The sequence below is a fragment of the Salvia hispanica genome, chromosome 4 (genome assembly GCF_029641045.1).
Source record: "Salvia hispanica isolate PSC_SH4W2 chromosome 4, Shi_PSC_v1, whole genome shotgun sequence".
Lineage (NCBI taxonomy): Eukaryota > Viridiplantae > Streptophyta > Magnoliopsida > Lamiales > Lamiaceae > Salvia > Salvia hispanica.
Genome location: NC_142695.1, coordinates 15,223,875 through 15,295,963, shown reverse-complemented (window position 1 = coordinate 15,295,963; position 72,089 = coordinate 15,223,875). Strand labels below are relative to the sequence as shown.

Here is a 72,089-nt window from a genome sequence, read left to right as displayed (position 1 = left end):
TCCATGACCGAATTGTACTTGGTATGGTGCGCTAAGCATGGAAGGAAACTGCACCTAGGGTTTTGGACAGCCTACCAATGCCACCTGATAGCCACCTACCCAGCCAGAAACTTGTCGCTCTGCCACATACTAGGAGCCTTCGTGCGCAACAACATCATCATAACAGAGGCAGAGGACCTGTCTCCAATGTACATGGTCGACGCTCCTGGCCTATTTGATATACCCTTCTTCGTCTGCACCAACTTGGTATACTACAGAGAAGGTGTACCCCAGTTCTACCCAATGGGAGAAGCACCTGGAGGAAGGGCACAACAAGGCCAGGAGGTGCAAGCTGCCCAGATCGACCAAGCGCAGAGGCTGAGGCAAGAAAATCTGGAGAAGGCAGTGACTGAGCTGGCTGAGGAGAATAGACAATCGCGGGCAGAGATGGCGAAGCTGACAACCCTAATGGAGAGCATAATAAAGGAGTTGGCAAGAGGGAAAGCAAGCAGTGGAGCTGGAACAAGCGGACATGGAGGACAGGAAAAAGAACCCACCAGACCTGAGGAAGAAGACGACGATGGACAACAGGAGGATGATGGCAACCAACCCGGACCTACTGAAGAAGCACCAACGGACCCACCTGCGCAGAACCCTGCCCCAAGAAGGAGCAGGAAAAACATCTGACCGAACCACCCCCAACTGACCAGTTAGTTTTCTTTTTAATTTTTAAATTTTTCTTTTGTTTATGTTTTCGTACTTTTATTAAATAGGTAGATTTATGTGTTTTAATTGTATGCAACCCCCATTCATAACACTTAGCCTATTTAATAGTCTAAGTGTGAGAAGTAAAAGGTTTGCTACTTTGGTGCATATGCTTATTATGTTTTTTCTTTGTGTTTTTTCGTGGGCATGTTACCTCACACTTAGCCTACTGCGTAGTCTAAGTGTGAGGAGTTTATATGTTTATATTTCATGTTTGTCAATATTTTGCTCTGTTTTGTTTATAATATATCTGAAACTCTCCCACTTAGCCTATTTCATAGTCTAAGTGTGAGAAGTTTTTAGATATAATATGTGTTTGTTATAAACGTGTGTCTGTCATACTAGCCATTCCCAATTTCACTTCACAGCCCGTATCTGGGGCAGACACTTGTGAAGTGAGAGGGGGGAGCAAATGACCAGTATGACATGTATATATGTGTCATTTGAGTAAGTGCATGTTAGTTTTTTTTTAGGTTTGTTTAGGTCTAGGAATTATGTGTTATGTTTTATGAATGTGCTTAAAACTCAACTGCCTCGAACTGACGTGAGGGGAATTGAGGGAGATAAGGCATGCCGGAAAACAGAAACCACCCCCTCCAGTAACCCCTAGTCAGTATAGATGATGCAAGTATGAAGGAAAAACCCATCCCTTAGGTCAGACACGAAAGCCCTCTTAAAAGGTGAGTTAGAAACCCCAAAGTGGAACTACTTTCCACTAAATACTGAAAAAAAAGAAGAGAGGCTACCACATGATGTCTAGGGCAAGGTGACCGCGTGTAGCAAACCCTGAAGGCAGTAGGAAACCCCCTTGAAAAAAAAAAAAAAAAAAAAACCCCTACCCTTAGAACCCCATTTTCTAGCCTGAATTATACCCCGAAATAACCCATCAGCCACTGGAACTGTGTGCGTGCAAGGCATGAGGCAAGGAAGCAACTGCCCAGGAGGACATATAAAAGGAACCAGCTGAAGAAGAGAAAAACAAAGAAAGAAGGAGAAAATCGATCTGAAGTTTCCAGATCCAAATAGAAGAAGGAATAAGGGTGGCGAAGCCACAGAAAGAAAAATTGAAGAAAATGGTCGCAGATACTTGACCACAAAAAGGGAAAGGAGGAAGAAGGAATAAGGATGGCGAAGCCACAAAGAAGCTACTGACCAGTTGGAAGCCAATGTCAAAAATTGTCCAGCCGAAGAGGAAGCCCTAGCCAGAAGCCCGAATGCTCACAGTTCTCCTTCATCAAATAAGTAGTTAGTTTTTGGACCTTAGAGCCTTAGGGACAACTACCCCAAACACTACAAACCACTAGCCCCATTATAAGCCTTAAAGACCTTCAGGAGCTGCATGTGAGATCTGAGTCCGAAACATCTGGGGTTTAGCGTTGAGAGAAAACAGTCATAACATCCCCTGTGAGGAATGAGTGACTGAGTGAACCCAGTGTTTGGCCTAGGATTGGGTGATCCTGACAAGCAGATATACTGACTGGGGAAGAAAAGGGGGGCGGCGGAAGTTCAAGGCTGCCTAAGGCCGGATTGCACCTGATCTCGAGGGGAAGGGTGGTTGAAAATATAGCCTGTTCTATGTGTTTAAGTTAACTATATGTGTTATTTGTTTGTGTCGTTATTTTGTTTTCTTTTCTTTTGCGTCAGAGTCTTGAGTCTAGTTAGGTAGAGTCGGTCAGGGGGAGTAACCAGGCTCGAATGCGACTTATTTCTTTTTGTTTGTCTTCACGCTTGAGGACAAGCATGTGGTAAGTGTGAGCAGTTTGATAAGTCGTATTCTAAGCCTTGGTTATTGGTCAGTATGTCGTGAAATTCATGTATTATCTGCAAAACAGTTGCTTAAGTGTGCAGGATTGAAGGATCCAAGTCGGTAGGAGACGATTCAGGTGACGCAAGTGAAAAGGGCGCCAGAAGGGTGCGATACTGACCAGGATGCATGCCAGAGAAAAGGCTTGAGATGGAGAAGGAGGATAGCTGGGATGATCATTGACAAGGGCAAAAAGGTCAAAACGCGGGAGAAGTCTACCCTAAAAGCAAGGGCAAGCCTCCCTATAAAAGAAGCCACTTGGAGAGAGAGAAGAAGAGTTTTTTTAGTTAGTTCGACAATCACACTTAGTAGAATTCTCTCTAGAAGATCAGTTCCTTCAGCATTATCCTACCTCTCGTTCCTCGCCACAGCCATGGTCACTTGACGTCCAAGAGTTTGACGGAGAAGTCATCAGTCCGCCGTTCCAGCCAGTTATCGTAGCAGTGTAGTAGTATCATCGCCTGGAGTGGCAAAAACAATCTTAATCACTTTCTTAGTTTAAAGTTTACTTGTTTTCATCGTTAGTTATTTGCAAACACTCATCGTTGTTGCTCTTTTGAAGTACTTTGTTATTTTCCAACATTTACATTATGAAGTTTCTATTTCGCATGTCACTTTGGTTCGAGTTTGCTTCATTCTGCCTAGGAAAGTTAGATTTAGTCATTGCTTTCAATTTCTAAGTGTTTTCTTACCGAGAGTTGTTGATTCAAAGTGTAGCTATGTTTAGTCAAGTTTCGTGCATGAGTTCTTTCCTGCGTTGTGATTACCATCTTGCATGTCAGTCAGTAGAAGTTAAGTTGCAGTTTCACTGTTTAATTTAAGTTTGAGCATTTAAATTGATGGATCTTAAGTTTGAATTTGTGAATCTGAAGTTCAGTATGGTGTTTGTGTTTATCTGAATTCTGTTAATACTTGGTGAAGAAGAAAACGTCAAAATCAACTTTATTGGACCACTTTTACTTTTAAGTTACTTTTGCTTTTGTTCCCTACTTTTCAGATGTACTATCCAGACCTGTCAGAAAGCCCCCAGCCATCAGATATACCTTGTTGTCTAAATTTCCCCTTTTAGTAACTGTCCACTTTCCATATGTCTCTGATACACCTTGTCCCCTATTTTCACGAACACTCCCACATGTCTATTATTTTCCCGCCTACTAGTCAGTAGAGTACCACCTTTATTTTCCGTCTAGGTAAAATCTCAACCCAAGCATGGTAGCTAACCAAAACACCCAGGAAAGTCACCACAGTTATCAAAACGTGTCCATCCTCGTGGGATTCGACCCTTACCTCCATTATACTAGCCAGTAGAAATGGGTTGAGGAAATTTGTTTGAAGCCAGGTCCCGGTTATCGTACCAACGACTCAGCTGGGTCGGGAATCACTTCCTGATCAGTTGGATACACTCAATTTTACATACGAAAAACTAGGGAAACAAACCTGAGCCCTCCACCTATGTACTCATTCATGGAGAGAGCATCCTTCTTGAGGTTTTGCATTTGCTGTCTATACTGCATCACTTTGGCAGTGGAGAGCTGGCAAAGTTTGTCTCCAGTGCACTCCAAATATCCCTCGCAGATCTGAGTCCAACCACGAGGATCAGTGCTCCCTCTGAAAGCGACGAAAGCAGCCATCCAGCCACTCTTCTATCTTGTCTCTGCCATGCCACAAAGGCTGGATTGATCACCATGTTTCCTTCTGTTGGATCTGGGATCATTTGAGGTGGTGCACAAGCTTCTTCAGTAAGAAAGGCTTCAAGACCATATCCACACACCGCAACATCTACCTGCTGCTGCCACATTAGAAAGTTTCCCTCTGTAAGTTTCACAGATGTGGGAGGCAATTGTGAAAATATAGGTAAGGCTGACAAAGGGATGGAGTTGGCATTTGAATCTGACTCATGCTAAATTTGCAATCAATATGTCACCCACAAGTGTATGGGGTATGTAGCACGTGGCAAATTGAAATTATCGATCCTCGAAGACTAAATGCCGGCTTGAGTACTACGATGCAACTTTGAATACTATCTAGACTAATAGAAGGGATTTTTGGTTTTTCTTAACTAAGATCAAAGAACAAGTAAACAAGTAAGAGCAAAGTAGGAAACTAAGGGCATCCACAATGGGACGCCCTAAGCGATGCCCTATGCACCGCCACGTCAGCATTTTTATCCTCCTCCTATTCCACCTGCAGCGGGGCGGACTATAGCCCGCCCTAAGCGACGCCCTAAGCATTTCACTATTTTGTATTTATATTTTTATTATGTTTGCAAATGTAAATAAAAATATTAAACAAATAAAAACAACACAATTAAAGGGAAATTCTAATTTTACTTAATTAAAAAAAAAAGTTACAAAATAAGAAATAAAAAAAAAGCTGAAAATACAAAACAAGGAGGCTAGTCTAAAGAAGTCCCAACTTGCGGCTGAGGCCATCGATCATCCGCTGGATGCCCTCGATTTGAGCCGGGTTGGTCGCCTGCATGAGGGCGGTGTGCGCGTCCAACAACGTCCGGTAGTCGGAGGAGGCCGCCAAATCCACGTACGCATGGGCCGCGGTCGAAGTCGCGGACGGCGTCGAACTCGTGGTCGGCGATGGGGCTTGCTCAGGCGGCGCGACTGAGGAGGATGTGGCCTTGCCCTTGCCCTTGGCAGCCTTGACGCCAGGGGGACGCCAGGAGGACATCGGTGTGCCGGAACTCTCATCCTTGAACACCGGACTGTTGAGGTCCATCAGAGACGCGCCGCTATCGCTACTTGTATAATCATTGAAGGTGCGCTTCGACGCCCTCCTCCTCGCCGCCGTCGATTGGGGAATCACACCACCAACGAACTTTTGCTTGTCCCTCAAGAGCGCCCAGGACTGGTAGTGCTTGAAATCGCCGTACAATGAAATGTACGACTGCATCGCTTTGTCGCGCACATCCGCGAGACTCTCGCCACTGGCCTGCTCCCTCTCGCACTTCTCGTACTCCGCCGCGAACAAATTTACTTGCTTCTTTATTTGATCCCAGTGCTTGCGGAGCTGCTCCCTGTGGCACTTGTATGCGTTCGCCGGTTTGGACGCGTTGTATTTCTCGGCGATGCGCTCCCAATACGCAGTCACCCTCTGGTTGTTGGCGTACACCGGATCCTCTGAAACATCAATCCAACATCTCGTCAAGACGATGGATTCGGGGTCGGAGTAGTTCGTCCTGCCCGGGGTGAACTCTTCACACACCTCCGTTGTAGGAAACTTCTGGGCTCGTGCCTTTGTCCGCTTCTTCTTGGTGGCGGACCCGGAAGCAGCGGCGGGCCGGCCGCGAGGTGCGGCGGCGGCGGAGGGGCGGTGTGGAGACGGCTCCATATCGGATAGCCCGTATGAGTCAGTGGAAAATTCGGGATCGTACTCGGCGTTGGTGTCGAATGGCCGGTATTCGTCGGGTTCTGTACCCGGCCATCGTGCACCATCGAACATCGGACTATTCGGATAATCTCCGGAATCCATTTTGCTTGAAAATGTAGGGAATTTGATGAGAGTGAAGTGAGAAAAATGAAGTGTGAAAAATGAAGTGAATTTGATATATATAGGTTTTGAAAATTTAATAAAATTAAAAAAAAAACTAAACCGCGTCGCATCGTCCGTGACCCATTGTCCGCCTCGTCCACAGTGGGGGACGATGCGACGGACGATGGGTATCCTCCGCGCATCGTCCGCGGACGATATATCGGGCGCGGACGATGGGTTACCCATCGTCCGCGATGCTGCAGTGGCGGACGATGCGACGGACGATGCATCGTCCGTCGCATCGTCCGCCCCATTGCGGATGCCCTAAAGCAAATAAAAGGTAGTTTTCACACAAATTGGGAAGGTAGGGATATGGATCCGTTGGTATGGATCACGGGTGTTCACCTAGGGATCATGCTCATCTAATTGGTCTTATGTGTGGCTAGGAAAGTCGGGTTAATTGGTTAGACCCCCTCTCGGGTGAACCTAACGCGTTGATCGACCTCTAATGTTGGAGTCTCCTCCCTACACTTTGAAACCGACTCCTAAGACCTACGGACCCAAGCCCTCTCTCTAGCTATGCCTCTCTCGAGCACATACAACGCATGGAGTTGTTGGTTATTTAACAATCTAATCAAGCATCTCTCAATGACAATAATTAGAACAAGACATATCTAATTGGTAGCTAATCAATTAGACAATGAAAAAGCACAATAACCAACAAAACCACCACAAAAGAGATAGATAAGCATAAATCAAGGTTTAACCCATGTATTCCATACAAACTTCACCAATATCCCTAATAAAGACTTAGCTACTCATAATGGAAGCTAAGACAAAGGAAAATACAAAAATATCAAAAGTAAACATAGTAGAAGTGGAAAATAGAACTCCCTAAGGTGGACTTGATGTTGGGGAGAATCTTTCTTCTTCAATCTCTTGAAGGTGGAAGCCTCCTTGCCTTCAATCCTCTTGAATATCTCGATTTCTCTCTCTATTTTGCGGTGGGGGAAGTTAGGGTTCGAAAATGAGTAAGAACCCTTTTATACTCGGAGTGAAAATCAAGATCAAGTGAGCACGCATACAAAACACCCGGTCGGGTGATTTGTAAGTGGCGAAACACCCGACTGGGTTTTCTTCCCGAAGCCCGACTTCTGCAAAACACCCGACCGGGTTTTCCGAGAAATGGAAAACACCCGGTCGGGTTTTCTTTTTGGAGTCCGCATAGCTTCTGCAAAACACCCGACCGGGTTTTCCGAGAAATGGGAAACACCCGGTCTGGTTTTTCTTCTGGAGAACTTCTCAAAATTCAGCTTCGGCTCATTTCAACCTGTTTTCATCACAAAACTACGACAAACCCATTAACTCACCTAATTAGTGTATATGTGGTGAAAAACCTGTATTTAACATCTTAAACCATCAAAAGCACTCTCTAATCACCTAGAAAACAAGCCTAAGCTATGAGGCTACAAAAATTAAAACAAAAGGCTAGGAGAGACAGGATCAAAGAGATCCTGCTCTGATACCATATTAAAAATGGGTCACTCACCCCTTAAAAGGCCTCATAAGGGAGAGGGTTATCCACACTTATATAGGTGAGTTAGGATTGTTACCAAGCCGATGTGGGACAAGATATTAGAATTTTAACAATTCATGCATTTTAACACCCAACTATCACATTCTCTCTGCATAGCAATCTAACAGTTCGCCAAAGCTCTGTTGCTAGCAGTGCTGCTACTTCGGTGACAAAGTTGTTTTATATTTAGAGACGACACACCAATCCGAAAGAGTATATATACATAATTTGAAGTGTTCTATATGTTACATGTTCCTTGTATCAAGAGTATATATACATAATTTGGTAGAATTTTCTTTCATAAAGATTTATATTTTATTTAATGTGTCTTTCATTTTAGGAAGTTCCCTCATAATTGAGTCATTTCCCGTATATTGGAGTAACTTTTTTCTCATTCTTACTTTACTCTCTTATTTTATTCTCTCTACTTTTTTCCATCCCTTACTTTTTATCTATTTAATTAACACACTAAACATTCATTTCTTAAACTCCGTGCTGAAATTTTTTGTCTCAACTATGAAGGAACGGAGGGAGTATAACTTTCCAAAAAATGGAATGCACATATTTTTGTGGGATGGACAAAAATGGAAAGTGCACATATTTTTATGGGACGGAGGGAGTATAATACAACTATCCCACATCGGTGAACAAAGAGAACTGAAATCACTATATAAGTCTCATTGGCCCCTCCTCCTATCATCAATTGGTTTTACGATGGAACCCATGGATTTCTATCATGGTATCAGAGCAGGTCGCCGACTATGGTCAAATTTAACTGACCCAACAATATATCTGGGCTAAAAAACCAAAAAAATGATTGACCCAGCATTATATCTGGACTTAAAATTTAGGCCAGTGGCCCAAGGGGAAAAATTAAAAAAATTGGGCTAGTAGTCCAACCGATTAGAAAAAAAGTACAACCCCTCCAAAGTTCACATTGAAGGGTTTGAGGGAGGGTATTGCAATTGAAACTAAAAAATCTAATACAACTATCCCACATCGGTGTACAAAGAGAACTGAAATCATTATATAAGTCTCATGGGCCACTCCTCTTATCATCAATTATTTTGGATGGAACCCATAGATTTCTATCTTGTAAATTCGAATTCGAAAAGAAAAAGTTACAGGATGGCATGAAGCTTTATACCAGCCCGTGATGATGCATCTAGATTATATTCGAACTAATAGGAATGTTGTAGATGTATATTTGTAGTATATTTTATGGTTGATTACATTATAAAATAACGATTCCATTTTTTCGTAGAATAAAACATATATATCTGGATTGGAATAAAATCGTGATATTTTTCCTCGACGAACATATATCTTCTGGGGTTAGGGAATTTCGGTGCCGACTTCGGTCTGCTTTTATAATGTGGATAATATCACATTGCCAAATTCAAGTCTTCGTCAAGATTCACCCCAGTAATATTACTACTACTTTTTACACTTCGATGCCTTCATGAAAATGAGTAAACTTAATGAATAAAATAACATAACTGCATCATACTAATATTTTCTCTTAAATCAATCACAGAACAATTTGTCATTCATAATCATAGCTAGCACACAAATATACCTAATATAATTGTGCATGACTGGCTCAGTGCATGCAAAATTAATATATAAATTAATTAGTTGACCTAATAATAAGAGTTAAAAATGTTTATTAATAAACATGGGGAACCCTATAAAAAGGAGAGGAAAAGGTGGTTAGAAAGATTCCAGATTTTTCCAGAATAAGAGAGAACTCACTTGCCCATTTGATGTGGCTCTATCCTACTTTTGGAAACAATGATGGTCAATTTTTTTTTATAAAAAAGATGAGGAATAAAGAAATATATCTGCCCATTTGTTTGTGTACTTGGTAGATTTTGTTCTCAATTTCATATCTATGTTGCATTTCCTTTATTCCTTTTCATTCTCTTTTGCCACAAAAATTATCAATCGCATAAATACATAAATCAAACACATATACATGTCATACTACTATTTTGTATATGAAGAAAATGAAATTAACTTTATAAATTATAATAGTGCTCCAGATATCACCTAAAAATCTCATATATATATATGTCCTAATAATGAGTTATTGGCGTGCATGAATAGTCCGATCCAGAACACAAATTTGACTGAAATTTTGATTTGGTACATATAAAATATATTTTGTGGGAGACAAACTGAAGTTAGGTCGTCTCTTTCTTGACTTGATTAGATGAATCTTTTAATTTCTATATTAATTAACGTATAGTAATGTTGGCCTCTCTCCATTTGTCATGCCACAACCAATAATTAAGTTTGGCTTCCACCAATTATATTATAGAGATAATGTCTACATACATCCAATTATATTCTTAATTGTCATGATTTTGATGATTGCATCGTACACAAACACATAAACCACATCTTCCGTGCCCACCAATATCGATTCGGTTTTTGAAAAAAAAAAGTCCTGTTTTGTTCGACACGTGAATGGTTGATTGTTTAATATTCTGAAAAAAAAAAAATCCTTTCAATTCTGCATTTTTATAATAATTTTAGTAGAGATGGATCATTGACTGAATTTCTTTTACACTCAAAATACAAAATCTGTTCGCAAATACATTTAACATCACAAAATATATAATTAAGATTTTAAACTAATATTAGTTTATTATTAATGAATATAGTTTCTAACTCAATATTAGTAACTGATATTAACGTATCAGAAAATTGAAGTATGATTTTTCACTTCTCAAAGTTATCATTTTAAAAGATTTTACTGAAACTTTTCTTAAAATCAGAACACAAAACTATTACTCCTTCCGTCCTGGATAATTCGTCTCAGTTTTCCATTTTGGTCCGTCCCACATAATTTGTCTCACTTCACTTTTACCATTTTTTGTAGTGGACCCCATATTCCACTGACTCATTCCTACTCACACTTTATTATAAAACTAATATATAAAGGTAGGACCCACATTCCACTAACTTTTTCAACCCACTTTTCATTACAATTCTTAAAACCCGTGCCCCGGTCAAAGTGACCCGAATTATCCGGGACGGAGGGAGTAGTTCTTAAATACATTGATATTACTTGGTATCATCACAAAACATATCGATTTTTGACTCAATATCAATATTGATGGAGTATGACGACTAATAATTATGCAGTATTAAAGAATAATATGATTTTCAGTTCTCACTAGAATACTCCTCAACAAATACTACTCCTAAATATTAGTAGTAAGTTTTTTCCGCATAAGTATATTTATAAATAATACATATATCAAATTGCTACTGATTAAGTAGCTAGTAGCATTAATATCAATTGACTTAGAATTATTTTAGTTAAATTTTAACGTCTTCTTGATTTAAATATTTTGTACGACTTTCCAAATAGCCGCACTTATATAAAAACTAAATATTATAATCAGATATTGTCTTAATTAGTTGTTTGATAATTGAATACTTATATAACTGCATAGAAATGGTGAAAGAAAGGCTTATTCAAATCAAAATACAAGTTACAACCTTGTTCACACGACTCTTTCCAAATGTATATTTCTCATATACTCCTGATACACTTATGTTCATACTCCTATATTCTACGGTCAAATATCAAAATCTCATGCAATAATTGTACCGAAAAGTAATGTGCCAGGTCGTTATCGTGTAGATACGATAGCATAGGCTAAACTCGAAAATGGTACGAAAAGAAAAACCCTCAACAGAAACATGAACATAGCTTGACTCATACGGTCACAAACACGACATAATTTATGCTTCCACGACACAATAACGATCCAGTAACAACACCACCCGACACAATCACAAACGCGATCTAATTTGTGCCGCCACAACACATTAACGATCCGGTAACAACACAGCCCAATAATATTGCAAGTACACAAACATGATAACTTCAAAATAACCAATGCATTATGTCCAAATTGTGAGGATTAGATATATGCGCGACTTCCAACCTTATCTTTTCCTCCGTCAACTTGTCTCTCACTCTCTATAAATACAACCTACTCCAACCCCAAATTTGTCCTCAACAAAGCATCCATAGATATAGATACTATATAGAATAATAAATTACTATTCAAATGTCTGCGATGACAATGGGCACAAATCTGAGCAGACTCCAAATGAAAAGCAAAGCTCCCCAAGTAGTTGAGGAAATTGAGGGCCTCATTAAGGTATACAACGACGGCCACGTGGAGCGCCCCGAAATCGTGCCAAATGTCGGGTGCTCATTGGCCCCTGACCTCGGGGTCACTTGCCGCGAGGCGATCATCGACCAGTACACCCATCTCTGGGCACGCATCTACGTCCCAACCGCCGCCAACAAACTGCCCTTGCTCCTCTACTTCCACGGCGGCGGATTCTGCGTCGGCTCCGCATCCTGGAGCTGCTACCACGAACTTCTCCCCAAGCTCGCCGCCAGAGCCGCCTGCGCCGTTGTCTCCGTCAACTACAGGCTGGCGCCGGAGCACCCCCTCCCCGCCGCCTACGACGACGGCGTCAAGGCGGCGGTCTGGGCCAAGCAGCAGGAGTTCGCCGGCGAGTGGTGGGCCGGAAGATGCGATTTCTCTCGATTCTTCCTCGGCGGCGACAGCGCCGGCGCGAACATCGCTTATAATGTGGGGCTGAGGGCGAATTCAGCCGGCGTCGGAGTCAGGGGTTTGGTGTTGATACAGCCGTTTTTCGGCGGCGAGGCGCGGACGCGGTCGGAGATGTGCGCGGCGCGGCCGGCGGCGGCGCTGACGGTGGCGGCGTCGGACGCGTACTGGCGGATGGCGCTGCCGGCGGGGGCGGGGCGCGACCACCCGTGGTGCAGTGCGGCGGGATCGGCGGGGGAGATGCGGCGGGCGGGGGCGGCGGTGTTGGTTTGCGTGGCGGAGGCGGATATATTGAGGGATCGGAATTTGGAATTTTGCGGCGGATTGGCGAGGGAAGGGGTGAGGGTGGAGCAAGTGGTGAGTAAAGGCGTTGGGCATGCTTTTCAGATTCTGAATAAGTCGCAATTGGCTCAAACGCGACTTCATGAGTTGTTGTCGCATGTAAAGAATTTTGTGGGTAGATGATCATGAGTGGAATTTCTAGGCCTCTCACCTTTTTTTTATGACTTGTTTGTAATTGGTGTTAGAATTAGAGAATATTGAGAAGCCTTTTACAAAACAGTAGATATATGGGAGACAATATGTTTTAAAAAAAAATCAGACATGACTATCCATTCCTACCACAAACAGGCAAATAGTCCGATTCGATTCACCATTTAAAATCACCGTTATGTTACTGATGTGAACCACTGAACCGGACCGTTGGAGGGCAGAAAACTTATCATTTTTGCAAACTGTAGTATTAAATTTTGCAAATTATTTAAACCAAATAAACATCTCTCTCATCGAATATATTTCACTTGTAACACTAATTTATTGGTTAACAACTCAATTAATAGTTGTGTCACTTGTGTGCTTTATTTGATCAATTTCCATTCGAGCTATCAAATTCTACTACTACTACTCCTCCTGCTGTAATTAATTTATCATCAATTCAAAAGTTGAAATAGTCTGATTCAGCTCTATCATCAATTCATACTAATACTGTAATTTACTAATGACATGTGTCCCGCTCAAGATATTCTTTATTCTTTTCTTGTCACTGTTAATTGTTTCTTAAGACGGCATGCATTTCTATGTTTATGAAACTAACAGATATCCTTAAATAAGGGTATGATATTTGATATGATGCAATTTGATTCTTTATGACATGCTTTTCTTTGTTTATGAAACTAACAAGTAACTAACTTGAAAAAAACTTGAACACGCCAAAAATTTGTTTTCATGTTGCAAGGTCCTCTGAATAAACATTTAATTTGGAAACATAAAAAACGATAGCACAAGCAAACGCTAAGTAATTGCTACTATAAAACAATTTATCCTGCCTGTCTCGTCCGATTAAAATATACTACTCCTACTACAAATTTAAATGATTTGTCACGCACAATATCTATGAATCTAAGTTTTATACGTAATTTGTATATTTGACGTGTTTCAGATGATATGATTTGTCACGCACAATATCTATGAATCTAAGTTTTATACGTAATTTGTATATTTGACGTGTTTCAGATGATGTTAAAATTGCTTAACGATAGATATAAGATAGGTCCCTCGAGCCAACAAATCTCACCCAATATTGCATCAAAATTTAGCAGCATAATAATCTCCAATATATCTTCTTCGTTTGATTTGATTTAACATATATTTTTATTTTAGTCCAATATCTTTGTGTAATCTTTATCTTTATCTTGTTAATTAGATACTAGTATTCTTACCACCTCCATCTTTGAAATATTGTAACTTTTGAAACAACTTGAGTTTTAATGAATAATTGATAAAATAAGAGAGATAGAAAATATGATTGAAGTATTATTAGTTGATCGAGCCAGTCCATTCTCATTAGATAGGAAGAAGTATAGAAAGTTCCATTTTTAAGGAACGACCAAAATAAAAAATATTGTTAAAAGACGAGTTAGTGAAAATTAGACATCTATGTAGATCATTATTCATTGAGAAACAAGAAAAAATATATATTTTCTTTCGTATTTCAAACCCTAGCACCTCAACTAGGGCTGTTTTTGGACCAGCGAGATCATTATTCATTAAGAAATAAGAAAAATGTATTTTATCATTCGTATTTCAAACTCTATAGCACCTCAACTAGGACTGTTTTCGGGCCACCGATAATAATTTACTATGGTCCTGAATTGCCACATCAATAATTAAAATGGCTACATAAAAATCTATCAAGACCATCAATTTAGATTATAAGATCGATATGTTAGGTTGGTTTCAGTACATATACTTACAGATGATTCATATCGGATGAGATCTATTGGCGAAATTCTTGAAATAGGTTCCGAAAATAGGCCATTTTTTCCTTCTTAAAATAAGTGTAATGCATAATGCATTTTGAGAACATGTAATAGGTACACATTCTTAAATCTGTAACCAATTAGTAAAATAGTGTGATATTTATGCATGAATTTAGAAAATATTAGTACTCCATTTCGAACGGAAAGTAGTAATTTGGTTATAACGAACAATACATAATTTCCAATCAACAAAATTACTAGTATTATTGATCATGGTTTATTGAAGCAGTCATCTAAAAACAGTAAAACACGATAAAATACGTAAAACTAACTACCAAACAGCCCCCTCCCTAGTTGGTTGGGATGAGATCAATGGCCAGAAATGCGGAGAGTCCGAATATTACCGCTAGTTCGTTACCTCGTACAATAATTTTGTCATTAATTACTTTGGAGGCCACAACTTTTTTGCAATCCCGGAGGCAGTCCGTAGCAGACAGAAGAAGATCATACGACGCCATTTGGTACTCTCCCTCTTCTGTTTCGCCTAGGGCACTGCGGGTTGACCCTATTGACCAATCATACGACTCTTTGCATTGTTTGAGTGCTTCCTCCGTTTTTGGATTTGTGCTATTCTCCTTCAGTAGGATTTCGATGTGGCAGCGTGTGCGATTCGACCTCGAGATTCCCGATTTCATGATTTCGACGGTGAGATTGTACATGTTTGTTGCCGAAGCTACTCTTGGTTCTGATTCAAGTGTTTCGTCGCACATTTTACGGGCGTAATTTTTTCTGACTTTGTCGCAGACTTCCTTAATTAAAGGGGATGAAGAGGCGGCGTGGGAGGTTGAGACCAAGACTAAGATGAAGCTTATGAAAACGATGTTGAGACTGGAAGACATTGTTGTTTTAGAGTTTGAGATTTTTGTTCTTGTTAAGGTATAGAGGAGAATGATGGGGAGTACTTTTTATTTATAGTGGTATTGCGGGTGATAAATACGGAGTACGTCTTATTCAACTATTCACTTTCAAATAAATAGGAAAATTATTTTGATTTAGAGTTAAGAATTTGCATGTTAGTTTAGCAGGATTATATATGGAATGCAATCTGATTCCTTAAATTTTAGAATTTGCTGTTTATATTGATTTTTAATCAAATTCAAACACAATTAGAATTCCAAAAATAAGGGAAATAGTTGTACAATTTTGTGGGATTATGATTCCCAACTTTTTCTTGGTATTATTTGTATAGTTATTTATTGATATTATAATTGACAATGGTTTATAATTTTCAAATTTAATTAACATTGTTAGTTATTAATTTATAATAAAATAATAGTATAATAATTATATAATAATAATAATAATAATAATTCATAATTTAAAATTTAAAATATTGATAATTTTTAAACACGAAAAAGTAAAAATATTAGAAATCATATTCTCATAATACATTTTTCAAGCAATCGTTGCCAGATTTATTTCCCGTCAAATAAACCATGTTAAGTAAAGGTGGCATATATAAAGATCCACACTTGTATATATATTACTGTAAATGAAATGTGAGGGAAATGAGTTAGTGGAAGGTGATGTCCTATTACCGTTTATAGTAAAAGTGAACAGAGATTCCTATTCGTGGACGGACTAAAATGAAAAAACGAGACTTCTATTCGCGGACGGAGGGAGTATGGCCTAAATTCATGCATGGTAGGCAATGTTTTAAAAACGGACTAGTGAGTGGAGCCAACGAAGCTACCGTTTCATGATTTAACTGTATGGACCGATTGGACTATTGGTCAGACTGGTTGGATAACTGGTTGAGGCAGATTATTATAACAAAAATTATTAAATAATAATACTAGTATCAGTGTTTTAAAAACCGGTTTGAACCGGCCGGTCGAACCGGTTCGGCCACGAACCGGTGACCTTTCCGTCCGATTCGCCATATAAAATCGGTGAAGGATTGAACCGTTTTGGACCGGTTGAACCGGCCGGATGGACCGGTTTTTTCAATTATGTGGCGTTTTTAAAAAAATGATCTCCAAGGGATTCAAACCCTATACCTTAGGGCTCTTTTACCACTGTACCACTTCACATGCTTTGACAAAATAATAACCTTAATTATACTTAATAACTAAACTTCCATATCTAATATTGAATTATATTATTTCAGTAGGGATGTAATTAATTGCTAACTAATTATCAATTCCAAATTGAGACCAATTTTCAACCATTAGATTAGAAGATCTTGTGGTTAATATAATGCCAAGTGTAATATATTTTAAATTTAAATAATTATTAATTAAATTAAAAGGATATTAATGTCAAATCCTATATGTAGTAATTATAACTAACTACTTTCTCTCTCCTCAAAATCATCTCAAATCTTTAAATTTACGTAACTCTCTCAATTTAAATTATTTTTTCGCAAAAAATATATCAAATTAAAGATAATTTAATAAGGATTCCAACGAGATCTCAATTGCATATGTTCCGACGATGTTTGGGTGATGAAATTTGATAAATTATATTTCAATTTTCGTATATGTTGATAAGCAGCTATTTTCAACAAATGCAACAAAAAATCTCAATATATTGTAAACAAAATCTCAATATTATGCATGTCCAATCTCAATAAAAATGTGTTGATATTTTCTTGTCCTTGTGTTGATATTCTAATGTCATATTGTTGATATTTGTAATACACAATGTTGATATAAAAAAAACACTCACGAAAATGATCATATGATAACATAATGACGATATTACCCTTTTGTTGATATTTTGTCTACTATTTATTGAGATATTGTGAGCTTTAATCTCATCCACTCATTTTTAAATCCAAGGGTGGAGATTTAGTCTTGATTTTGGATTAGAGTGCTATAAGCATTAGAATAGGACTCTTATTTCAGTAATCTCATTAATAATACTATTCTTTATTAGTATTTTTTAAAACCAATAACTTGTTCTAATATTCTATGTATAAATTATTTATTAAACTTAATACTACTAATATTTTATCATTCACTAAATCTTATTTATCATTCACTATAGTATATAATTATATACTATAAGTTTCAATATTTTAAATATATATTAATAACTTATTAAAAGTTCATTATGCTTATTATCATCTAAGTTTAATACTAACATTTTGTAAATCACTCAATTTTAATGTTATAAATATAAATTTTGATTAAAATTCAACCATATCTTGTTATAGATTTGTATATATTTATATAATATATGTTTAATTATATATGTTACAGTAAAATGGTCGGACCAGTGGTTGAACCGGTCCGACCAGTTGAACCGTGAATCAGTAGCTTCGCCGGTTCACTTACCGGTTCGATTTTTTAAAACATTGACTAGTATTATATACAATAGTAGAATTGATTTTGGTGATGATCGCAATCATCAACCAGAAATACATGATTATGTATCAGTCAAATTAAACATAGTATGCTTGATTAGAGATATCTTTAGAATTAAAAAAAAAATACTCCTCTCATCTATGAAATATTATCCAAGTTTGACTCGGGTTTTAAGAAATGTGAAGAAAAGTAAATTGAAAAGTATAATGAGAATCCCACATTTATATATTAGTTTTATTGTAAGCATTGCATACAAATTGCTGAGCCAAAGCGGGTGAGAATCGGATCAAGGAAGAAATCAAGCTATTCAGCTCCCGGGCTTCAGGAGTCGTTGGATGCGTTTTAGTTGTATGAGATTAAATCTCAGCCGTGCGATTCAACTAGCCGTTGGATTTGAATGTTTAGATAAAAGGCGTTTGTTGCCAAGTTGTTAGTTAGTTCGAGAGTTTTCTTTTTTCACTTTTCTTCTCCCTCTTCTTCAATAGTGTAATCAATTCAGAGAGTGGATCTTTTCTTGAGTGCAATACAAGAGTTTCTTGCGTTCAATTGTGTTTCTTCAATCGTGTTTCTCAAGCAAGAAAGCCAACATTTATAATAGAATGTGAGTATAAAGAGTTAGTGGAAAGTGATGACCATTTACCAACAATAGAAAAAAAAACCCAAAGTGGACAACTTTTCACGAATAGACCAAAATAGAAAAACTGGACAACATTTCACGGACAGAGGGAGTAGTATTCTCTCCTTCCTAACTAAGATAACACACTTTCTTTTTTTAATTTGTCTCAAATCAAGATGACTCATTTCTATTTTTGGTAACTTTTTCTCTCCTATTAACATACACAACTACTTTTTTGTCTCCAATAAAATATTCTATTCACTTTTCTATCTCCTTTTAATACTTACACTTAACTTTTTCTCTCCAATTAACCACATTAATCAACAATTTTTAAAATCTTAGATGACTAAGAAATGTAGTATTATCTTAGCAGGAATAAATGAAGTATTACTACAAAATATAAAGAAGAGTCTTCTCTGTATTACTTTCTCCATTTTAAATATTTATTTTTATAAAATAAGTATAAAAATGAAACGCATCTATTAGTTTATAGGGCGTTTTAAAAGAAACTCAATTAATACTTGTTACCTGCGTGCTTTGATTTAGTGTCTATTTTTTCGATATTAAATGTAGAGATTTTAGTAATTAATGTATCTTTAATTCAAATTTTGAATACGTTGATTCGCTCATCCGAATAATTAAATGTAGAGTCTGAGTAGCTAATGTATCTCATCCGTAGTGCAGAAAATTTGAATACGTTGACTTGCTCATCCCATAAAATTTGATTCTCTCATCCGAGAATAATATAACGGAGTGGAATAAAAAAAAAGAGAAATGTTTTAGAGACGTAATGTCTCTAAGCCATAATGCAATAATGAGGTTAAAATAGTCATTTCAAATTATTTTAGATTTTTATTTAAATTTATGTTTTGTACATGTACCATACTACCTTTTTTATATAAAATGTTAATTAGTATTATAGAATCACTTGATTATGGAAAGTTACTCAATTCTAGTCGTATATTTCTCCTTCCTCTATATCTCTCTTCTTTCTTGCCATTTACACAATTCTCCATGAACTCATGTCTCCATATTTACAATTATTTCTTTTATTTATTTAAGAGAAAAGATGAGAAATAATTTAATATTAATTTAAAGTGTAAATTTGAACAAAACAAATTTATATGAAAAAAGAAAATAATTACTATAAAATCAAGAGAAGGGGGAGATAACACTTAACAAATTTTGAAACTTAGAAAGAAAGCGTGTAAAGAATTGCCCGATATATAATTTTGAAAAAAAGTACAAATAGAAATATAAACAAGCAATAAGCGAAAATATGGAAAATGGAAACAACTTGTATAATTTGGAACAAAGAGAAATATTAAATAAACAAATTTTATTATATTAAAATTTCAATAGCTATCTGTTAATAAAATAATTTGATGCGAATAAAATTTATTATTTTAATTTACTTTTAGATATCAAGTTTAATTGTATTTCATGATTTTTGAGTAACAATGTAGATTACTAGGAGATACAATACTTAATCATCATTAATTTATTGAATGATACAACAAAGAAATTAAGTATAAATATAATTAGTCGTTTTCATATCTTTACAAATTTTAATATTTATTTTATCCATCCTATAATAAGAGTTAAATTTTGCCATTTTGATTCCGTCCCACAATAAGAGTTACACTTTATTTTTATCATAAATTATAAATACGTCTCACATTCCACTAACTCACTTCATTCACATTTTATTTTAAAGTTAATATAAAATTGGTCTCATATTCCACTAACTTTTCAAACTCACTATTCTTTACATTTTTAAAAATTCGTGTCACAATAAGAGTGACTACTGTGGGACAGAGGGATAAAATAATTTTATGTTATGCAAATGAGTGAATGACTATTACCATTTCATTGAATGTGAACACTAAAAAAATTAAGTGTACAGACGCACAATCATTTTCGTGTCTTAAAAATTCAATAATTATAATACAAATAAAAAAATTTGATATGAATGTCTATTATCATTTTAATTTACTTTTACTTATTAGATATCATGTATTTTTTTATAACTTAAAAAATTCAGTAATTATTTAATAAAAAATAATAATATAAAATTTAGTGACTATGCAAAATATACTACTATTATAATTTTAATATATTTCTAATAATTCATTAACTAAATAATTGGATCCAAATGGTCATTACTATTTCGTTGGATGATAACATTAAAATATTAAGTATATATACATGTAGTTAATTTTATAACTTAAAATTTGAATAGTTATTTTATAATAATAAAATAATATGATATGAAAGACTATTACTCATTCGCTAAATGAAAAAATAAGAAATTAAAACATATTCATATAATGGTTTTTTACTGCTTAAAATTTAAAGATTATTTGATAATAAAATAATTTGATGCGAATAGCTATTACTATTCCGTTGGATGACAGTAGTATATATATACATGTAATCGTTTTTACACTTAGATATTTAACAATTATTTAATACTACTAGTAAAATTGTTTGATGTGGATGACTATTATTCTTTTGTTGAATGATATCAATAAGAAATTAAGTGTTTATACATATACTACTCCCTCAGATGTTATTTGCACTTTTCTATTTAAGTCATAAACTTGAGATTAATTTTTTGATGTAATTAAATTAGTATTTAAGTGTACTAAGAAATTTTTTAACAAAAGAACACTTAATTACTTATAATATATTATTAAATATTATAATTCTCACTTAAGTATAAATAGTGAAAGTAGTTTGGAACGAGCCAAAACAGAAATGTGTGAATAACATAAGACAGAGGAAATATATCTTTACAGTAGAATTTTATCAATTATTTAATAATAAAATAATTTGATGTGAATGACTATTAAATAAGTAAATATTTAATATTAATAAAATAAATAGATATGAATTACTACTAGTGAGTAAAATTTAAAAGTGATTAAATAATAATATAATTATATCAAATAACTATGATTATTTTGTTCAATAATGACACTAAAAATTTAAATATATTTATATAATCATTTTTATAATTTAAAATATTGAGAATTATTTAATAATAAAATAATTAGTTGCTATTGACTATTAGATGAATAAATTCAATGAAAAAGTTAACTTTTATATTAGTGTCTGAATAAAATAAAATAAAATTTTCCATTTCAAGGTAAGCCAATTCCGATCTTTTTTTCATGTTATACAAATTTGAAGAAAGCTAATAAATGACTTAATTATAATTTTCCAAAGTTATTGAAAAGTTACTATGTTAATTAAGATAGTTAATTTGCTTTTATTTGACTTTCCTTTCATAATTAACTAAACGGTTATACTATATAACTATTTATTTAATTTCCTTTTATTTGAAATAAGGGTGTATTAGTTCATATATAAATTATTTTTATGGCAAGAAAACATAAGGACATTATGGCATAGAGACATTATGTCTCTAAATCACTACGAAATGTTTAAGAGACATAATGTCTCTAAGCCATAATGCAATTTTACTATTTCCACTAACTGATAACTAGTATTATACGGAGTACTTATATTCAAATACTTTCATTTTATTAATTTAATATAACGTAATTAATACTACTTTATTTTATTAATTTAATATTATGTGACTTATGTGAGTCATGTGATCATCTAGAACTTATCTTTATAAAAATAAATACTATATGAATAGCTAATATGATCATTTATCATTACTTTTTATAAAATTAAATAATACTCTCTCCTTATTTTGGAATTTCATCTTAGATTCAACATGAATTTTAAAAAATATAAAAAAAATTTAAAAATATTCCAACCAAGACTCCTAAAGTGAGATACCAAAAAATGGTTAACCGGGACCCTAGAAATCCAGACAGAGGGAATAACTCTCTTTCTTTCACTATATCAATTATTAAAAAATAACAAAATTTAGGATGAAAAAAAAAACATTCCTAACTAAAGATAAATTAATCTAATCCTTTGCTTTTTAAAAATGTTTGCATTTGCATTCTCTAATTTTCACTAGGACACACCAACAATAAAGATATTTTTTGAAGCTTAGTGATATATTTAGAAATACAAATTAGTATTCTTAATTTTATAAAAAAAACGTCCTTAATAGGTTATTTTGTTGTCATGTGATCGCTTTATTTTTAAAAATTGCAAAATAGACTATAAATATGATATATATTTTTATTTCGTAGGCGGAAGATCAAGTAAAAACCGTCCACTTTTGTCAGAATTTGGCACCAATTCGAGCCACCGACTATAATTTACTGTTTTCGTGAATTAATAGTTGCAGCACCTACATAAAAATATATTAAGACCATCCATTTAGACAAGATCGATACATTAGGTTGATTTCAATACATACACTTATAGATGATTCATTCGGATTGGCGAATATCTTGAAATAGGTTCCAAAATAAGCAATTTTTTCCCTTTTAAAATAGGTGTCAAGCATTTTGAGAATGGATAAAGATAAATTAACAACAATTGTATATACAAAATACCCCTTAATTTAATTCTATTTTGAGGATAATATTTTATGACTAATTTACCCTTAGTAATTAATGTTGGATATTTCTAACTGTACTAGTTTAGAAAAATATCATTGATTTAGGTTTTAAACTATTTATGTTAATATTGATTAACACGCTACATAATTAAATTACTATATTTAATTATAAAATAAATACTACTCCGTAGTATATAATTTAATAAAGTACTATACTACTTTTTAAAAGAAATTTATATTTGTTCATTTTATAGTTTAGTATCTAGTGTTTTATTGTCATTCATATTATTTTTTCATAACTTTTTTGGGTTTTTTTTGTTAATATTTCATTCAAATTGTCATGCGATGTAAATCATCAATATTGTTACAATGAAATAATTCAATATATGAAAATAATAAATTCAAATAATAAAATAATTTTTTATATAACTGAAATGTCAACTATACATGAGAACATACTTATAGTCATAATAATTTAATATATTTTGTGTTTTCTTTTTATTTTTGCGCTATTTTTCTTTAATATTTTCCTTAGCTTGTTCCTTTTTTATTAAATATCCAAAAGCATATACATAATTTTTTTAATTTTAATTACTTTTAGCGATAAGTATTTTTATATTAATAAAATATTAATCATTATTTCTTAACTAATCATTCAGTTATACAATAATATAATTGAATGCGAATGACCATTATTATTTTAATATATTTTTTACTATTATACATTGTATTATGTTTGTTTTGTAATTTTTGAGTCAAGATGTAGATTACACAAAAAAACCGACTAACGATCATCAATTAGTTGGACGAGAGTACTAAGAGTTTAGGGTTTAGGGTTTATATATACTATATATATATATATGGTCATTTTTATAATTCGCATTTAAAATTGTTGAATAATAAAATAATTGGATGTGAATAATAATTAATACTCCTACTATTGTTTTAATTTATTTTTATTACTTATATATCAAATTTATTTTTATTTCATGATTTTGCGTCAAGATATTGAATTAATGATTATCAGTTAGTTTAATGTTAGTATTATAAAATTAAGTGTACATACATGTGGTTGTTCATAATTTACAATTTTAAAAATTATTTAATACTATTAAAATAGTTTGATCGAATGATTGTTTGTTTTAATTTATTTTTTATTGTTGTATTCATTTCATAATTTTTGAGTCAAAACGTATAGTATTCAAGGAAATCAACGTGATGATATTTAATTAGTTGGATGACAAAACTAATTAATTAAGTATATTTACAAGTAGTTATATTTATAATTTATAATTTCGCTACTATTTCATTTAACAAAGAAATAGTTAGTTTTTTGAATAACTATTATTATTTAGTTTATTTTTATTATAAATAAATCAAAATAATAATCTTTAATTAGTTAGAATACTGAAAATTGAAATAATAAATTATAATTAGTTGAATGATAATCCTAAATATTTAAATACATTATGTGACGTTCTTTTAGTGACTAAAATTTTATATGTCAATTTATTCAATAAAATTTTATTGTATAATACTGTAGCATTTAAAAGTTGAGTCTGTCTAATTACTTACCCAAGATTTTATTAAATGTATGATGAAAAATGTGATGAATCCATCTTTTTAATTTTGATCTATCTGTAATTATGTAGCTTTAAGATAGAACTACTTAATACTTTCCTAAACCTGTAGTTATTTAGTTAACAAACTTAATTTTTTCCTAAAATAGTTACGAAAGGGTAAATATGTGATATACAAACTAATTAATCGTCATTAATGTAATTATAGATGTAAAATGTCTAAAATGTCCAATTTTGTATATACAATTTTTGTTAATTTATCACTGCCCAATCCAATATGTAAACAATCTAATTCTCTTTCTTTCTACTACATTAATTATTAATTATGTAATTCATGTGTCCCGCCCAAGATAGTTCTTTATTAATTCTTTCCTTGTCACTCTTAAATTGTCTCTTACAACGGCATTTCTATGATTATGAAACTAACAAATATCCTTAAATAAGGGTATGATATTAATATGATGCAATTTGATTCTTTTACGACATGCTTTTCTTTGTTTATGAAACTAACAAACTTGAAAATAACTTGAACAAGCCAAAAACTTGTTTTCACGTTTTGAGGTCATCTGAATAGACATTTAATTTGGAAACATAAATAACGATAAAACAAACAAACGCCAAGTAATACTTCATATGTCCCTGAAAATTTGTCACTTATTTTCATTTCTGTCCGTCCCTAAAAATTGGTCACCTTTCACTTTTATCATTTTTAGTAATGGATCTCATATTCCACTAACTCATTCTCACTCACATTTTATTATAAAACTAATATATAAAAGTAGGACTCACATGCCACTAACTTTTTTCAACTCACATTCTATTACATTTCTTAAAACCCGTGTCGGATTAAATGGTGACAAATTATGGGGGACGGAGGGAGTAGTAGCTATTAAATAATTTATCACGCATGTCTCGTCCGATGAAAATATACTACTCCCTTCATTGATCTGTTTCATAGTAGCGGAAACATTTCTTTTCAGTACGGAGATTAAGAAAGATTGTATTAAGTGAATTAAGTTACACAAATAAAATAGGAAATGCAAAAGATAGAGATATAAAGATAGAATAAAGTAAGTAAGAGACAGTAAGTAATTGAGAAAAAATGTTTTAATTTTTGCTAAAAAAGAAAATGATTTCACTGCTATGAAACGGATGGCATACAAATTAAATGATTTGTCATGCACAATATCTATGTCTAAGTTTTATACGTAATCTGGCCCAAAAATTGCATCCAAATTTTGCCGCAGATCGCATCATAATGATTTCCAATATTTTACAGTATCTTTTTCATATGAATAGATGTAACATATAGTATCTTTTATTTTAGTCAGTTATTTTTATGAATCTTTATTTTGATCAAGTCAAGTTGGTAGTTAGTACTTTACTACTCCGTCTTTGAAAAATAGTGATACTTGAAATGACATAGATCTTAATAGATACTTAATTAATAAAGTAAGCGAGATATAGGAAATGTGATTAAAGTATTTTAGTTGAGAATGAGTCCATCGCCATTAGAGAAAAAAGTTTCTTAAAATAAAAAGTATAGAAAGTTTCTATTTTTAAGGAACGGATCAAAATAAAAATATTAGTAGTATATTTTTAAAGGACGTAGTTAATACTAATTAGAAGTTTATGTGGATCATTATTCATTGAGAAATAAAAAGAATATCTTTTCTTATACATATTTTAAACCCTAGCACCTCAACTAGGGCTGTTTTCGGACCACTAATAATAATTTACTATTGTCATGAATTACCTTGTCAGTAATTAAAATGGCTACATAAAAATCTATCAAGAACATCGATACATTAGGTTGGTTACAGTATATATACTTACGGATGCTTCATATCGGATGAGATCTATTGGCAAAATTCTTAAAATAGGTTCCGAAAATAGGCCACTTTTTTCTTCTTAGATTAAGCGTAATGCATTTTTGAGAACATGTAAGTAAATTTGGTACACACGTGACACATTCTTAAATGTGTAACCAATTAGTAAAATAGTGTGATATTTATTTCACTATAATTAATCCAATTTTATGCATGAATTTAGAAAATATTAGTAATAGTATTTATTACAGTAGTATCTTTATTAATTATTTTCATAGAATGTTAAACTTTACTTGATTTAGTTTGATTTGATTTATTTTTGTTAAAATAACTTTTTTTTTTATATTCATATTATGCGTGTAGTCTTTAGTATCTTTTCATATTTCCACTATCTGTAATGTAAATACAGTTTGTGTCACTCAATTAACTTTCACAAGCCTCAGTATGAAAATATCCAACAATTAAACTTTGTAAATAGAGGATATCATATTGTAATTAACTTAGTATGATAAATATAATCTCACGATATTGCCAAAGTATGTTATGCATTTGGAACGTAAAGTAGTAATTTGATTTAACGATCAATACATAACTTCCAATCAACAAAATTAGTACTACTACTACTAATATTGATCATCGATTATTGAACCGGTCATCAAAAAACACGATTAAATTACGTAAATATTAAATACTCCTACCAAACAGTCCACTCCCTACTTGGTTGGGATGAGATCAATGGCCAGAAATGCGGAGAGTCCGAATAATTCTGCTAGTTCGTTACCTCGTACAATAATTTTGTCATTAATAACTTTGGAGGCCACAACTTGTTGGCAATTACTGATGCAGTCCGTAGCAGACAGTTTAAGATCATACGACGCCGTCTGGTAGTCTCCCTCTTCCGTTTCGGCAAGGGCACTGCGGGTCGACCCTATTGACCAATCATACGACTCTTTGCATTGCTTGAGTGCTGCCTCCGTTTTCGGATTTGCGCTCTTCTCCTTCAGTAGGATTTCGATGTGGCGGCGCGTGCGATTCGACCTCGAGATTCCGGATTTCATGATCTCGACGGTGAGATTGTACATGTTTGTCGCGGAAGCTACTCTTGGTTCTGATTCAAGTGTTTCGTCGCACCTTTCAATGGCGAAATCTTTCCTGACTTGGTCGCAGAGTGACTTAATTAAAGGAGATGAAGAGGCGGCGTTGGGTGTTGAGAACAAGACTAGAATGAAGGGTACCAAAACGATGATGCGAGTGGAAGACATTGTTGTTTTAGGGTTAGAGATTTTTTGTTTTCCTTCTTCAGGGTATAGAGGAGAATGATGGGTTTCATAATACTGATGAGTATTATTTATAGTGGTATTGGGGGTGATAAATACAGAGTAATATCTAATTCCAATATTGATTTTAATAAAATTGGGAAAGTAAATCATTCAAAGATGTTGAGTAAAAATAGTGAATCGTGCTATTAAAAATAGAAAGAGAATAAACCCTATGGAATAAATAAGTATGAAAATTATTTTGTCTAGAATGTAATCTGATTACTTAATTTTTAGAATCTGGTGTTTATTTTGATATTTAATTAAAATGGAAAAGCAATAAAAATCCTGAAAACAAGGAAAATACTTAGTACTTTGCAGTATTATGATTCCCAACTTTTTCTAGATATTTTTTTTCTTATTTTAGATGCTTACATATTTAAAAATTTAATGTAGTATAATTTTTATTATTTTATACAACTATTATTTATAATGTTAGTTGTTTATTGGTATTACAATTGAATATGCTTTATAATTTTAAAATTTTATTAAAATTGTTGTAGTGTTTTTTACTTTTAAAAAATCACAAAATAGACTATAAATATGACATTTATTTTTATTTCGTTGGCGGAAAATCAAGTAAAAAACGTCCACGTTTGTTAGAAGTTAGAATTTGGTACCAATCCGTGTGACATCCATGATCCAAAACATGCATCATTTTTTATTATTACTTGCAAATAAAATATTATATATGTGATTATATAATAATTATATATAGTGGGAGATAAATTATTATTACTTGGACATAAAATTATTATTACTTGCATGTGTAATTACGTTAATTAATATGTGCATGGGAGTATTTTGTGAACACCTACATATTTCTACAGTCTTAAATATTTATATAGTTATAAAAGTGAATTTTGACAAGTATCTTAATTATTAAGTAAGCTCTATTTTTATATATATTTTTATTTAGAATATTAAATGATTATGTTGTAATTTATCTTTATCCCATAATATATGTGTGACACGTATCTCTATAAGCTTCAATATATACATGCCATTTGGATTAATCATATTTTAATTAATAGGCATAAGTCGGCAAGTTAGACGTGAACTTTGATATATAATTGTACATATTTATGAAAAAAAAGGAAAGAGATAGGGAAGGAGAGAAAAACGAAAGAACAAAAAAATGCTGAGAAATTTATGATCAAGGGTTATAAATCAAGAGTTGGAATCAGAAGTTCAATAAGTTTACTCATCGTAATCAGGTGTGTATAAATCACACTTTTAATTTTACATATTTTATGTGATTGATTGTTATGTGTTAAATTGAAGTGAATATTTGAATTATATGATATGAGAATAAATGGTTATGTGTTATTTAATATTGATGGTGGAAATGATGTGGATATGTAATTTGTGCAATGAATATGTTTGATATATGGTATATGATTTATTCGAGTCATGAGATTAAAGAGGATATGTGACTGTCTTGCTCTGGATCTGATATACAATGGCAAAAGACCTACGGGTCATATACAATGATAATGGACCTACGGGTCAAAGAATATATGTAAAGACGGGCCTTCGTGGAAAGGTCAAATCAAAGAGGGGCCTTCGTGGAAAGGTCAAATAATTAAAAAGGAACCTGCAGGTCGTATACAATGGAAATCCCGGGCAGATACCAGGTGCTCAGTCACAGAATATTAAAAGGATCATAGGCATATGCATATGAATATTAAATTATTTATGATGTTTATTACTTCCGGTGATATATTTTGGTGAAAGAATGTGTTTGATATTGGTGTGTGAAATTAAAGGTAAGATTTATATACACTGAGTTGTGGCTCATATAAACCACTATTATTTTTCAGGAATAAGATATCAGTGAACTTTTGGGTTAACGTGAGTCATAGGAACTCCACATGTTATCAGGGTCGGCGGTTGACACGTTTTGGCAACCTTCTCCTCCTCACCATTTTTGCATGTAGATAATTGGAAAGTGTATAGAGTGGTGACAGGTCCCACTACGGTTTAGAATATTTTGAAATATGTACTTGATAAATGTTGGATTTTGAAATTATTATTATGCGTGCTTTTGAAAATTTGAATTTATTTATTATAAGTCTATACGTCAGAAAGGATTGGGGTGTGACAATTTAGGTGGTATCAGAGCAGGGATAGACTCCCGTTGGGACATGTCATTCATGAATATCATATGATGCATTTCGGTTCGAAGTTTCATTTGCATTTCAATTATCATAAACATGTGTTATTGTGGAGAGAATGGTCAGCCGCCCTGCATCGTCAATTAATTGTAGAAACATCTCATATACATGTTGCATCCTATGGGGATTACCCAGGCTTTTAGAACAAGGAGTACATGAACCAATGATGAGGTAAAGAGGTAGAAAATTTAAAGAGCTCGGAAAAGTAGAAGTTGTTGATTTTAAGGGACTAATCTCACTGAGGCTGTGATATAGTTAAAAGTGATAGAACCGGTGTTCAATCAGATGAGTTGTATGTCGGAAGAAGGTTTTGATTATAGGGTATCTCTTCTTTGAAGCAATACTTACTCTTGGTGGGAATCAGTCCCACAAGCTATGATACAACCTCTGGTATTCAGTTCAGACGATTTTTCTAGAGAATGTGTTGCGAGTTAATTCAATTCAGCTGCCAACGGATATTGATATTATGAGTATAGATTGGTTTTCACTTCATCGAACCAAGGTAGCTTGTAAAGTAAAAGAAATAGTAATATAATCATCGAGACAAGGTCGAGTGATATTTTACGGTAATCAATATATTGCTCCAGGTTTTCTTATATTATCTAGATCGGATTTTTGATTTATTGGAAGTGCAGATTTATCTGGATTTTCACCTTATCAGGAGACATATTTCTCTATTGAGCACTGCATTTATTTATATTTATATTTATCAACCATATTCATTAGAGTTTCAAGAGTTAAAGAAACAGTTACAAGAGTTGTCAGAGATATGTATGACTTAATGTTTTACCTTGAAGATCACCAATATTATATTTGAAGAAGAAAGATGATACACTGCGACATTATATATACTATTGGAAGTCGAATCGAGTGACAATGAAGAATAAATATCTATTACCGAGAATAGAAGACTTATTTGATCAATTTCAAGGTATGCAACTGTTTTCGAGTACTGATTTTTGATCAAGATATCATCAGTTGAAGATAGCTAAAGAGAATATTGCAGAGACATCATTTTGAACTCCGTACGACCATTATGAGTTTTGGTTATGCCTTTCGAATAAACTATTGCACCTACAATTATTTATGGCATTGATGAACAAATTCACTCAACTATTCCTGGATCCGTTAGTGATTATTTCTATTGACATACTATTATATTCATGAAGTACAAAAGGACATATTAATCACTTGCAGTCAGTATTACAAGTTCTCTGCGAGATAAACAGATTATTGTAAGGTTGAGTAAATGTGAGTTTTTGCTAGAACATATGGTATTGTTGGGACACGTGGTGTCAGGTCGTGGAATAGAAGTGAATCTACAAAAGATTGAATTGGTTTTCAACTGGAAATGTTTCCCGATTATTATTGAATTGATAATAAAGTTAGTACGACAGAATTATTCTTTTATATGGAGTGAAGCATATCAAAAGAGTTTTAATGAATGGTAGCATCGTTTGAATATGTCACCTATTTTGGTTATCTCCGCTGGTACAAGATATTATGTTATTTATAGTGATGCGCTGAAACATGGATTTGGTTATCTTTTGACTTAATGGAAAGTTTATTGCTTATGCATCGTAACAATCGCAAGTACATGGAGTTTCTTATTCTGATCAAAATCTGTTATTAGCGACATTATTTTTATTTGAAGATTTGGCATCATTATTTGCAAGAGCGCTTATATGGTATTCTAGTATCTTATATATTAACAGAGATCCACGATTTACTATCTCAGTCTTGATATGGTCTTTTTGTGAGTTTCGCCTCAGAAAGGAGTCATGCGATTCGAGCAAAAAGGTAAGTTGAGTCCTCATTATATTGAACTGTGAGATATTGTTGAAAGATTTGGACCATAGGCATATAGGTTAACATTATCTCCAGAGTTGGCACAAATTCATAATATTTTCTACGTCAGTAGGATTCGGCTGTATCGATCTGATCCTTCACATGTTCTGAAAGATCCTGATACACAGATTTCTGAAATTTGAGTTATACAGAAGAACATGTCAATATAGTGAACCGCAAGGTGAAACAATTGCGAAGAAATGATGAGAAAGAACTATCCACATCTATTTACGGGTTAGAAATTTCTTTGAGTACGTTAACATAGAGAGGAATGAATTTTGCGGATAAAATTCTAAAAGGGGGAAGATTGTGACATCCATGATCCAAAACATGCATCATTTTTTAAATATTTATATTATTACTTGCAAATAAAATATTATATATGTGATTATATCATAATTATATATAGTGGGAGATAAATTATTATTACTTGCACATAAAATTATTATTACTTGCATGTGTAATTACGTTAATTAATATGTGCATGGGAGTATTTTGTGAACACATACATATTTGTACAGTCTTAAATATTTATATAGTTATAAAAGTGAATTTTAACAAGTATCTTAATTATTAAGTAAGCTCTATTTTTATATATATTTTTATTTAGAATATTAAATAATTATGTTGTAATTTATCTTTATCCCATAATATATATGTGACACATATCACTATAAGCTTCACTATATACATGCCATCTGGATTAATCATACTTTAATTAATAAGCATAAGTCGGCAAGTTAGACGTGAACTTTGATATATAATTGTACATATTTATGAAAAAAAAGAAAGAGATAGGGAAGGAGAGAAAAACGAAAGAACAAAAAAATGCTGAGAAATTTATGATCAAGGGTTATAAATCAAGAGTTGGAATCAGAAGTTCAATAAGTTTACTCATCGTAATCAGGTGTGTATAAATCACACTTTTAATTTTACATATTTTATGTGATTGATTGTTATGTGCTAAATTGGAGTGAATATTTGAATTATATGATATGAGAATAAATGGTTATGTGTTATTTAATATTGATGGTGGAAATGATGTGGATATGTAATTTGTGCAATGAATATGTTTGATATATGGTATATGATTTATTCGAGTCATGAGATTAAAGAGGATATGTGACTGTCTTGCTCTGGATCTGATATACAATGGCAAAAGACCTACGGGTCATATACAATGATAATGGACCTACGGGTCAAAGAATATATGCAAAGACGGGCCTTCGTGGAAAGGTCAAATCAAAGAGGGGCCTTCGTGGAAAGGTCAAATAATTAAAAAGGAACCTGCAGGTCGTATACAATGGAAATCCCGGGCAGATACCAGGCTTGCTCAGTCACAGAATATTAAAAGGATCATAGGCATATGCATATGAATATTAAATTATTTATGATGTTTATTACTTCCGGTGATATATTTTGGTGAAAGAATGTGTTTGATATTGGTGTGTGAAATTAAAGGTAAGATTTATATACACTGAGTTGTGGCTCATATAAACCACTATTATTTTTCAGGAATAAGATATCAGTGAACTTTTGGGTTAACGTGAGTCATAGGAACTCCACATGTTATCAGGGTCGGCGGTTGACACGTTTTGGCAACCTTCTCCTCCTCACCATTTTTGCATGTAGATAATTGTAAAGTATATAGAGTGGTGACAGGGTCCCGCTACAGTTTTGAATATTTTGAAATATATACTTGATAAATGTTGGATTTTGAAATTATTAATATGTGTGCTTTTGAAAATTTGAATTTATTTATTATAAGTCTATACGTCAGAAAGGATTGGAGTGTGACAATCCGAGCCACCGATTATAATTTACTGTTTTCATGATCGAAACATTAGGTTGGTTTCAATACATACACTCTAGATGATTCATTCGGATTGGCGAAATTCTTGAAATAGGTTCCAAAAACACGCAATTTTTTCTTCTTCTTCTTAAAACAGGTGTAAAGCAGTCGCAGATCCATGGTAATGGGTCGTCGGGGAGGGACGAAAGGGCGAAATAAAATTTATCGGAAGCTAATTGAGGGGGGAAGGGATGCGACGCTGGAAGCTATCGAAGGGGGCGTCTATAGAAAATCTATGTCCAGATCCATGGTGGTGGGTCACCTGGGAGGGATGGTCGCACCCTCCCTGAAATCGCCACTAATATCAAGCATTTTGAGAATACCTAAGTAAATTTAGGTTCACAAATTCTTAAAATAGGTAACTAAGTAAATTAAAATAGTACTACTATATGATATTTATTTCTCAATTATCCAATTTTATACATGAATTTTAAAAATAGTTTATCTTTGTTAAATTTTTCATTGAATATTAAAGTTTGATTTAATTTAGTTTGATTTAATTTTTTTTTAAATATCTTTTTAATCTTCATATTGTGTAGTCTTCTATGGGGCTAGAAGATTATATATCTGAATTAAATATGTAGTGCGTTTGATTCATGAGATTCATTTCTACAACTTAATCCTAGATGAATAATCATGAGATAATTAGTCATAGCTAACCACCACTCCAACTAAAATAAACTCACAACTCGATCCTAAATTATATCTCAGTACTATTATTTTATCCAGGGGCGGAGCTACGATGGGGCACGGGAGCCCTTGGCCCTCCCAGCCATTGGAACTTTAACTATAACACATATATTTGAAAAGTATTTTTAGTAAGTTCGGTGGCCCAGTTGGCAAAGTCTCCGACCTTAAGAGCTTACCAGCTGGAGATGCCGAATTCAATTCCCACTCAACGTTTTAGTTTTATATATTTGCCCAATGTCAATAATGTATTTTAAACTACTTTTGCACACAGTAATATTGTATTTTAACAACCTTTTATTGTAATATAACTAATAGTTTTTAATTACATTTTATTTTCTAATATCGATAATTAAACAATTTTGTTCTACTTATGAAAAAACTTAATTTTATTACTAGTAGGTTTTAGTAGGTCATCACAAATTGCTTATATCAATTATACATGAAGCGATTAAATTTGTTTGATATGCATTTATTCTTGAGTACTACATATTTGAAAACATTCTTTTATTTTTAAGATTTTCTATATGATAAAAAATGCAAAACATTAGAGGGTCTACCTCCGACTACTTGCGATGACAAAAACATCAAGAGATACCCGCAATTATTAAAAACGGTAGAGCTAAATTTTTTCTTCTTTTTGGGCCCCCATCGTAAAAGTTCTGGCTTCGCCACTGATTTTATCTAAGAAACCGAACACCACCTATTAGAACTGAGAATGAAGATTTTTTTTTTCATTTTTCGTCGCTCTCAGTCCGATCAATCAAATCTCCTAATATTTTTGTTCACATGTACTCCCTCCGTCCCGGAGTATTAGACTCACTTCTTTTGGGCACATGATTTAAGGAATTGATATTTAAATAGTTAAAGTGGAGAGAGTAAAGTATGAGAGAGGGAAAAAGTAGGGGAGAGAAGAGAAAAAAAAGTAGGTGGAGAATAAAATAAGAATGATGCTTTTTGCTAAAAAGGGAAATAAGTCTAACATGTTGGGACATTCCAAAAAGGAAAGTTGGTCTAATACCTTGGGACGGAGGGAGTACTTGTTTTCTTAAATATTTTATCATTCCAACAAACTTTAATTTAATTATAATGTAATGTAAAGAAAGTTTGTTTGGGCCACTCAATTATATTTCAAAAGCCTAAATATCACTCCAAGTCTCCAACAATTAAATTTCGAAAAAGAGATTATCATATTGTCGCCTAATTAGCGCTAATACTGAAATCGAAAATATGTAACTAGTTACCCATTCTAAAAAAATATAACTATTTGAACCGGCCATATAAGTATTAATTTCCTTATAACGAACAATACATAACACTTCCAATCCATACAAAATGAACTACTACAACAAAATTACTAATATTGATTATCAATTATTGAACCGGTCACGCATAAAAATAACCACCAATGAGTCTCACCATGCGATCGAATCAACTGCCACTACTGCGGAGATCCCGAATATTTTCGTTAGTTTGTTACCTCGTACAATAATTTTGTCTCTAATTACTTTCGAGTCCACAACTTGTTGGCAATTACGGATGCAGTCCGTCGCAGCAAGAAGAAGATCATACGTCGCCGTTTGGTACTCTCCCTCTTTCACTTCGCTGAGCCCACTGTAGAGCGACCCTATGGCCCAATCATACGACGATTTGCATTGTTTGAGCGCTGCCTTCAATTTCGGATTTGTGCTGTTCTTCCTCAGTAGGCTTCTGATGTGGCGGCGCGTGCGCTTCGATCTCGAGATTCCCGATTTCATGATTTCGACCGAGAGATCGTACACGTTTCTCGCGGAGGCCACTCTTGGTTCGGCTTCGAGTGTTTTGTAGCACATTTTGACGTCGTAGTCTTTTTCGACACTGGCGCAGATTTTCTTGATCAACGGAGACGAAGAGGCGGCGTGGGGAGTTGAGAATAAGAGTAAAATGAAGGGTATGATTAAGATGAAGAGAATTGATGAAATTGAAGAAGAAGACATTGTTGTTTTAGGGTGAGGGATTTTTGGTCTTGTACAAAGTTGTAGTAGTGATGGGTTCCATATATAGGGGTCACTACCACTATTACATTTAATTGTATAAAATTAGGAAAGTATTAATAATTGAAGATGTATAAACACGAGTAAAAATATTGAATCATGGTATTAAATAGATAAAAATAAAATTAATGTAGTTTGTTGTGATTTGGTTAAAAGTGAAGTTGGCATATGCAATGTAGGAGTGGTTAAAATGTCAATGGCCTTAAGTATGCAAGGTAGGAATATGTAAGAAATGGCATGTGCAGTGTAGGAGTAATTATGGCGCATATGGAATATAGGAGAAATTATGAACCTATGCATTCTAGGATGTTGACTGTTTGAGTATGGAATGCCGGTTAGTTTTGTTTCTTAGTTATTTACTTTATTTCGTAATGAATTTATTTTTTTGTTTGATTAATGCATGAATTTTCCGATAATTAATCTTTGGATGGGTGAAGAATATGTCAAACCAAATTTTCGGCAGCTATTTAGTTTTGATTTACCAAAATTTTCAATTTAAAATAGTTATATTTTTATTATGGAAGGGGAGCTCTTATGGAGAGAAATCATATGTTGGCCTTTGATAGGCCTGAAGATGATATATCAAAATTTTTATAATATGCGTAGAAGAAAGGCTAATAATTAGAATGCATTTATTAAAAAATTAAGCATTCCTTTTAAAATAGCTTAAAAGCTTAAAATCATAAATGGTCTCCATATATTTGCATTATAAATAAATGGGCAAATTGTCATGAATATTAGTAGTTAAATCGTCCACCACAAATAGTCTTAGTAAGTATTTTTAAATTTTTAGACATCCATCAAAATTAGTCTATATCTATTAATGTTTTTAAAAAAATATCTCTAATGAGATGCGAAAATAGCATAAAATCATAAATGTTCCCCATATATTTGCATAATATATAAATGGGTAAATTGTCATAAATATTACTTGAATATATTTGTCTACGAAAAATAGTCTTTTATTTTATTTTGAATTGTCCACCAAAATCAATCTTTATATATTTATCATAACTTTTTTCTTTGTAATGAGATAGGTCTCATTCCAATTAAAAATACTTCAACAAACCCCCTCTCCCTTTCTTTTTATCTCTGTATCTTTTACTTTACTAGTTTTATATTAAGTGTCTATATCTTTTACTTTACTAATTTTACATTGACACTCATGCACGTCCACAATTAAGACTATTTTTTATTAAAGGAATAAATTAAAATGTGGTCAAGTTTTAACATGTCCTCCAACTTTAAAATCACCAGCAAATACCATGAAATATACATTTATTCGCAGTTATCCAACTACAAAAGAATTAGGTCGTCTATATGTAATATATTGTGATATTCCTATGTTAATGCTGCATGGTGGATGCAAGGTAACATACGAAGCGATTTATTCCAACCATAAAATACACCTTCTTGCAATAAGAGGTCAATGAACAGATATGAATAATTGATCTAGAAATGGAAATTCAATATGTCACATAATTAGTATACATGAGCTTTGACAGAAGATCTCACAATATAATTTCCTCTTGAACACTGACATTCATGGTCTTGTTTGGAAGAACAATGCTGTTGATCACCACAACTTCATCTTCCACTGTCACTGATTCACCTGTTTCAACAACTTGTTCATAAGCTATGGATGCAAATTGAGGGGAGGAGATAAAGATCGTTTAACGGAAGGTGAAAGTACCTAGAATGGTGACCCCAAGCTTCGCGTTGTGGTCTCCCGAGGCCTGAAAAACGTAAGATAAACGTTATAATTGTGCTGCAAAGAGCAAGAGACGCGTGAAGGACCTCTTTCAAAGCGGCCAACGCAAATAAAATACGGAAATTAAAAGAGGTAGATGTTGAAAGTAACAGCAGACCTAGGCTGCTTATTGCTGTTAAAAATGTTGAATAAATTCTTTGACATACCTGGACTCTTGACCACCTTCCGATCGAAGATTTCCATCCAACGATCGCATGAATCACCACCGCGTTTTCCTAATAACGATAGGATAGATGAGTTTATATATTCAAAGATGCATACTTTATCGCTAAAATTTGAGTGTTTAGTTAGTACCTTGATTTCGACATCATCAAGAATAATGCAGTTGACAAGCCTCACACCAGCTCCGATCCTAGCATTCGCTGAAATCGAAGCATTGGGACCGATCTGTTTCAAATAAAAGAACGCTGAATCAGAAACGACAGAGTATGCATACATTTTACTCATAACACTATAAATTGCAGCCGACCTTAGCAGTTGGATGGACTTTTGCTGATGGATGAATATAAACGTTGCCAGAAATTGCAGCATTCTTCGTGCCATCTCCACTAGCCAAGAGATCTGGTGAGGTGCGCCTGAATTGGGCGAGGTACAATCCTGAGCATTTCAGGGACATTCTGCACGACACCATGTCACATGAGATAGGATCCAAAGGTACAAGTGTCGTGGAAGAGGAAGAAGTAAATATACATTTATAGCTCACCCGGGAGTTTTGATTTGTTCCCAGTAATCTGTGGTTTCGTACACATAAAACTGTTTTTTTCCAGCAAGTGGTGATAGAATGTCCTGATCCAGTCTTACAAAATCTGACGGGAGACTTCTGTTTATACATCGGTAATCAGAAATGAAGATCAACAGATTCTCTAGCCACACAATGTAAATGTAGAAGCAAATTTTGTGTATTTTTTCATGAAATGGTTTTAAATAATAAGTATTGAACTAATCTACAACGTTTCAGCTAGCTGCATAGTACAGACATTCTACCTGTTTGCTGGTTGAAGTGCTTCAAAACTGGATACACGCCTTAAGGTAGCTGAAATTTGAACATTGACTAAATTAGAACATACGCCTCGTTATAATAGTTTTTGATGCAAAAAGATAAAAATAAGATTTTAAGAGTGATTCACATTCTTATTAATTGAGTAGAGTACTTCCTTTAGGTTCGATATATTATGATTCACATATTTTAGACTTATACATCAAGTCATCAACCTCTGTTAAACATATAGTATAAAAACATGTCAAGAACAACATAGTTCACAAAGAAAATTCAAAACTGCCACTAGTAAATAGGATCGCATTTTCAGGCGACTTCATAAAGCAAACCAAAAATAGAATGTCTACAGTCATAGCCATTATAATAAAGAACTCAGGGTAATGCTTACCTCGGTCTTTTCTTTGGGAGGACACGCCTTGAATGGCGGTAAAGATGTCAGGGGTAAATATATAAACCCCACAGTTGATACGGTCACTCACCTGTTTAATATAGAGTTGAGAAAGTTATGATGTGACCGAGCATACATCCATTACATTAGCAAAATGGGAGCAGACAGTAACCCAATCTTAGAACTTTCACATACAAAAGTTTCAGGCTTCTCTGTGTAGTGCAACAATTCATTTGTAACGGGATCAGCTACAAGTTCCCCAAACTGGTTTGCTGACTCCGGCGAAACCTGTACAAGGAATAAGGAAAGAAGCATCAGCCTCTATTTGTATAGTGAGTTAGTTTCCGAGAAGGATGAAGATTTGCTAACTAGAGGTGCTGACCTTGATCACCAAAATGGTTCCCATCCCACGGTAGCTCATGTGAGCCTCTGTACAATCAACCAAAAATTCAATATGCATACAAAAAGAACATCATATGCATTCCATATACATAGGCTATTTCAGGCCTGTAATGCACAAGATAAATAGCTAATTTTTAATGAGTCGCAAACTGATATTTTACCTAGCATCTCTGCAAGAGGAAAACTGCAGCAAACATCACAATTCAGCAAAAAGATGTGTGACTGCAAGGCCGAATACACATCTATTAACAACATTGTCAAGCAGTGTATAAACTAAAGTTAGCAACAACAGAATGGAGTTAGAATAATAACCGGGCTCTCTTCCATGATTTGATCCCTGAAGTTATAAAGTCCACCTGCCGAACCATGTGGCTTATCCTCTTTCAAGTATCTAAAAATTCCAACACAACAAACAACAAAAAGGTCACAAACTAAGCTTTATAAATGAGGAAAAGAGACAATCTTACATAGCAGTGGAAGTACCTGACAGGAACTCTGAGCTCATTAGATATCGAAGAGACGAACAGTGCGAATTCGCGCTCCTCATAGAAACCAATAAGGTAGATCTGTGCTAGGTTCGGTATCTAACATGAACAACATACGCTAAATGAGTTAGTCAACCTCTCACCTCCACAATAATGAAGAAGCTAAGACAATTCTTTTCCTTTTTTCATTTTCACATACTCTCAACTTCATCAATTCCATAAGTCAAAATCAACAATAAAATGGTGAAATAAACAATGGGCAATGCACATTAAAGCATACCCTTTTACAAGCAGATATAGGATGATTAACCATTGGCTGTCCAGCCAATGGGAAAAGGGGCTTTGGAGTATTAAGTGACAATGGCCTAAATCTGGTCCCTGCATTTCCAAAACCATCACCAAGCAATCAAGAGACAGGATTAAAGCTCTTATCTTTCCCCAAAAATCTTAGCTTTCTCTTCTAGCAAACTAACAGAATCAACAACATGATTATTGAAAAATATAATTAAATCACAATTACACAAGAATCAGGCATTGGTGATCATTATCAAGCAAAAGATGTTACCTTTAGTTGGGCCACCCACCATGATCACAGCCACCACTCTCTCTTCTGAACCACCCATTTTCCAACACCAGAGAAAGAAAACCAAAACGATAGACCCAATAAAACCAGATCTCTATACTCAGCTATAAACTCCCAGATTAGATCAACAATAGAACTTAGAAGTAGTACATATAATAATCAATTTGCTATAAAAAATCACGTGATAATTTCCAGCATCACAGTAACAGGACAAGAAATGCTGAACCAATCATGTGAGCTGAAAACGGTAATAGTAAAAGATTGGTTCAAGATTGAGTGAACAAATCAAAATCTAAACAGAGTTGAAGAGTAAATATGCGAGTCAGGTAATTTTGGAGTGGGGGTGGGGGTGGATATGAGTTCGGTGGCAAGTTTCCACCTCAAATTTCACGAGAGATAGAGATATGGGGTGGCACTTTGCTTGCATGTGGGGTAGCCTAATACAAGGAGTGAATGCTTCAGAGATAAGGTATCATTCAAAGGGATCAATTTCAATATTTTACATTTTTAAGAATATTCTTTGGTGATTTCTTTTATACTGTAACTCGAATTGAAATCCATTGAAGGGCTGAAAATCGAATTATTGAAGAACTAGCTACGTTACCAACGGTTAACCAATTATTGAAGTTTGACTAAACTAAAAATTGGGTCAGATCCAGAAAATTAAAAGTGGTGTATTAAAGAAAAGAAATTTGATTCGATTTGATTCATGTATGCATTTATTTATCTCAATGAAAATAGACTTTTTTGTCTTTATTTTTCCTTTAACAAACTTAATCAAGAAATGACCCTACTGAATGCTTAATGATTCTCAAAATGTTTAAAAATGAAGTACTATTTAATTGTGTAACTTTGGTTTATGTCATGTCACTCCAAATTGCATTGTGTCATTAACGGGTCTGCGCCGTGTGCTGGTCATATATGCATTTGAAGATAGTAGGGCGGGTCATGTTCGGATCGATAGTTTTTTTAACGGGCCAAGTTCGGTCCGGTCTTATTGGGTTGAGAATTGAGAGTTTCCTAAAAATTTAATGGATAACTTTCTTTCTGAATAAAATTTTTCTCAACCAAACAAGCTAACAATACATGTAATTGGAAAACTATTACATGATTGAGACATAAAAGGGAAAAGAAAATCTAATAGTACATGTATCCTACAATTTCCATTGCAGAAAATGTTGAAACTGCAGTAACAGCCGCAGCCACTTTCCATTCTAAAACCATCAAATCCCCCGAGAAAATCCTATTCTTTTCCTGACTGATCAATGATAGCTTTGAACCAAAATCTCAGCTTGAGCACCAGCTTGAATGTACACAAAACTGAATTCAGAATTAGGCTTTAGTGTTTGAATCCATTGAGGAAGCTCATAAGTATTCTTTGCCTGTGTTGGAGTCAGCCCCCACAGTGATCCTGTCAGCCCATCAAACTGCAGCTTCAGCTTCCCAATAGGCTTTTGAGAGATGTTCTTCACCACCACTTCGTGACGGTAGAATTTCTCCCCTCCAACTGTCCATGAGTTTGTTATGGAGTGAATAAACTCAACTGGGACAGCTGCAATAGATCATAATGGTGCATGCAATTCTATTCGGGTCATATCTACACAAATAAACAATTATGGAATAATGTTATAGTTATGGCTGTTACTCTACCTGCTTTGGAATGGGGAGCTGGTGCATAGAGTTGAGATGGAACTGTAAGATTACAGCAAGAATTCAAACATGAGAAATGTGACATACACATTTGATAAATGAAAATATTCCATAATTTGAGAGACATGATTACAGACCTTGTGGTTTGTGGTATGGACTGGAAGGCTTAGGCTGTTTTGACTTCTCCATTTGTTGGCCTGAAAACAGTGTGTGCAATCTTGAGAAAACACCAACAAGAGGGGCAGTTCCAGACAATGTAGGCTCAGTCTGCTCATAAGCAGATCTGTCATCTGTGAACTCATCGTTGGCGTTAGGGCCTCCGACAAGGGCTCCATGTATGACATTGGGATTGGCGTCATGCCGTTTGTACCAAGTCTCAAACCCCTCAACACATCCAATAGCAGAGTGAAGGAGAGAGACAGGGGCGATAGAGGCGCCCCTGTGGTGGACATGGAGAGGATACCTCTTGCCATAGCCCACCAAGTAGCTCAATGACTTGGGATTCTTGCCAAGAATGTAGTCTGCCTGAATTTGAAACAACAACATTGTTATAGAATATGACAAACTACCAATGCAAGAAAACAGACAAAGAAACAAGATTAAACATTTACTTGTGATTTGGCAAAGTTGAGGATTTGTTGAGGCTGGATTAGGCCATCTGGGCACTGCACAGATATCTTGGCCTTGGAGAGATAATCAGAGTAGACAGTGAGGAGGAAAGCAGCAGAGGCAGGGTACTGCAAGTTGTTCCACTCACGTAGATAGATTAGGCCACCTAAATTGTCAAAATTAGCAACATTTGAGTCACAACAATTCTTGAAAATGGAATACTTGTTTACAAAAATGTTGAAATAGGTGATCTAACCAGGAGTCATCTTCACATTGTATCCATCATTCTTCTGCATACACGCGCAAGTGAAGTAGTCAGCTTTTGCCTGATACTGCTGCAACGTAGAGGCGTACTTTCCAGCTCGTCCTTCCAGCAACAACTACACAAAAGTTTGCATTTTTGTTGAATTAGTACATTCTGCTTGTATATTAATGTTGTGTGTTTGATCAAGATTTGTGGTTTACTTTTGTGAGGAGGATTTGAACTCCGGCATACTTGTTGTCCCAAGAGAATTCTTTGACGGCCCAGCCGGATCCACCGAAGGCAACGCAGTTGTCCACAGCATATTTCAAGTAATATTCATCGTTTGTAGCTCTGTGTAGCCATGTTGCACCCCATAATAGTTCATCCTAAAGGAGAAAAAAATACTTACATGATAAATATTGTGAGAATTAAATGAAAATGTTATGTGACAAAAAAGTAAAAAATCTTACATAGTAACCAGATGATGTGTAGAATTGCTTGGAGTTCCCAATTGAATCAGTAAACAAGCCTCTGAATCTGTCTGCAAATGAGAAAATCTAGAACAAAAAAAGCCACACGCATGTCAATTAGATATTGCAAAATTATTTTATTATTAAGTCGATTAGGTGTTGAAATTACTTAAGTACTAACCTGTTTTGCATGCACTAAAAGAATACTAGAATACGCAGAATCAAAAGGCTTGAAAGCTAGAGAGGCAGCAGCCAAGGCGGCCGCAGTTTCTCCAGCAAGGTCTGACCCGGGATGCTCGATATCCAGCTTGTACGCTGTTCGGGACGTCGTCATGTCCTCCGCTCGTTGCCAACAATAGTGATCCGACACTCCATCTCCGACCTAATGGCAAGATAAAACCATTGTTACAAATTTACAGCGTATAGCAAAACTAGTAGTTGTGCCAATAAATTTGACTAGGTAACATTAGGGAAAAAATCGTCATAAAAATTGTTGACCTACTAATAGTATTTCCTTGAACAAATAATATATATACCTGCCCCCATAGCACATTTTGTTGAGGATGGCATTTGATGAAATAATCAGTGCCCCATTTGATTGCCTCCAAAATGTGTCCCATTTGATTTAATTTCATAAAGTCTTCCTTAAAATCAACAGCTGCCCATGACAACATTGTCACACTAAACGCCATTGGAAGACCAAATTTTACATGGTCTCCGGCATCATAGTATCCTCCAACCAAATTTACCTGCCCATTCAAAAAAATTAGTTTTGTATGAAAACATATTAGTACTTGTAAGTAGGTGAATATTTGGTTAGGCAATGGGAGTTACCCCTTGAGGATAGCCGTCGCCAAGGCCCGAATTACTTCGCCATTTCACACGTTGGTTTGAAGGTAATTTACCGGATCTTTGTGCCTCGAAGAACAACAAGGTTTTATCGAGGGCAGCCCCGTAGTCAAACGACTCGACTGCTGCGGCCCCGATAGAAACTAGGCCGAGCAAGAGGACTAAAATGGCGTGTGAAGCTTTTGTGATTGCCATTTTACACTTAGAAGATATTGAGGTTTTTGAATTGTGAAGTCCATTTATATATATTTATAGAGAGAAAGAGAAGCAGGGTAGGTAGAATGGGATTAGAACGTAAGGTGGTACTTAATTGGTAGCCTCCACGTTGTTGAAACTTGAAATTGTGAAGTAATGATATGGAAATCAATGCAGACATTAGGCTTCCCACGTTGGGTTTGACGTTTTTAAATGTTCATAATGTCAATTATGAAATGAATCGTTTATGTTGAATGATGGAATGAATGTGGGGCGACAAGCGACAAACAAGTCGTTTTGGATCGGATAAGAAAATAATCTTATTCTTGATTAGATATAGTTTTGTGTTTTCAGAAGAAGGCGAGACGACTTTATTTTTAAATAGTTTATGGCAATTATAAGGTTGTTGTGTGTCTTTATTTTTGCGCTTAAATTCGAACGTGCATGTAAGCTTTGACAATATGAAATTAATCCCATTCATACTATATATATACATCGAAGATCTTATAGCATTTGAATAAAAATACTTTACATCTTAATTATTTCTGTTTCAATTTTTGGACTTTGATCTTTACCGGTAATAAAGTGTGCAACAAGCGGAATAATTGATGTTTGTGCATCAAAAGTGGAAAACTTACAACATTAAGTTTCGATGGAGAACTAATACATATTCTATTATCACATATAGTAGTTCTATGTCAAATTAGTTTTTTTTTTTTTTATCATGCTTAATGGACTTGATACAAGTACAGTAAATAACAAACCATCAAGGCTTCAACAGAAAGAAAAAGGAAAAAAGGTATACTGATCATGTTTTTAAAATATAAATAATGATAAAAAAAAACCCTTTTAATAAATTAAGACGGCATACGTTGATCAAATTTTAAATTCAACTGCATAGCATAGCATGTATCTTATCACACATAAAAACTTTCAATGTGATTCGAAGGTATTATAAAAATGCGGATCCACATCGGGTCAAAGTCCAAATAGTATCCGGTGGGTGTCTGGGCCAATCAGCTTTGGGTTAAGCGTTTGGTATGACATTGGCCACCGATGAAGTAGGCCCACAATTCTCACAAAATAAATCATAATGTTAACTATAACAATGGTAAAGTGCATATTTTTATACAAGTGTAAATTATACAAGGATTGAGTTTTTTCCATATAAAAATGACTATAAAATATTTAAATTATTTTATTTATTTATAATGTTAGAGTATAATATTTTTATTAAATTGATAATTAATTTATAAATTTATTTAAAGCTAAGAGAAAATTTTAGCTCCATAACAAGCATGAGATAGTGCTCTATAATTTTGTAAGTGATAGGAAATAATAGCTGTTGATTTATAAGACATCAAACGTTTCGATAATACTCCCTCCGTCCCAATTTAGGAGTGCAATTGAGTTAGGGCACGAGTTTTAAAAAGTTGTTGGACTGTAGTAATTGAATTAAGATAGTGGTTATTGGAGTGTGTAATAATTCAAGTGAGGTAGTGGAAAGTGAGACTCTTTTGACTTTTTATATGTTTAAGATTTTATTTTGTTTTATTTTTATGAAAGTAATGACATTTGAATTAAATTTCATCAGCAATGCGGTTAAATTTTATGTCCATATATGATAAATTTTAAATAGGACTCTTAAATTGGGACGGATGAAAATGAGAAAAGAAGACTCTTTCCTATTTAATAATTTAAATCCACGAGTTCATGGGGAACCTTTTGAAAAAGTTTATGATAGAGAAAGTATAGCATGCGAGAAGAGTATAGTTTCCACTTTTCCAGCATAATTAGTTTGTAAATAAAATACGAAAACAACACCGGCTACTTGTTATCTTTATTATTGGTATTGAATTTGAATCCATTCAAAACACAATTCTTTTCCAAATAATATTAATGTCGTGATTTGATTTTATATTCTTGAAATGCCACTTTCATATATAGGTTCATTCATTAAGAGAGAGTCTTTATCTTCCTTTTTTTCTCTTTCTTTATTTGATGTTAGTTGGGAGAATTAAATGATCTGTATATAAAGATCACATTCAATTTAATTATGAATGCCAACTAAGCACAAAACCATAAAAACACTCATTATTCTCCTGAGTAATAAGCCATCAACTACTCACAAGTCACTGCATTATCCAACAAGATTAGTAGTAACTGCGTGCATGGGTTGTTAAAAAAACTACACTCAAGTAAATAATTATAGCTGATTTTTTGGTTTTGGTATCACGATATGTTGTCAGCATATTCAAATGCCCAGCTGGTTTGGTTAAAGTTGGCTGATATATTATCATTTTGTCACCTCAGCTACCTACACTTACCTGTTACTGATAGATCAATCATTTCTGATAAAGTGTGTATAATAAATTACAGGTCCCTCAAAAAATTAAATCAATTTTAAATAAAACAAATCAAAAGTAAATATTTGAAGATTTTTATAAGTGAATTACAATGGTATATTTTCCATTCATTTCTCCTTTATAAAAGTATAATTATACACATGAATAAAAGAGGAATAAATATTTTATTAATGTATTGTCAGAGTTTATAGAGATAATCTTATCTCTAGCACCGCCCCTAATCAGAGTAATTATATACTGTATCTAGCTTCAGATATAATGTGAGTTTGAATTAAATCATTAATATTGTGACACATGCCAATATCAAACTAATCTTCCAAATATGCAGCTATGCATGTATTTGTTGGAATTAATTTTTTCCATAGGGGCAGCAGTGTCAAAATAAAACAAATGTCTCTATAAATTCACAACTAACTGGACTTCATAACACTAAAAACTCTCATTGCAGAAAAGAATTGATGGCTTTTAAACTGGTGTTTGCACTCATCTTCTCACTCTTCTTGGTTTCCCAGGTTTTTATTTTTTTACCTTTTGAAAAATAGAGTATTGCTAAAAAGATGCTTGCGAGTTCAAATCTTTCCATTTTTCATGCAGGTTTCATCTGATTTAAAGAAGGATGAAGAGTCCAGCCATGTCAGCCAAGCATTACATGTAGTTCCAACACTTAATTTTTTACTTTCATTTTTTTAAATATGTAGTAATTTTTTGCTAAATATGGCATGAACGTAGATAATAGATCTGAATTAATTGTTTATCCATTTTGCTATTAATTTGGTTTGTTTTTTCTTTAGGTTTTCAGCAGAGGAGACGGAAAACTAATGCGTGCTGGTAAGTTATATTAGTAACTATTATTACTTCATTTCACATTATTAAACATCAATTGTGCCTTAACTTTAAAATTTAAATAGTTATTATATGTACAAGTTAGTTAATGCACTATATTGCGTAGAAGAAACATAAACTGGAAAATGTGGTAAAAGTTAAAAGTACAATAGTCAGGCTATTTATGGTGAGTTTTTTTCCTTTGTACTTTATCGTGTCATTTTGACTGAAATCATTAACTTACAATTTATCGTGTTATTTTTACTTCTCCTTTAATATTAAGAGAAGTAAAAATCATTCACCTTGAATTAATATAGTTCATGATATATATCTAGTGTTGATAGTTTGCTACTTATCATGCCTTTGAATTGTTATCATTGATTATTATAGTTCAAGACATCTCGAAGTATTTCAAAGGTCGGCTGCTATCTCAAGGCCTCGCCCTTGCCCCGGCTCCAGCCCCGAACCCTAGCCACGGGATAGACTGTGGCGGGCTATGCAAGAAGCGGTGCAGCCTCCACTCAAGGCAAAATACATGCTTGAGGGCATGTGGAACTTGTTGTGCTAGGTGCAAATGTGTGCCCCCAGGGACCTTTGGTAATAGAGAAATGTGTGGAACATGTTACACTAATATGACCACCCATGGAAATAAAAGCAAGTGCCCATAATCAATTAATATGGGACCCTATTTTGCAGCTGGATTTTTCTGTGTTTAAATGTAGTAGTATTAGACCATGGGGAGTGATCAATTGCTAACTCATCATTTAATTGTTAACTACAACTAATTTAAGACCACGTGATTTTAAAAAACATGTGGTCTATAATTTGCCACGTGTAATTTTCGTTTTTATTAATTAAATCGAAAAAAATAAAAAAAAAACGTCAAATTAGGGTTTTGGATGAAAATGTCAATATATTGTTTCAAAAATATCAACACAATGCTTTGAGAATGTCAACACAAATTTAGGATTGACATTGTATATGCTTTATATTGACATATTATCTTAGCTGTATTGACATTAGCCTGTGTACGAAAAATATGAAAATTCTAGATTTTTTTTTTCAAATTTTGACGTCGTAACATATGCATGTAGTATATCGTTGGAATCCTTATAAAATTATCTTTAATTTGATATATGTTATATGAATTTAAAGTTTTGAGATTTCTTTTAAAAGTTAGTTATAACTAACTTGACATTAATACCCCTATTGATTTTTATTGGAATTAATCCTATAGCTTTATTGACGTTTTTTGTTGATCGTATTGACATTTTGTGGTTAATGATTTAGGCCTTTAATTTGAATATCTAATGGCTATTATTGAGTTGTAGTTAGCAATTAAGCATTGAGTTAGCAATATAACACTTTCCATTTAGACTATTAGGTTATGTTTTGTGGGAGTACTATTTTGTTTGGATTCAATAAAATTATTATTATTATTATTGCTGCTGCTGCTGCTATTATTATTATTATTATTATTATTATTATTATTATTATTATTATTATTATTAAATGCTTCGATTACTAAATGTATGATTGAGGTGGGGTTATTAAATGCTTCGATTATTTTTTATGAATCAAAGCTGAATAAGGTAGATAGTATGTTGTGGCTAAATCTGTGAAAGTTTCTAATTAATTGTCGAGAAGGGATATGGCCACTTTGAATTAATTTCGTACTACCAAATAATAGGCGTGGGTTACAAATTATTTTTCGATATCGATATCGACATGCATATCAGGAAATGATAGTAGATATGTCACGACCACAACTCCCTAGTGCTAGTGAGCGTAGCTATTTCGTGACTAAACAAATCTCAAACATCAAGGGACAACATAAAAAGGATGAAATCACTCAAATCAAAAGTATCAAAGGCATATGGGTACATAGTCAAAACGTGATCAGAGTAACAAGACTAAGTTCAAAGCTTGCTAGTACATAATTCTAGGTTTTTGCAGCGGAAGAGTCCAAGACAAAATAGCACGTATGAAGACATGCTACTTTGGGCTACCTAACTACTTATTTAATATGCTTGTCCCAACACCTTCGCCTGCTCGTCCACGTTCAACCTGCACATTTGAAAATAACATGCAGGGCTGAGTATTTGATATACTCAGTGGGCACATTGCCAAAAATGGTTCTATCTTTAATTGTCATTGCCACAGTTGAGTGATCACGGGGTTTTACTTAAAGGACCCGAGTCACTAAATACTTTTCCTTTAGTAAAGATTTTGATTGCGCAATCATGTAACATAGATATACCATATCTGAACCTTGTGTGAACCGGGAATGTGACCACATTCCACGACGGTCACTGGACCGGCCAACCCCTTTTGTTAGCTCACGATCCCCTTATGTGTACACTAGTCCGAGTAGGGTTTGCGGCCCTACTGGGACCCGAATTCGATTTAACTTGATTTGGCATAGCCAAGCAGATAGGTAATCATAAAACAAAACATGGCATGACAACATACTTGAGCAAAGAATCACATTTTCATACTAGAAACACGTTTTAAAAGAATGCCCACCTCAAAAGCTAAAGCTCCTTCCTGAAATTCCTTAACTTGGTCTTAGATGACGTTCGAAGACGTCCCTTTAGGAAATAAAAAGATACTTAATTAGATTTTTGAGATATCCATTAAGCTTAGACATGAATGCATCCTAAGTGCGATGATCATTTTATTCTTCCTTTAAATTTTCTAGAAGAGTCCTAGAATTAAATCGGTAGATTTAATTAGTAAAATTATTCACTTAACTAGAGGGTGCTACCTCCCATGCCATTTATTTAAACATACTAAAAATTTGGCTCGAGGTCTAAATACTCGTTAGCGTATCGTAATTTCTTAAAATTAATCATTTGAGCACTCTTGCTAATTTCCGGAAAAATTAGACTTATCTTCGTGGAATTAATTTGCGGACTATTAATTAATCCATAACATATGAAAGCCCATGATTTAAATAAATTCTTGGTCCATACTTTAATTTATTGGTGGCCCAACCTATTACTAAAGAGGCCCAATAAAAATAAGGGAGGCCCAATTACTCCCTACCCTATCCATCGGTCCCTCTCTCTTTCTCCTTCATTTCCCCCAAATCAAAAAAAAAAAAACAACCCTACTCTCTCCTCCCTCTCCTCTCTCGGCGGAGACGCCGCCTCACCAGGTCGCCGGATCGCCGCCGGCTTCAGCTCCTCGGCGGCATGGAGTCGCCGATCGTTGGTGCTAGCGAGTCTCGCCGTCGCACGAGGTTCCGGAAACGGCGCCTCTATCCAACGCCGCCATCCGCCTCCGGCGGCGTCCCTCTCTGTCTTGCTCACTCTGCCGCCGCTGCTGCTCGCGCGGCGGCTCGCCGTCGCGGCCCTCCATCTATCTCTCTCCTATTCCCAAATCGGTGATTCCCCATACCGATGAAACCGAGGAGCAGCGCCTCCTTCCTCGTCTCCGGCTGCTCGACGGCAGACCCACCGCCGCCTGTCGTCATCCGCCGCTGCCTCCTTCTCACGCCTTCCGTCGACGTCGCGCCACCGACGGACAACCTCGTTCTAAGCTAAGCTTTCTGACTTCTATTACTTAGCTTGTTTCGCGGTTTTTATTTGGCAAGGCTAGGTAGAAATGATTCATGACTATTAGTGATGTTCAAGCTTGATATTGTGAGAGTTCGATTATTGTCCATTAAAAAGGTTTGTAGCAGAGGCTTTATGTTGGTTCTTGGCAGAAAAAAAATTTAGCTAAACTGGAATAAATCTTTACATAGATATGCTACACTACTCCTTCCTGACTGTAATAGTTTGGCTAAGGCATTGGCTCATGAAGATCATATCCTTGGCTGTTGGTGTTGTTTCTATGACTTCCTAAGTGATCCTACATTTGTGATTCTAAGTTCTGGAATTGATCATGTGGTTGTTCTATATGATGGCATGAAAATGATTGAGAGGGAAGGGGGGGGGGGGGGGGGGTGGAGGTGCTTACCTCTCGGTATCACGGCTGCTTTGAGAAATCTGCTTTTGGTCTCGGTTTTCCTCCCTCTCAAGCTTGCTACTGCTTGTTCTTAGTTTTCACTAGAGTTTTGCTGAAATTTGTGATGTGTAGGAGGGTGTTCAAAGGTAGTGTGGGGGGCTTTTATGGCTGAACTCTTGAGGTACTATGGGGGGGATTAATTGAGGTTGTTACTCTATTTTGTTCCCATCTTGCAGAGGATCTCCTTTGACTATGATTCTGCAGTAGGATATACTTGAGAGATGGCTTTATTTGAGTACTTTGTACATGGATATTAATTGATACTTGTTTGATGTGGCTGTGAGAACAGGTGCTGCATTGGTGAGGGCTTGCAGGCTGGACTTGCCCCTTTTTGGGTAAGTCCTTGGTCTTCATAGGGAAACCCTCTATAAGTATTCCATTAATTACTCTTGTCTCATGGCCCTTAAAACTTGTTTTTAACTTGCAGGTGAGAGAGAAATCTCGGCTGCTACCTGGCTGCACCGCGAGCGGGCCTGGAGTTGATGTCTGGGCCGACGGCTGCCCGAAACGGGCCCTAAATTGGGCCTGGAGAAAAGGCCCGAAATGCACTCCATATTTTTTTTGTATTTTCGTTTCCTTGTTTATCTTTCTTTGGGGACTTAATCCGTGTAATCTATTTTATTAGTTGTTCATTAATTAAGCTTTGTTCCAAAGTTTGTAGTATTTGAAAATTAGTTGTTCGCTTATTGTTTTCGCAAATTTCTATTCGAAAATTCGTGATATTTTACAATGTAAAGTCTAAATGTTTAGTTTATTTGGTTACTTTAGCTTTTACTTGTAACTGAAAGAATTAAACCTCATAATAAGGACTCGAGTTCCAATAACTCTTCATGAACGAAGAACTTCACATCCTTAGTTCGTTCTAAAACAAAACGAAAGGAAAGAAGAGGAAAGAAAAGAAAAAAAAAAGATGCGGGTATTACAAGATATATAGAGCTGTACTTGGCCCATCTCATTCTCAGATAGGTAGTCTTATATATAGTACTAGTATTTTCGTTTGGATAGTCAATTTTATAGTTTTATTGGTAATTTTGTGTTATATATCGTTTGTCGCCAATTACAAAGATATCTTTGTAATTGGGCTGAAAATGAAAATGAAAATGCGGAATAATTGATGCTTTTGCATCAAACGTGGAAAACTTACCAAGTATTTTCTCAACATTAAGGTTTCGATGGAGAACTAATACATATTCTTATCAATTTAATTCAATGTTAATTCTCATAATTTTCTAAGCATGCCTTAAGTGTTTTATATATATCAAATTATCACTTAGTGTTATTAGCATGCTTAATGGACTGAATACAAGGATAGTAATAACATACCATCACGTCATCAACATAAAGAAAAAGAAAAAAAAAAAGGTATAGTACTGTTCATGTTTTTAGAATATAAACAATGATAAAAAAAATCCTTTTAATAAATTAAGACTGCGTACATTGATCAAATTTTAAATTCAACTGCATAGCAAGAGCACTTATCAAAAATAAAAACTTTGTGATTCGAATCTATAAATATATAAAAGGGGAGTTTTGAGAATAATCACATAAATGCTATTGATAATATAAAAAGATTTTTCTAATATACTTACTATATTATTAAATTTAAATATTGAGTCATGTAACCTAAATGAAATATTAATACTATTACTCTTCATTTTTGTTATGATTAACTATCCATAAATAAAATATTAATACTATTACTCTTCATTTTTGTTATGATTAACTATCCACTAATGGCATTCATTGCCACTTACCCACTAACCTATTATTACGTGAGAGTCTTATAGGTAGACAATCTTTTCCATTTTTTGCAGCAAATGTGGTTTGGTCTTCTCCTCTTAAAGTGGTTTCTGCTGTCAAGTATGTTTCATTCATAAGATAGTCATGGATGAATAATTTGCATTATGATGTTATACAATTTTCGAATAGTATTTCAAACTTATTGTGTTTCGTCTTATTGACTTCTGTTTTATTGATGATGATCTATAATCATGTATATATCATCCTCTCTAATTACATTTTTGTTGCACTTTGGATGCATGTTATATACAAAATAAATAAAGGAAAATTTTTACGAAAAGATTTGAACCTGTGACCTCAAGGTTATGAGCCCTGCGAGCTACCAAACTGCATCCGAACCCCCTTTACTTGTAGGAGTGCATCTTGGATAGTATTTCTGCCCTGGTGGATTTCTCTCTCATTTACTAAAAGTATGGAATCTTGGATTAAATTTTTTTTTTTCTAAAAGTCCAGTCATAGTAGAGATCTTTTTTTAGTTTATTCTGCAGCAGCAAATGCTAGTTGATAGCCCCGGTCTTGAAAACCGGTATAGTCTGCAGTGTGTGTTTCCGTCTTATTGACTTCTGTTTTATTGATGATGATCTATAATCATGTATATATCATCCTCTCTAATTACATTTTTGTTGCACTTTGGATGCATGTTATATGCTCGGCTGCAGTACTACCTCAGGAGAAAAGTACTTCAACCTCTAATCTACTCTCATTATCTTCTCTTTCATGCTCGCACACACAGACACAACAAACATAGATGCAGTCTCACTCTGTGATTCCCAGAATCACACACAGACATGCTAGGCATATTTATATCATGTATTGTACCCCCTCCAATGATTTCACATTTTATTTTTTTACTAATTTAGGACTATCTTGTGCTAATATTCTTATTGTGTGAATTGCTTTTCTTTTTCTCCTTTAATATACCTGATATATTTTGCTGTCCCGCCCAATACCTATATAATTGTCCACCACTATATGCCTTCTTTATTTTTATTTATTTTTTATTATGTTACTGTAGTTTTGTTGGTGATTTTGATCGATTTGGCTATCTTCTAATATATTTATACATTATTTTTATTGACATGTATTTGTAATTGATCTTTTGTAGTATAGATCGAAATGTGATTTAAATGATATGTGATTTGTGTGCAATTTTTAGTTTATAAACTTATTTGATTTTATGAGTTTTTATTGGTACAATAAATTGCTTTTGTATAAATTTGTGATTTTAGAACTTTAAAAAATAATATTGTTTCTCATTTTGTATATGTGAATTCACAGTTTTGAATTAATACAAATAGAAAATCAAACATTTCGGTACCTTTTGGAGTAAAAAAGTAATCATGAATTTGATTATACCTTAATTTGATTAGGGCATCCACAATGGGGCGGAGGATGCGACGTCCTAAGCCCCGCCCTATGCGCTGCCACATCAGCATTTTATCCTCCGCCCCTTCCACCACCAATGGGGCGGACTATAGCCCGCCCTAAGCCACGCCGTAAGCATTTTATCTATTATTTGAATATTTAAATACTTCAAAATTTGGAAAAAAAACTTCATTTCATTAAAATTAAAATATTTACAATGCGAAATAAAAAAACTAAAAATTCTCAACGGCGGTTGCGGTTCCAAACTTCTTCAATCATGTCGGTCATGAAATGAGTATGGTCTTGTTGGCTGCGCATTGAGGTCTGTCGCTGTAGAACCTCACCGAAGCCCATCGGTAATCCTCGAGAGACAGACGGGGTCGCCGTGCTGGAGCTAGTTCCGGCTTCATCATCCACCCAATCGGTGACATGTCCAACTTCTTGTTCGACTATCATGTTATGCATGATGATGCACGCATACATGACGTCGGCGATGACTTCCTTGAACTAGAAACGCGCCGGACCTTTCACGATTGCCCACCGCGATTGGAGCACTCCAAAATCCCGCTCCACATCCTTTCGTGCAGACTCCTGCTTTGCCGCAAACAAGACTCTCTTCTCACCAATTGGGCAGCAGATCGTCTTCAAAAAAACAGGCCACCTTGGGTATATGCCATCGGCCAAGTAGTACCCCATATGATGTCTGCGGCCGTTGGCAGTGAACTCGATGGTCGGGCCGCGACCCCTGCACTGATCGGCGAAGAGGGTGGACGAATTGAGGATGTTGATGTCGTTGTTCGACCCGATTACACCAAAGTAGGCATGCCAGATCCAGAGGCGGTGGTCAGCGACGACTTCCAGGATCATCGTCGGGTGGCTGCCCTTGTAGCCGCTAGTAAATTGGCCTCTCCACGCCGTCGAACAGTTCTTCCACTGCCAGAGCATACAGTCTATGCTCCCTAGCATCCCAGGGAAGCCGTGCACCGTCTAGTGCATCTGCATCAGGCTCTGGCAATCATCAGCAGTCGGGCGTCGCAAATATGTGTCGCCAAAAGCCTCCACAGCTAACTTACAAAAAGTCTTGAGACATTCGCGGCCAGTTGTATCCCCGACGTGAAGGTACTCGTCGAACATATCCGATGTGGTGCCATAGGCCAACTGGCGGATCGCAACCGTGCACTTCTGCAACGGCGTAAGTCTGGGTCTGCCGATCCGGTCTTCCTGATACTGGAAGTACTCATCACGTCCCTCCAACGTGTGCACAATGCGGAGAAAAAGATCTCGGCTCATTCTAAAACGGCGGTGAAAACATTCGGGCCCCACCTTGGATTCTCAGCAAAATAATCTGCGAACAGACGTTCGTGAGCTACGTCGTGCTCGCGCGGGACATACGTCCGACGTCGTATCGGCCGAGGGACCCGCGCCACCGGAGCCGCTGCTGCCGCTGCCTGCTCCCGCCGCATTTGTGCCAAGCATTCCACCGCGGCTTCATTAACGACATCGAACAAGGCTCGAGTCAAGGCCCGTCTGCAGCCATCTGATGTACTCAAATCGTAGTCGTCGGGATTCATTTTTGAGACGATGAGAGAAAATAATTGAAGAGAAATTGAAGAGATGTGAAATTGGAGTGTGTGAAATGGTAGAGAATTGTGGTGTTTAAATAAGAAAAAAATTTGGAAAAAAAAAAAAACGCGTGAGCATCTTCCGTCGCATCGTCCGCGACGCCACAGTGGCGGACGATGCGACGGACGATGCGCATCGTCCGCGCTTCGTCCGCGGATGATCGGTCGGGCGCGGACGATGGTTAACCCATCGTCCGCGACGCCACAATGGCGGACGATGCATCGTCCATCGCATCGTCCGCCCCACTGTGGATGCTCTTATACCTTAATTCAGAAACTACACATGATATTTTAAAGTTCACGGATCGTTTACGTGCAAAACGTATAATTCAATGACCATTTTCTTATTAATATTGTCTATTTTATCAATTTATAATTTTTTCATTTATTCAATAATCTTTAAGTTAGATAATATAATTAAATTAATCCACTCTAATAAAATGAAATAGCCAAAATCGGCATTGATTTTTAAAACCTTACAACAAGCAATGACCAATATCCTAAAACATATGGAATCACAAAAATTTAGAACATTTAAGGGTGATAAAATATACTCCACGTGCGGCGCTGCGTGAGCATCGCCCGTGGCCTGCCGAGTGATCAGGAGACGAGGCTAGAATTTCTTGTGAATGCGCGACAAAAGCTATGTCTCCCTCTGCCGCAAGGATATTTAGGCAACGGTGTACTTTACTTGAGGTCAGCGTTGGATTACTTGGAGATATATTTGGGGAAAGTCCAAAGCATTGTTCGTAGCCTAAGCTATGTGAATTGTACATATTTTGAGATAACCAACTGGAGTAGGCTTCCATTCTATGAAGTGGATTTTGAATGGGGGAAGCCTGTTTTTGTCGGACCTGACGGAGGTCTCTATGAAGGGGATAGTGATAATATACGGGCCCCCTTCATTTTGAGGATCGGCAAACATAACACTATCCCCTTCATAGAGACCTCCATCAGGTCCGACAAAAACAGGCTTCCCCAATCCAAAATTCACTCATAGAATAGAAGCCTACTCCAGTTGGTTATCTCGAAATATGTGCAATTCACATAGCTTAGGCTATGCTTTGCACTTTCCCCAAATACATCTCCAAGTAATCCAACGCCGATCTTAAGTAAAGTAAACCGTTGCCTAAATATCCCTGCGGCAAAGGAGGACGTAGCTTCTACCGCACGTTCACAAGAAACTCCAGCCTCGTCTCCGCTGCATTTTTGGTTGAGGGCTTTGATGTGATCACGGCTCAGCCTGAATGTGGAGGTTGTTGTGTCACCATCAACGAGAAGGGTTGTTTTAAGCGGCGGAGGGTGTTGGTGGAAACGGGGCCGCGGCACTGAGAGGACGCGGAAAGAGGATGGACGACGGTTAGGCCGCGAGCGATTTCGAACCATGTCTGATGTGTGATGCTCGTTGGTAAAACCTAACCTCACTCCCCCGCATTTGAAACGAGTTAACTGCACCATATGTTATATATTTCCAAAAAACATTAAACAATCGATTTTAAGACTAATTATGTTAATATAGAAAGAATAAAGTAGAAACGCACCTTCACCAGAAAAAAGTGGAAATTCCATGCGAGTAGTCGACGGTTTTCAGGAAAAACTCCGATAGTTCAATTTATAGTTGAGATTGTTGATTGGTTTCTTCCATATGAATATTTTTTCTTTTTCTTTTTCTTTTTCTTTTTTCCGTCTCAAGCCCTCGCGCTGCTCCACTCACAAACATTAACTCCCACTATTTACCATTTTAGTTGTAAAATTAAAAAACAATAAACATGTATACTCCGTCCATTCCATAGTAGTAGAGTCATTTTGCTATTTTGGTACGTTTCATAGTGGAGTCATTTTTCTTTTTATTAAAAGTCAATACATTTCTTCTCAATTACTTTACTCTCTTTTACTTTATTCTCTTTCATCTCTCTACCTTTTTCATTTCTACTTTCTTCTTCCTTAACCTAACTCCGCTTAACACAATTTTTTCTTAAATCCCGTACCGAAAATAAATGCCTACTATAGAAATATAAGTCAAATTTATTACAACACCAAAATATATATATATACTTCATGACATAATTCAAGTACTAATAAAATAAAATCAATAAATAAAAGAGGAGAAACAAAATTCAAAATTAATTCAATATATTAATTCGTAAGGTTTAATCTCATCGCTCGTTTTAAAATATAAGGGTGCAGATTTGGTCTTAATTTTAGATTATAGTGCTATAAGCAATAGGACCTAGGGTTATTAAATACTTCGATTATTTTTATGAATCAAAGTTGAATAAGGTATATAAGTATGCGTGGTTAAATCCATGAAAGTTTTTAATTACTGACAACAAGGGACATGGCCACTTTGAAAATAATTTCATAAATCCATGAAGTTTTTAATTACTGTCGACAAGGGAAATGTCCACTTTGAAAATAATTTCATACTAGTACCAAATAATGGGCGTGGGTTACTATTTTTGGGTATCGACATATCAGGAAATGATAGTGGACAGAGCTGTACTTGGCCCATCGATCGGGAATTTTGAAAATTATAGTTTTAATGGTAATTTTGTGTTAATGTTTGTCGCCAATTACAAAGATATCTGTATGACTCTATAGTTTATTTATAAGTAGTTACATAAGAAGTTCATTAAATAGTTCATATTTCAAATTAATTTTATATTCACATGATAAGCTAGCTCGAGGGGACCATTCATTGGATGTGACTACTGACTTTTCATAAAAATAGGATGATTTGCCTTTAATGCCCGTTTTATGAAACTGAATTTAATTTTGATATTTCACCAATTTTTGCTCAATTCAACCTTATAGAGTCTCTATCATGTTATATGAATTGTAGCAATACCAAAGTCACCAACATTAGTGTGTGAGATGCCCCTTTTATCTCTCTCTATTATTGCACCCGTTGTCACCGTTATTCTAACTTCCTAATATCTTTGTTCTATATTTTTCCCTATTTCTACACTGGAAAGGTTAAATTAATTAAATTGGGGCTTGCCAAATTGAGAAGTTAAAATATGGTGAAGAATTAATTTATTGCAGGGATTTAATACAAAAGAGAATCTATGAACGTATGTTATGGAATTGCAACTAGGAGAAAAATTGACGAGGAGTGAATTTATTAAATGCGTTTGTATGTGATAAAAATTGTGTAGATGACTTTTGAATATCATAGAAAAATAAGAATTGGTAAGAAGGGATAGACACAACCTTTATACTAGTAGTACAAAATTAGAACAGTGGAAGAAAGAAGAAAATCCGTGTTGATGGAAAGGAAAAAATTTCAAATTAGAAAAGAGGGAACTACATAAATGGTACCCGATCTTTCACTTTCGCATATAAATGATACCTAATCTTTATTTTATATCTTTTTTGGTACCCCGTGACAATATAACACTAGGTACCAAATACTTATACTCCCTCTGTCCCACGTTACTTGAGTCATTTCTTTTTTGCACTCATTTTGAAAAAATAATAATAAATAGTTAAAGTGAAGAGAAAGAAAAGTAAGAGAGAGAATAATGTAGAGAAGACTCTTAACTATAGTATTCTCATTTTTACTTTATTTTTTCTCCACTTTAACTATTTATTATTATTTTTTCAAAACGAGTGCGAAAAAGAAGTGACTCAAGTAACGTGGGACGGAGGGAGTATTATTTTTTGGTTATGAATGACATTTTTGGAAATTTCAATTAAAATAGTACCATGATTTTTTTCTTCCTTTCTTATTTCTTTTTAGTTTTTTATACATACGTCTCTAATTGCATTCATAATAATAATCAAGAATAAAACACCTAATTAAATTAATTATTTAAAATAATTAAATTAATTGAATATTTTTTATTAAATTATTTTATACTCATTTTAGGGTTGAAACACCTAACCAAAAATATTCAACTCTTTACATCATTATCAATACAACTCACTCAACCTGCACAATTTTAAACCATATATAGGGCTAAGTACTTGGTGCACTCAATAAACTCATGCCGAAAATACATTTTTATAAAAATATTTAAATTTCACTATTGAGTGACCTCAGGATTTTAACTTTGAAAATCTGAAACACTAAAATGTCTAATTGCATCATCATCATCATTCTATATCTGAACTATACATGACAGGGAATTACTATGTTCCGCCACTAGACCAGCCAACTCAAAAGATGGAGCACGATCTACCATCGGTGTAAGCTCACCTCACACCCAAACCCTAATTCGATTACAATAAATGGAAAACGCTACTACAAATAGGTTCCATGCATCTAAACAAAACACGGTATGATAAACATACTCCACATCACCTTTTACATCAAAATATAAATACGACAGTCCCAGTTAAAAAACATAGCTCGCCTCATTTGCTTACTTCCTCAATTTGACTTTCCATTCCGACTTTAAAATAGTCTGCAAAAATCACTTTTCTTGAAAGAACATAACAGGCAAAAATCAGACTTTAAGAAATTATTTTTTAAAAAAACAAAGCACACATGTAATATTCATTTTATCCTTCGATCTTTTTTAGAAAATTCTAAAATTTTTTGTAGTTTATAAGAACATCATCTCCATCCTTCTATTAATTTTTTTCCGGCTGTTTGAGATGTCGCGGCGGATATTCGCGCCCTCCGTTTGACCCTTGACAACTTCAACACTTCAATTAGCCCAACCAATCATTGTTGAACTTAACCAGTATTTAATTAATCCAGCCCAAACCATGGTCTTCACATATATACCGGCCCGCTAAATTAATTAAAACAAAGGCTTCCACTTTCACATTGTTGGTTCAATCTTCTACCAAAAAGTTGGCCTAAACTACAGTCCCCATTTATTTGATTAAGAGGCCCATATAAAAAAAAGCAGCCCAATGTTATTAAAAAAAAAAGAAAACCCAGTCTCCCAACTGTTTTTTCTTCATCATGCAGTCCCAAATCATGATAGTATCCCACTTCAAATTATTAAACAGCTCAATCAAGAGTGATAATATATGCTCCTACAAGTAAATGATTTAATGATAACAACCAATTTTGTGTAGTACAACTCTCAAATTTTAGACACGAGGCATGAATCATCGTTATATAGCAGCTTTTGAAATCGTTTCATTGGGTATTGGTGCAGTGTGATCGCAAGCAACGCGCCTCCTTCATTTTGAGGATCAGCAAACAGAAAACTCTTCCCTTCGAAGATAGCTCCGCCGGGTCCGATGAAAACAGGTTTCCCCCATCCGAAATCCGCTTCATAGAACGGCAGCCTAACCCCGAAATTGGGGCTTTTCACGTTGTTTTGGCTGCGAATTATGCCTTCCACATTCCCCATATGCAACTCCAAGTAATCCAAAGAAGACCTCATGTATTCATCGCCCATTCGAGTGATTGCCTCGTGCACTTTCTCCACCGCGAACCTCAACGGCTTCGATTCCAGCTCCCCACTCACTGCCAATGCACCCGTGTAGAAAATCCCATTCCCGAAAAAACCCTCTGGGAGAGGGGGCTGTAGTTTCTGCCGCGCATTCAGAGGGAACTGCAGCTTCGTCTCCTGATCCTGAGGCAGGCTGCGGGCGATGCTCACGCAGCGCCACACGTGGCCTGCCACAACCTCGTAAGTTGTATAATTCGAACTGCCGCTGCATTTTTGCTTGAGGGCGTTGATGTGATCGCAGCTTAGTCTGAACGTGGAGAATGTTGTGTCTCCGCCGTGGATTGGGGTTTTGAGCCGCGGAGGGGGTTGGTGCTCGATGTGGCGGAACCGGGGTTGCGGGGGGTTGCACGCCGAGAGGACGCGCCGGTCCAAGGAAACAGTAGGGACGGTGGTAAGGCCGCGAGCAATTTCCGACCACGTGTTGATGAAATGGAGTGCGGAAAACCCGTCTGATGTGTGATGTTCGTTGGCCAAACCTACGCTCACTCCGCGGCATTTGAAATGAGTTAACTACATGTACAAAAATCACATTAATGAATCGATTCATAAGATTAGAGATGCCCAAGGTTTTCGGTTCGGGCGGTTAACCGTGGAACCACAACCGGCGGTTCCTATTCCGAATTGGAATCATGGGATTTAAATCGAACCAAAACTGTCACTTTTAGAACTGTGGTTCGGTTCAAGTTCCAAAATTCCAGAACCGAAACCGTGCCGGGACCAATGGTTCCTGAAATCGGCAAAAACCGCCGGAGAATCGTGAAACCGAGCCGAAACCGCAAAATATCGCTCAAAACCGGCGGTTCGGAATCATGAAAAGCCGTAAAAAAACTGCCGAAAAACCAGTGGTTCTGAAACGAAACCGTAACCGCAAAACACCCTCGCAGTTCAGTTCTGAAACCGTGGGCATATCTAGGAAGATATCTATAATTAAATTTTGGATAATAGTAAGTGAAACGCACCTGCACCAGAAAAAGAGGGAAGGTGGAAATTCCTTGAGAGTAATCGACAGTGGGGATGAGGTTGAGGTCAGGGCTAAGGGTGTAGAAATCACCAAGTCATCGAGGGTGCTTTCACACTCTGCCTCCATGAACAACACCCCTTCCTCGTTGCAGTTGATCTCATCAAGGCGACCGCTATTTTCCTTTCTCAGCCTGCCCGCATACGGGTAGAACTCAGCAAGGGCTCGGCTTAGAGCTGCCTTCAGCACCGCCGTGTAGAAGAAGCCAGCGGCGCCATCGCAGCGGTACAAGTACATCCACCGAGTATGGTAGGTCTCATGAAAAACTAAGTCTAAATTGGAGAGCCACACACTGCCCCTTGGAGTTTCTTCCATTGGGTTTACCATTATTGATTCTTTCATTCTCATCTTCATGCTTCCCACAACTGAATTACTTCTATGATTTTACTTCCGATTGCTCAATATACGTACGTACTTACGCAAGTGAAGATTGTTAATTGTCTTGATTGGGTTTCTCAATTTTCGGCAGTATTGAATTTTATACTACTATTGTCAGGGATTGGGCGCCGATATGATCACCGAACAATAAAGAAAACGAAAACAAGACAACACAACTCGATTTTACGTGGTTCGGTATAAACCTACATCCACGGGAAAGGTTTGGATCTCGATTGTATTACTCACTGCAGTTTACACTCTCAAAGATGAACTACAAAGAATCAAGAAGAAGACTAAGATTACAACACACTCAAGATACTAACCTCTCTGCTCTATCGACGAATTCTCTTCCTTTCTCTCTTTGGGTATAAAACTCTCTCTCTTTTAACCGGAAGTTGAAACTTCCTTTTTATATCTTCACAGCTGGAAAAGGCTTCTGTTGTAACTAACTCTCTTAGCATTAATCCAGTGAGCTATCGCACACGTGAGCTACCATGCACCTTAGTACACACCATACGTTGCATGACCATTATAACTCACAATCTCCACCTTGGCCATGAACAACTACAAACCAAGATACTCCCTTTCCTTCTCACAACTCCACCTTAATGAGACAACACACTAACCAGCTCTAAGCAATGTTGTAGCTTAGCAACTGGAAGTGCCTTGGTTAACGCACCAGCTGCATTATCCTCTGTTCCAATTTTCACCACTTCGACTTCTCCGGTAGCTATTTCATCCCTTATGAAGTGTAGCCGAACGTCGATGTGTTTACTTCTCTCATGGAAGAACTGGTGTTTCGATAGGCATTTCGCGCTATTACTGTCACACAATACCCTTACCTTGTCTTGCCCAATACCAAAATCTCCAAGAATCCCCTTTAGCCACTTTCCTTCTTTGATAGCTTCGGTAAGTGCTATGTACTCAGCTTCTGTCGTGGATAAAGCGACCACAGATTGCAATGTAGACTTCCAGCTCACTGCACTGTTGTTGAGCTTGAAGATATATCCACTTTGAGATTTCCTTGTGTCCAGATTAGTCGCATAGTCCGAGTCACAATACCCCAACAATGGGTTTTCACTGCTCTCTTGCTGCTTGAACAAGATTCCAACATTCTTAGTCCCACTGACATACCTCAAAACCCATTTCAAAGCCATCCAGTGATCCTTCCCAAACTCCTTTATATACCTACTGGTCACACTAATCCCATGCGCCAAGTCAGGTGCATACCATACAATACATAAGGCTACCCACAATGTTGGCATAAGGGATATCTTGCACTTCTTTCCTTTCTTCTTCTGTTTTTGGTATTTGCTCGAGTGAGAGCTTAAATTGTTGCCCCAGTGGAATTGATACACTTTTGGAATTCTCCATCTGAAACCTCTGAATCAACTTCTTCAAGTAATCAGTTTGCAGCAGCCACAACTCTCCTTTGGTTCTGTCTCTTTGAATATCCATTCCTAATATCCTTCAAGCCTCTCCCAAATCCTTCATTTCAAATTCCTTCTTGAGCTCTTGCTTTACAATATCAATTTCTGCCAAATTCTCTGCCCCAACTAGCGTATCATCAACATATAAGACCAAGTAAGCTACTACATTTCCATCTGCTGACTTGATGTAAACGCAGCTGTCATAAGCAGACTTAATGAAACCAATATTCATGAGATGTGCATCAAAAGTTTTGTACCACTGACGGCTGCTTTGCTTGAGCCCATACAAACTTTTCCTGAGTATGCAGACCTTGTCTTCTTGCCCAGCTACATGAAATCCAAGAGGCTGCTCCATATATATTGTCTCTTCCAAGTCACCATAAAGGAAGGTTGCCTTCACATATAGCTGATGCAGCTCCCAGTTTCTTTGAGTAATTACAGACAGTAGAATCCTAATGGAGGTGTGCTTTACCACAAGTGAGAAAACCTCATTGAAATCAACACCTTCCTTTTGTGAATAGCCTTTTGCAACAAGTCTTGCCTTATATCTTACTTTGTTGCCTTCTGCCACTTCAATCTTCTTCTTGAAGATCCATTTACAGCCTACAACTTTCAACTTTCTGAGTCTCAGGTCTATCCACCAATTCCCAAGTCTTATTTTTCAGTAAGGACTCAATCTCATCTTTCATGGCCTCCAACCATTGTTCCCATTCCTTACCTTTCATTGCTTCTTCATATGTAGCGGGCTCATCATATTCTATAGTCTCAGCCACACATAGAGCAAAATAGGCCATCTGATAATCATTGAATCTCATAGGAACCTTATTTATTCTTCTAGGCCTCCCATCCTTTCTGACTGCAACAGCTGGTGTGGGGGATTTCAGAGCTTGATGACTCTCAGCTTCCTTCTCTTCAGCTTGAGTATCATTGTTTGATGACTCCACCTCAATAAAAGTATCATCCTTGTTGACACAAGGCATCGGTTTCTCATTAAAATCCACATCTCTGCTCACCAATAACTTTTGGTTCCCACTCTCAGTACACCACAATCTGTAGGCCTTGCACCCAGGTTGGTAGCCCAGAAATATGCACCTTTGTGCTCTTGCATCCAATTTTCCTTGCTTGATGTGAGCATATGCTCTACAACCAAAAGGTTCGAGCTTAGTATAGTCAGGCAAAGCTCCATTCCACCTTGCTTCTGGAATATCAAAATCTATTGCAGAGGAGGGGCTTCTGTTGATTAAATAGGCAGCTGTGGAAACTGCCTCTCCCCAGAACTTCTTATCAACTCCAGAGGCTAATAGCATACACCTCACCCTCTCCATAATAGTCCTATTCATCCTCTCTGCAATGCCATTTTGTTGAGGGTTTCTAGGAGCAGTTCTGTGCCTCTGAATCCCTTTCAACTTGCAGAAATTATCAAAGTCAGAGGATAGGTACTCCAACCCATTATCTGTCCTTAGGCATTTCAGAGTAGTACCCCTTTTCTTTCAACCATTGTGTGCCATTCTTTGAAGATCTTGGAGGCATCAGACTTTTCTTTAAGTATTTGGACCCACAACTTTCCCGAATAGTCATCAATGATGCTTATGAAGTACTTGCCTCCATTGAATGTGGCTGGCTGGGATGGACCCCAGATATCACTGTGAGCATACTCCAATATTGATTTTGACTTATGCTTACCCTTAGGAAATGGTTGCTTCTTGCTCTTACCCATTATGCACTGCTCACAACTCTTTAAATCTGCAGAATCATCATGATTAAAGATCTCTTGTTTTACTAAGACTTTCATGCCTTTCTGCCCCAGATGTCCTAACCTTGAATGCCACAGTTTGAAATCACTGACTCCTCTTTCAACACTATAGCCATTCCCTGCAATAACCTCAGCATCTAGGTAGTATAGGGTCTGCTTCCTCATAGCTTTCATAACTACTGCTCTTCCAACATAGATTTCTATCTGATCATCTCGGCTTCTAAAACCATAGCCCTTTGACTGCAAGACTCCCAAAGAGACAAGATTCCTTTAAATTTCAGGAATGAATCTAACATTAGTAAGCAAGACCACAGAGCCAGATGTTAATTTTAATCTGATAGAGCCCATTCCTCTAATAGCACAGGTTTGATTATTTCCAAGAACTACTGATCCAGTTGAGGGTTTAAACTCTTGAAACCATTCATGATTAGCACAAATATTAAAACTACACCCTGAATCTACTATCCAACATTCACTAATAGATCCACCCAAGATATTAAGAATGTGCATATTTTGTTCATCTTGAACTAGATCAGTCGTACCTGGTGTTGCTCCTTCAGTGGCATTCTGCTTCCTTTTCCATGCGAAGCAATTCCTTTTGATGTGCCCTGGTTTCTTGCAATAGTGGCAGCTCCTTGTCTCCTTCTTTTGGGCTTTATTGGCATCATGAGACTCCTTGTTGAAGCCTCCTTTCTGCTTCCCTTTTCCCTTCCGTTTCTTAACATTCAATACTTCCTCAGATCCAATAGGGAGAGAGCTACTTTGCCTCTGAAAATCCTTGGTCTTGAGGGCTGTTTGAACTTCAAGCAGTGTGATGGGTTTATCCCTTCCATACAGCAGAGCATCCTTCAACTGCTCATAGGAAGATGGTAGAGCATTGAGGAGGACAATTGCTTTATCCTCATCTTCCAATTTTACTTCAACATTCTCCAGATCGTCCACAAACTTTGCAAACTGATCGAGCTACTCACTTAAAGACTTATTCTCCACAAATCTGTAATTGTAGAGCTGTTGCTTCAAATACAATCGGTTAGCTAGGGATTCTACCATGTAGAGCTCCTCGAGCTTCTTCCACACCGCACACGCAGTCTTCTCATGCGCCACTTCTCTCAAGACTTTACCATCAAGACTCAAGAATATTAGGCTACGTGCCTTCCTCAGAATTTCTTGGCGCTTCCCCGTAGCCTTATCATCATCTTCTTTCGCCTCGAGCGCCTCATCTAGACCTTGATGGATCAGCAAGGATTCCATCTTAATTCTCCAGAGACCAAAATCCGATTTTCCATCGAACTTCTTGGCATCGTATCGTGCCATCGACATTCCCACAGACGACGCCATTTTGTTAGGGATTGGGCACCGATATGATCACCGAACAATAAAGAAAACGAAAACAAGACAACACAACTCGATTTTACGTGGTTCGGTATAAACCTACATCAACGGGAAAGGTTTGGATCTCGATTGTATTACTCACTGCAGTTTATACTCTCAAAGATGAACTACAAAGAATCAAGAAGAAGACTAAGATTACAACACACTCAAGATACTAACCTCTCCGCTCTATCGACGAATTCTCTTCCTTTCTCTCTTTGGGTGTAAAACTCTCTCTTTTAACCGGAAGTTGAAGCTTCCTTTTTATATCTTCACAGCTGGAAAAGGCTTCTGTTGTAACTAACTCTCTTAGCATTAATCCAGTGAGCTATCGCACACGTGAGCTACCATGCACCTTAGTACACACCATACGTTGCATGACCATTATAACTCACAATCTCCACCTTGGCCATGAACAACTACAAACCAAGATCCTCCATTTCCTTCTCACAACTCCACCTTAATGAGACAACACACTAACCAACTCTAAGCAATGTTGTAGCTTAGCAACTGGAAGTGCTTTGGTTAACGCATCAGCTGCATTATCCTCTGTTCCAACATTCACCACTTCGACTTCTCCACTAGCTATTTCATCCCTTATGAAGTGTAGCCGAACGTCGATGTGTGATAAGTCGTATTCTAAGCCTTGGTTACTCATCAGTATGTCGTGAAATGCATGTATTATCTGCAAAACAGTTGCTTAAGTGTGCAGGATTAAAGGATCCAAGCCAGTAGGAGACGATTCAGGTGACGCAAGTGAAAAAAGCGCTAGAAGGGTGCAATACTGACCAGGATGCATGCTAGAGAGAAGGCTCGAGATGGAGAAGAAGAAGAAGAGCTGAGATGATAATTAACAAGGGCAGAAAAGTCAAATCATGAAGGAAGTCTACCCTAAAAACAAGGGCAAGCCTCCCTATAAAAAGAGCCACTTGGAGAGAGAGAAAGGGTTCGGTTTGAAGTTCGCAATCTCTCGGTTCTCATACATACTTAGTAGAATTCTCTCTAAAAGATCAGTCCTTCAGCATTATCTAATCTCTTGTTCCTCGCCACAGCTATGGTCACTTGACGTCCAAGAGTCTGCCGGAGAAATCATCGTTCTACCTTTCCAGCCAGTTTGTAGCAGTAGTATAGCAGTATCACCGCCCGGAGTGGCAAAACAATCGTTATTTGCTTTTTAGTTTAATCTCTACCGGCTTTCTTCGTTGGATCCATGCAAACATTTATCTTTGTTGCCTTTTGAAGTACTTGGTGAAGATCCAAACGTTTAAGTTATGAAATTTCTGTTCCGAATGTCTCTTTGGTTTGAGTTTGCTTCATTCTGCATAGGGAAGTTAGATTTAGTTATCGCTTTTAATTTTTGAGTGCATGCATGTATTTCCTTTCGAGTAAGCTAGATCTGTGGTTGTTGATCGAATTTTAGAGTTATGTTTCAGTCCAAGTTTTCGTGCATGAAATTTCTGCTCTGCGCTGTGATCACCACCTTGCATGTTAGTCAGTAGAGGCAATTTACAATTTCAGCTGTTCATCTTAAGTTAAACATTGTAATTGATGGATCTTGAGTTTGAAGTTATGAATCTGAGTTTAGTCATGGAGTTTGTGTTCATATTATTTCTGTTAATACTTGGTGAAGAAGAAAACGTCAAAATCAACTTTAGCCTTGGACCACTTTTACTTTTTAAGTTACTGTTGCTTTTGTCACCCACTTTTCAGTTGTACCTTCCAGACCTGTCAGAAAGCCAACCAGCCACCAGATATGCCTTGTTGTCTAAATTTCCTCTTTTAGTAACTGTCTACTTTTCACATGCCTCTGAGATATCGTGTCCCCTATTTTCACGAACACAACCACGTGCCTGTTATTTTCACGCCTACTAGTCAGTAGAGTACCATCTTTATTTCTCGCATAGGTAAAATCCCAACCCCAAAAGCGTGGTAGCTAACCATAAACACCCAGGAATGTCACCACAGTTATCCGAACGTGTCCATCCTTGTGGGATTCGACCCTTACCTCCATTATACTAACCAGTAGAAGTGGGTTGAGGAAATTTGTTTGATACCAGGTTCTGATTATCGTACCAACGACTCAGCTAGGTCGGGAATCTCATCCTGATCAGTTGGATACACCCCTGCATTTACACACGTTGACCGACAGAAAACCTGCACTTTCAATGTGTTTACTTCTCTCATGGAAGAACTGGTGTTTCGATAGGCATATCGCGCTATTACTGTCACACAATACCCTCACCTTGTCTTGCCCAATACCAAAATCTCCAAGAATCCCTTTCAGCCACTTTCCTTCTTTGATAGCTTCGGTAAGTGCTATGTACTCAGCTTCTGTCGTGGATAAAGCGACCACAGATTGCAATGTAGACTTCCAGCTCACTGCACTGTTGTTGAGCTTGAAGATATATCCACTTTGAGATTTCCTTGTGTCCAGATTAGTCGCATAGTCCGAGTCACAATACCCCATCAATGAGTTTTCACTTATACTCCGTTACAAATTACTTGAGTCATTTCTATTTTTGACTTAAAAAAAATATCTAATTTCACTTATTTTATTCTTTCTTTTATTTTACTTTCTCTTCTTTCTCTTATTTTATTTCCTCCTCTACTTTATTTAACTCAACAAACACAACTTTTTTAAATCTCGTGCCGAAAAGAAACGCCTCAAATAATGTACGTGGGACGGAGGAAGTATATGTATATTGTAAAGTCATTTTTATTATTTTAATATTACATTTTATGGTAGTAAAGTCATTTTTTTGTATTAAACATATTTCTTCTCACTTCCTTTATTCTCTATTCATCTTTTTACCTCTCTCATTTGCTATTCTATGTTTTATTTACTTAACTCATTTAACATAATTTCTTTTAAATCACGTGCCTGAAAAACGTCTCAACTACTATGAAGAAGGGAGTACTACAATAACGTTAATGTCATACTACAACGTAGTTATTGTTCTATCGGTGTGGCTAGTTGCTGTGCACGGTGGATTCCCATCGAGCAGCGACATAGCTGTGATTCGATCGGCGTTTTGGGGGGTGAGATCGTGATGAAAGCACCAATTTGATAGGATAAACCTCCTATCGGGCTAAACGACGTCCATAGATCGGCGATCGATAAATGCCTGTCGTAGGCAAGTGCCTGTCGAGCACGACAGTTTTCTCACTTGGAGAACAAAATGAACGATAATATTGATATTCTATTGATTGATTTCTCAAATGATTACAATAGCTCATATTTATAATGCTAATAACTAACTTAATGAGCAAGAAAACAAAGATATGAAAAAGATATACAAATCCTAATTTATCTAACTAATAATGCTTGTATCAGAGTATGAAATTAGTAGAGTACTAGGAGATATATAATTAAAAAGAGAAAATGATTGAAATATTATTAGTAGAGAATGAGGTTCATATTATCTTATAAGAGAAAAAGACATACCAAAAATGAAAAATATTAGTTATTTTTATAAGAAGGACTAAAATTAAAAAAGAAAAAGAGAAAAGACTATTTAAATAGAACGAAGAAAGAAGTACTATTATTATACTAACCAAAAATAGCTGCTCAAAAGTCTAATTTGAACAAGCGAGAAATATAACAATGGATGAGCTTTACAACCTCATTACTAGATTCCGACATTATAATTACTTTGATTTGAAGTCAACACACCAACAAAAACAATGATAGAGTTCAGACAAGCAGATTGTTGAGGGATATCCATGTTAGGATTTGTATACTGAAAAGCATATTTCGAGCATGTTGCACGGATAGAATTGCTTGTATTCAATATATTCTATAATCCACTTTTAA

The 72,089-nt window shown here is 35.6% G+C and overlaps 4 protein-coding genes, 1 long non-coding RNA gene and 1 pseudogene across 6 annotated transcripts; 3 read left to right on the top strand and 3 right to left on the bottom strand.

Annotated features, from left to right (window-relative positions):
- Nucleotides 1–11,649: 11,649 nt before the first annotated feature.
- Nucleotides 11,650–12,948, top strand: LOC125193353 (putative carboxylesterase 6). The gene has a single exon (XM_048091126.2). The coding sequence runs from the start codon at nt 11,699–11,701 to the stop codon at nt 12,677–12,679; it is 981 nt and encodes a 326-aa protein (XP_047947083.2). The 5' UTR covers nt 11,650–11,698; the 3' UTR covers nt 12,680–12,948.
- A 24,692-nt stretch (nt 12,949–37,640) lies between these two features.
- LOC125195837 (uncharacterized) lies at nt 37,641–41,267 on the bottom strand. 2 transcript variants are annotated; one of them, XM_048094094.2, is made up of 15 exons: nt 40,885–41,267; nt 40,600–40,697; nt 40,318–40,418; nt 40,147–40,225; nt 39,996–40,056; nt 39,815–39,861; nt 39,628–39,720; nt 39,433–39,523; nt 39,032–39,080; nt 38,751–38,864; nt 38,517–38,664; nt 38,342–38,434; nt 38,194–38,262; nt 37,970–38,012; nt 37,641–37,888 (listed from the first exon to the last, which is right to left on the bottom strand). In XM_048094094.2, exons 1-15 carry the CDS (start codon nt 40,940–40,942, stop codon nt 37,788–37,790), a joined length of 1,245 nt encoding a protein of 414 aa, XP_047950051.1. In that variant the 5' UTR covers nt 40,943–41,267; the 3' UTR covers nt 37,641–37,787. The 2 variants fall into 2 exon arrangements, with proteins under 2 accessions (XP_047950051.1, XP_047950050.1); XM_048094093.2 differs by having other exon boundaries at nt 38,751–38,867; nt 40,885–41,264.
- Nucleotides 41,268–41,942: 675 nt separating this feature from the next.
- Nucleotides 41,943–45,080, bottom strand: LOC125195836 (endoglucanase 5-like). Its single transcript, XM_048094092.2, has 10 exons — nt 44,710–45,080; nt 44,412–44,624; nt 44,057–44,257; nt 43,876–43,962; nt 43,627–43,791; nt 43,418–43,541; nt 43,164–43,327; nt 42,690–43,077; nt 42,553–42,594; nt 41,943–42,454 (listed from the first exon to the last, which is right to left on the bottom strand). Exons 1-10 carry the CDS (start codon nt 44,917–44,919, stop codon nt 42,165–42,167), a joined length of 1,884 nt encoding a protein of 627 aa, XP_047950049.1. The 5' UTR covers nt 44,920–45,080; the 3' UTR covers nt 41,943–42,164.
- Nucleotides 45,081–47,695: 2,615 nt separating this feature from the next.
- LOC125195838 (snakin-1-like) lies at nt 47,696–48,802 on the top strand. Its single transcript, XM_048094095.2, has 4 exons — nt 47,696–47,797; nt 47,880–47,936; nt 48,077–48,113; nt 48,498–48,802. Exons 1-4 carry the CDS (start codon nt 47,744–47,746, stop codon nt 48,773–48,775), a joined length of 426 nt encoding a protein of 141 aa, XP_047950052.2. The 5' UTR covers nt 47,696–47,743; the 3' UTR covers nt 48,776–48,802.
- A 2,381-nt stretch (nt 48,803–51,183) lies between these two features.
- LOC125192072 (uncharacterized) lies at nt 51,184–52,757 on the top strand. Its single transcript, XR_016137854.1, has 2 exons — nt 51,184–52,456; nt 52,549–52,757. It is a non-coding gene; the product is annotated as an uncharacterized LOC125192072 (long non-coding RNA).
- A 9,193-nt stretch (nt 52,758–61,950) lies between these two features.
- LOC148927340 (rosmarinate synthase pseudogene) lies at nt 61,951–63,697 on the bottom strand (annotated as a pseudogene).
- Between the last annotated feature and the right edge of the window lie 8,392 nt (nt 63,698–72,089).

Coding starts and splice junctions, on each gene's coding strand:
- LOC125195837 (XM_048094093.2), bottom strand. CDS start 40,942: ATGGGTGGTTCAGAAGAGAGAGTGGTGGCTGTGATCATGGTGGGTGGC. Junction 38,868..39,031: donor GCACTTCAACCAGCAAACAG/GTAGAATGTCTG, acceptor ATGTATAAACAG/AAGTCTCCCGTCAGATTTTG. Junction 38,263..38,341: donor TTGATGATGTCGAAATCAAG/GTACTAACTAAA, acceptor TATCGTTATTAG/GAAAACGCGGTGGTGATTCA.
- LOC125195838 (XM_048094095.2), top strand. CDS start 47,744: ATGGCTTTTAAACTGGTGTTTGCACTCATCTTCTCACTCTTCTTGGTT. Junction 47,798..47,879: donor CACTCTTCTTGGTTTCCCAG/GTTTTTATTTTT, acceptor TTTTTCATGCAG/GTTTCATCTGATTTAAAGAA. Junction 47,937..48,076: donor ATGTCAGCCAAGCATTACAT/GTAGTTCCAACA, acceptor TTTTTTCTTTAG/GTTTTCAGCAGAGGAGACGG.
- LOC125195836 (XM_048094092.2), bottom strand. CDS start 44,919: ATGGCAATCACAAAAGCTTCACACGCCATTTTAGTCCTCTTGCTCGGC. Junction 43,542..43,626: donor TTCAAATCCTCCTCACAAAA/GTAAACCACAAA, acceptor ACTTTTGTGTAG/TTGTTGCTGGAAGGACGAGC. Junction 42,455..42,552: donor AGCTCCCCATTCCAAAGCAG/GTAGAGTAACAG, acceptor GATCTATTGCAG/CTGTCCCAGTTGAGTTTATT.
- LOC125193353 (XM_048091126.2), top strand. CDS start 11,699: ATGTCTGCGATGACAATGGGCACAAATCTGAGCAGACTCCAAATGAAA.